Here is a 72089-nt window from a genome sequence, read left to right as displayed (position 1 = left end):
ATTACTTTTTTCCATACATTTGGTTTTGGCAATTTCAATTTTTGTCTTTTACTGATATCGTACTTACTAAGTTAATTACTAATTTCGTGTAGTATAGGAAGTACTTGAGTTCCTTCGTTCCTTTGTTCTTTCATTTTTAGACCACTTTTCCCTATTATTTATTTAGCATACCCATTATTCTCTATTCTTTATATTTTAGCACCCCATTAATCTCTATTCTTTATATTTTTCCCTATTTTTCTCTTTTCTTTATTTTGTTAGCCCTTCATTCTGCACTTTTTGGCCATTATTCTCTATTCTGTAAACCCCATTCAGGCCCTCATATACTCCTTCAGTATAATGTATGTATGGCAAGCCGTTATCGTTTGAAGGCGCCAAACCCTCCCCTTAACTTGGGACAGTGGTGAAACGGTACAACATAAAAACAAACTATACTTTAGTTAAAAAGGGTTTTACTCATCAGATCGATACAAAGCAGAAAAACAACTAACAAAAACACCGACCGGACGTGGCAGGTAATTTATACATCCCTCAAAATAAAAAAACACAAAGTACAGATCTGAGAGTACTCTCACATTAATTACTCGTTAAAGTCGTTTCCTACAGTACTGGGAATGACGTATTTTTGTAAATTTAAAATTTATGATTTTATATTAGAAGTTATAATTGCATTTTTATTGTCTCGGTATTGTAGTTTTAAATTTTATTTTTTTCATGCAAAAAATATTGATGTCGTAAGCACATACTTAGTAGTTGGGGAGTTGTCATACAATTTGGTTTATCCTTTTATTATTTAGGAAATTTCCTCATCTCCATGCTATCAAAAGTTACAGAAGTAATATCATGATCTTACACCAATAGTTATTTTTTTCTTTGTTCTTTCAAATAAATGGCACTAAACAGTTATTACTATCTGCATGTTTACAACAATTTGAATAAAAAGTTATTATCACTCTAGATTTATATTCAGCATAATGAAAAAATATGTGTTTGCTTTAATATTAATTTTATAAATTGTATGTTTTGGTGACGCGTGTATTGCAATCGTTAAAAATAAAAACATTTGTATTGTTTCCAAGGGAGGCTACTCACTATGAAATTTTAAAGCAATGACAATGTGAGACGGGACTGAATAATTCCAAAGAGCCTGTAGCGCTCACCTTATATCTATGCACACTAATGAAAAGGGATTCATCAAGGCAATGGCTCTTTTGCAGATGTGAGTGCACTTACATGTAGAACCTAAGTGCAGCACACATGGCATATTAAAGAGCAATGTAAAAAGCTAAACAAAATAAAATAATACTCTTCTAGGATTCATATGAAAGCGATAGGGCCAATGTGTTCCCAATAATTAATCCCATCCCACTATTAAGTTGCACACACTGCCATTACAGAGATTTTCTAATCTCCGGACTTTAAAAGTAAATACCTTGCACAAGAATCCGTGATATATACTGTGATAACTTTAAAGACTGACGTTACGCTTTATGGATTTTCAAAAGTAAGATAGTAAGTTATTAGTAACTACATTTTTACAAATAGATGCAAAAAAACTGTGACAATCATTCTTCATTTATATAGAATTACAATAAATATTTGTTTTCTTTAATATTACATTTGTGAATGTTAATTTTCCTTTTGTCTGCTTTGCAATCGTTAAAAAAAATAACTTTTGTCATATTTCAAAGGGAGGCGACTCAACTTGAAATTTTGAAGAAATTTCAAAATGTGAGACGGGACTGAATAGTTCCAAGGAACCTTTATCGTAGTACAAGAGTTATGATTTCTTTTTATTGTTTCGATGTTGTCATGTTCCTGTATTCTAAAACAAGAAACAATTCTTATGGTGTTATACGACTGGTCCAAACAACGAAATACTATATTAACATGACATTATAAGTAAATGTTTAAGAGATTTTCTAATCTCCAATTCTTAAAAATATCTACTAGTCTGTAACACAGAGTCCAATACTGGCATCGGTGAAGGTGTGTGTTTCTATTTGTGCATTGCAAGTTAATGATGTTATAACGTTGTTATCGACAGCATTTTTAACAACAATCCAGATAAATGTGATTTTCATACTTAATTGTTACTCAGTATGTTAATAGATATTTTTTTTTTGCTATTAAATTTCTTTAATAAATTGTATTATTTCATGGTGCATGTACGACAATCGTATAAAAAAAATCCAGTTGTAATATTTCGAAGGGAGGCTACTTGCTAAACATGTCATATTAAAAAATCGACAAATGAAAGGCGAGACTGAGTAGCTTCTATCCCTGGGATGTGTTTTAGTTGATTTTAGTCTCTGATGCATGATTTTTTTATTATTAATTCTTTTTGGCTTTTAACTAGCGAGTACTCTCAAATCGTACTTTCGTGTTAATTTGCCCTGTTGATAAAATTTGTAATGCATTTTTGTTATTTAATGCTTACCTATTCAGTGTTATATCTAGGCTCACTATTTTTAATATATACCACCTTTGATAAGTGTTTAGTATGACGATAAATTTTCACTTTTGTTCTCGTACTAGAAACAACAAAATTATTTATTTTGTAAAAATTACTTCCGTACTCCATGTATCAAATACCTTACAACAAAATTATTATTGTTTTTTTTATTTACCTGTGTAAGTTATTATATTTGTCAGCATTTTGTCCAAGGTTATGGTTGTCTTTCTGATATTGTTTTACATATAACCCCCTTGTTTTATTAATTTTGTATTTACATTGTATCTTAGATCAAATGTATTCGTTCAGTGTATCTTCACTTGTTTTTGTTAATATGTCCTTTGATTGAGTTAAGCCATTTCAATTGATATTTTATAGTGTGTCTTTCTATGTTGTGATGTTACACTATTGTTTCAGGTAGGGTAAAGGTTGGCGCCTATTAAAACGTTTAAACCAGCTGCATTTGTTTGCACCTCTCCTAAGACAGAACCTGATGTTCAGTGGTTGTCGTTTGTTGATGTGGTTCATACGTGTTTCTCGTTTTTTATATAGAATAGACCGTTGGTTTTCCTGTTTGAATGGTTTTACACTAGTCATTTTTGTGGCCCTTTATAGCTTGTTGTTCGGTGTGAGCCAAGGCTCCGTGTTGAAGGCCGTACTTTGACCTATAATGGTTTACTTTTACAAATTGTGACTTGGATGGAGAGTTGTCTAATTGGCACTTATACCACATCTTCTTATATCTATTAAAATTCTGATAAACTAATTATGGAATATTTCCCCGTAACTAGCCCCACCATGTTGATACAGTTCATTCAATCGGGTCTACGACTCATTTTACAAAAAATCGTACGAGAAAAAAGTCAGATTTCAGTATAACTTATGATAAATTTTTTATCATAAAATTTTCTGAGAAAAGAGCCTCTGAACTGTGAGGAAAATTTCTGTACTTGTTATGCCAATTCTTTTTTCTTTTTATTGTCCATTGTTCTCTCTTTTTGTGTATAACGAATCACAGTGAATAACTGATCTCGTTCAGCACAGTGAATAACTTATCTCGTCCAGTAGAATAAATAACTGATTTCGAGCAGTACAGTGTATTACTGATATGGTCCGGTGAAATAAATTACTGATCTCATGCAGCACTATGTATTACTGATCTTGTCCAGTACAGTGAATAACTGATCTCGTGCAGTCCAGTTAATTAATGATCTTGTGCATTGTGGTGTATTTTAACTGATCTCGTTCAATACAGTGTATCTCTTATCTTGGCTGAAAAGTCTAAAGTGATCTCGTCCAATACAAAGAATAACTGATCACGTGCAGTATAGTAAATTACTGATCTCGTGCAGCATTGAATAACGGATATCGTGCGACATTGAATAACGGATCTCGTGCAGAACAGTGAATAACTGATCTTGTGTAGTATAGTAAATGCATGATCTCGTGCAGCATTGAATAACGGATCTCGTGCAGTACAGTGAATAACTGATCTTGGCAATAAGTTAATTATTGTTCCCACTGTCCTACTGATCTGACTTTGGTCTAGAGCAGGACCATACGCTGAATTATTGAACTCGTGCATTATGTTCAGTGTCTTACTGACCTCGAGCTACGGATATCGTTCAGTACAGCGTATCACTGATTTCGTGCAGTACAGATTATCACTGATCTCAAGCAGGGCAGTGAATTAGAGAGTCGTGTGTAGTATTTGGTATTACCAATGTTGTGTAATGCAGATCTTTACAAATTTTATGAAATACATTCGCAATGAATTATTGATATCGTGAAGTATTTGGAATGACCAGTTTCGAGCAGTGTGGTGCATTACAAATTTTTTTTGACATACGTGCGCAATGAATTACTGATCTTTTGCACTGAAGTGAATTAACGACGTCTTGCATTGCAGTGAATAGTAATTCTCAAGCAGTACATAAATTATGACTTCTTTAAATTATTTCAGTGTTGTCATTTTCCTTCTCTTTAAAACAAGACACAGTTCTTATGGTTTGATATGTAAATGATCTACAGTTGAAACGATTAGTCCAATCATCGAAATATTAACTTACATTGGTTTTATATTTTATCCTAGTATTTGATACTTGCATTAATTCAGGAGATTTTCTAGTCTCCAAACCCTTCAAAAGTACATACTATTGTATAGTACGGAACCATGCAGTAAAAATTCTGAAGGCGTGTATTTCTCTTTGTTTATTTCGAATTAATGATTCTAAAACGTTATTACCAACCGCTTTTTTACAACAATCTAGGACATTGTGATTTTCATACTTGATTTTTATTCAATATGCGAATAAATATTTTGTTTGTTATTAAATAACTTCGATAAATTGTACTTTTTCATGTTGCATTTATGGCAATCGTATAAAAGAATAAATTTGTAACTTCCCAAGGGAGACTACTTGCTAAACATTTATATTGAAAAATCGACCAATGAAAGACGAGACTGGGTAGTTTTAAGTCGACTGTATCACTCATCTCGTATCGCTGAATAATATGACAAATAAACAATAGAACTGAAGTTCCCCGTAACTAGCCTCACTATGCTGATATTTGTCTGACAGAAGGGTCTGGATTGTGGGATGTCTTCATTTTATGTATTCTGTTCTTTATCTTTTAAGGCCATTTTTTTCTAACTTTTTTTTCGGTCTGTTTTCCTCTATTGTTAATATTCCAGATAAAATTTTAAATGTCTGTCTTTTTATTGAATTTGTTACAAAGTCATTGCAAATGGTTGAAACAAGTGAATGAATTCTGCAATAGAAATAGAGAATTTGACTGATGAAAGTATAGTGTGGACTGACAAATGTTCAGACTATGATAGCCCAAATATTCAATAGAACAATGTCTCGGTTATTATTTAAAAATATGTAAACCCACCCTAACCCTCATAGACCTGTTACAGCTTAAAAATGTTTAGATTTGCTGACTCTTTATCTTTAAAAGTAATTTATGTACACGATGTTTATTTTTTTTGGTGATGCCTCAATTGACTGATGTTTCTTTAGATGATTGCAAATTGATGTTACTTAAAAGATAGTACTAAAATACAGTTTTACAACAATTAAGGTGGTACCTAACACCTTGACTAATATTAATATGGCTCGTTTAATTTTTCATAAAATTTTGAAAAAATGTTTACTTTGACCCTTTGACAAAAATATAAAAAATTCAAAAAATTCGAACCAACCACTTTATCAGAAAAATTTCATTGGTTATACAGCAGTTTGACAAACACTAATTTTGATCATTGAGAAGCTTAATATTTCCTTAACAATACAACGTGATTAAAACGTTTAGCTGATTTTTACAGAGTTATCTCCCTGTAGTGTTAGGTACCACCTTAAGAAAAGTGTGATTCGTATATTTGCTTTCTATTCTGTATATACCATTTAACCATTTTTGTCTATTATATAACTTTTAATATAAGTGTATTCTTGGTGTTGCTTGTACTGCAGTTGTTAACATTAGACTGGTTCCCTGTCCTTTATCTGTTTGGCTCTGACAGATATGTTGCAAGGGAGAATACCAGCCTATTGTTAACATTTAAAACATTGGTAATATTTCCAAAGGAGACTACTCCAATGCACAGGACGGAACTGATATAGCTTACATAAATAACTAGAAGTTCCGAGGAGCTTTATGGATCGCATGAAATCTTTGCGTACTAATGACTAGTAGTAATTCACTAAACAATAGAGGTAACACTCATTTTGAGTCATATGAAAACAATCTCAGGGATGTTGTTTCTCGAATCAATTTATGGCAGCAGGACCATCTGCAGAAATTATTCATAATAGTAGAAGGTGTGGATGGGGGTTTACAGAATAGAGAATAATGGGCAAAAAGTATAAAGAATAGAGAAAAATGGACCCAAAAAATAACAAATAGGGAATAATGAGGTGCTAAAATATAAAGAATAGAGAATAATGGGGAAAACGTATAAAAATAAAGAAAACTGGCTTGAAAAATTATAGAATACAGAAATGAAGGACCAAACCCCAATCCAGACCCTCATAGTAGGTGCAGAAAAAAGACAATATTGGGATGATGACATAAAAGTTTAAAATGCAGTATTCTTATGTTGCTAAAATAACCTGACATTTCTATCCTTTTTTCGCCTATGTGTATGCTAGTGTAGACTGTGTTTTTTACTACTTAATTGAGAAATCTTTAGAAATCTAAAATATCTCAAAATCAAAAGACCGGTGTTCATTACGCATTAACCATTCGTCTTTAAGGTGACAGGGGGAGGGTACATGCGATTTTATTTCTTGGAACAAACAATTATCTTCGACCTTAAACTAAAACAATTTGCACAATATCATAAAGGAAGAATTTTTTTAAAACGCAATGTAGTTTCAACGGAAACAGATTTCTCACCTCCCTACCAAAACAAATATATTTTTCAAGATTTGGAATTAACAAACTATTTTAGAAAAACTAATCTCCAATGATCATGATATGCTAACCTGATATATACTAGTATGCGAAATATCATAGACTATTTATTCGTCAAGCCATGACGCGTTAGTTGATTGATTAATTAATTGATTGTTTGATTGATTGTAGTTTAACGCCACTTTCAGAACTATTGTGTTTTTCGTAACGGTCAGTTTTTATTGGAGGAGGAAGCCGGAGTGCCCAGAGAGAACCACCTACAATCGGTAGGAAAACTGACATTCCTAGTCAATTAAGATTGTAGTCGAGCGAACCTGCCACGTGCGGGATTCGACCTCACAACCTCAGTATTGACAGGCTAGTGATACAGTAGTTCGGTTACTTAGACTACTCGGCCACCGTGGCCCCTCAAGTTACATGTAGTTGAAGAAAGTCACTTAATTTACGTAAACACCTTAAAGTAAGAACAGAAAATGCAACTTTACATCATCAAATGCAATTTAGATTCTTTTGATTCCTTATTTGAAAAAAATGTTTCCCCAATAACTAGCCCCATGCTCCTCAACTCGGGAATTTTTTTTTAAAAACGTGTTTAAAATACACACATGTAAAAATTACAAAGATATTGTTCTTCGGGTGAAAACATCGTATTATAACTACAAGTAATTATGTGAGTCCCAATTCATGCAATACAGTCAACATTAAAATTCAGTCATTTTTTTACTAATCTCGCAGCAGAGTTAATATGTTATGGTTTTAACTAGGACATTCAATAACTGATCTCGCGATAATGTATTGTTGATCTCGTGCAGTAGTGTAGTACCGATCTCGATCAGGACAGTAAATAACTGATCTCGTGCAGTAGTGTATTGTTGACCTCGTGCAGCTGTGTAGTACCGATCTCGATCAGTACCATCAATATGACTGATCTCGTGCAGTAGGGTGTTGTTGATCTCGTGCAGTAGGGTGTTGTTGATCTCGTGCAGTAGTGTAGTACCGATCTCGATCAGTACCATCAATATGACTGTGCAGTAGGGTGTAATTGATCTCGTGCAGCAGTGTAGTACCGATCTCGATCAGTACCATCAATATGACTGATCTTCGTGCAGTAGTGTGTTGTTGATCTCGTGCAGCAGTGTAGTACCGATCTCGATCAGTACCATCATTATGACTGATCTCGTGCAGTAGGGTGTTGTTGATGTCGTGCAGCAGTGTAGTAACGATCTCGATCAGTACCATCAATATGACTGATCTCGTGCAGTAGTGTGTTGTTGATCTCGTGCAGCAGTGTATCACCGATCTCGATCAGTACCATCAATATGACTGATCTCGTGCAGTAGTGTGTTGTTGATCTCGTGCAGCAGTGTAGTACCGATCTCGATCAGTACCATCAATATGACTGATCTCGTGCAGTAGTGTATTTTTGATCTCGTGAAGCAGTGAAGTACCGATCTCGATCAGGACAATTAATGACTGATCTCGTGCAGTAGTGTATTGTTGAGCTCGTGCAGCAGTGTAGTACCGATCTCGATCAGGAAAGTCAGTGACTGATCTCGGGCAGTAGTGTGTTGTTGATCTCTTGCAGCAGTGTAGTACTGATCTCGATCAGTACAGCAAATCACTGATTTATACTACAACAATAAACAAAACAAGAAACAGATATGGCAGACAACAACTAACGACAACCACTTTGTTAGAGGTTCCTGACGTGGGACATATACATAAAGAATGTGGCGATGTCAAATATGTAAGTGGGCGCTTTACCCTCCTATAACCAGTGACAATCGTGGAGTAACACAACATAAAACAATCTACAAATTGGTTGGTAAAACGCTCGACTCTCTGATTCGTAGTTGTTATAGCAGTATTTTTTTGAGATATTTTAAGCTTATGTACCAGTATTCTTAAAATTCAAAACTGTACATATTAAAGTTAAGTGATAGCACACACATATTACTCTACTTAACATGGCTTGAACAATGATAAGAAGATAAGTTGTGTCATTTTAATCTTGCGTCTTGAAAATTTATAAAAGGTTGATTACTCTATGGACATTAAAAGTTTTTATCGGTTAGAGTTATCCTTCTTAGTTCATTATTCAATGTTATATAAGACAACTTGCCAATAAAACAATCGTGTTTACTATTCTCTCTCGTAAATTTTGCTTTATTCTTTTAAAATGTTAAGTCATTATAAGTTAACTGTTATAATGTCAATGTTGATTCAGAATTATAAAGAAGATTTACTGATCAATTCTTATATATAAAGGCAAACAATCGTAAAAGGTTTGTATTGATTGTCACGATCAGAAATATGCAGACAATTCAGCTGGTATTAACTTTTTACTATAAATAAAACTGTATTCTATATTTTGACAATGGTTGAACCATTTTATCCTATTACATAATGTTTGTATTTCCTATTCATAAACCTTTTTGTGTGTTTACCTACTTAGAAGAAGTATTAATGCCCGTGTTATCCGAAATTTGAACGATTTTTATCGATAATCTGAAGTTTCATTTTCCTGTTGATTTTCTCAGCTAGTATCACAATTTCTTTATATGCATTATGTCAATTTATTATCAGTGATATCAACGTAATAACTAATACGAAGAGGTTTCTAAGCATGTCAAGTTTCTGACACCTGTCACCGTAACCTTAATTAAGGACATACAACCGTCGAGTGGTCAGATTATAATTATATTCCGTTATTAGGGGAGATATGAAAATTACAATAATAATGACGAGAAAATGCCCAAATAATGGCGATTTAATTAAAAAGTTGTACTGCCTCCGGTAAAAGTATTCAGACACAGTTGGCATCTATCAAAAGATTGAAAGATATGTTAATGCAAAGTTATTCCAACTCCATTGGATGGAGCAAACGTAGACAGTTTCATATTTTAAGATGATCGGAGAAGAGGACGGCCAAAACATTTTTTTTTATCTGAATAGTTAAATCAATCAACAAAGCATAAACGCACTAAGTCTAGAAATCATTAGATTTTTCCTCTTTCCGCTTATTGAGAATGTTTTTTTATATAATATTAATTATGATGGAAAGGTATTTTCATCTAATTCTACTAGTCATCGTGGATCTTTAGAGTACTGAGTAGAGATCAATGGCAAACTGATGAAGTTGCCTGGGCTTATGTCGGTAGACGATAGTCGCGCACTGAGTAAAGATCAAGGCAAACTGATGAAGTAGTCTGGGTTAATTTACTTCTCGTCTGTAGTCTACAGTTTCGCAGTGAGAAAAGATCAATGGCAAACTGACGAAGTAGATCGGTACTTTTTACTCTTGAAATTTAATTTGCTTGATTTTTTGTTTACATGTTTAATGAATGCACGCCAATGTAATGATTTTTACGCGCAAATGTAACGGTAATGTGCGCAAGTGTATTGCGCTGTGATCGTCAATTCCACATAATCACCTGTCAACGTCACCTTAATTAAACAATTATAAAAACGATCAGAAAATATCCAAATATAATGGTTATTTAATTCAAAAGTTGTACTGCCTCCGGTATCCTTCAAGTTATTTATGTACAGTTTATTACTGACCTCGAAACGCGGATCTCGTACAGTGCAGTGTAAAACTGATCTCGTGCAGAACATGTATTGTGATTACTGATTTCGTTCAATATACATGTTTTCCTGACTTTGTGTTGTACGTGTATTACTAATCTCGTGTAGTACATGTATTCCCGATCTCTTGCAGTATAGTGTATTACTGATCTCGTACAAGAACATGCATTACTGATCCCGAGCAGTACACGTATTGCTGATCTCGTGCAGTACATGTATTACTATTCGAGTGCAGTACATGTATTACTGCTCTCCTACTATATCGTGCATTACTGATCTCGTACACTACATCGTAGCATTGATCTCGTGTCGTACAGTATATTACGGATCTCGTGCAGTAAATGTATTATTGATCTCGTACAGTACTTGCAGATTACTGATCTCGGGAAGTACAGTGTATAAATAATCTCGTGCAGTGCGGTGTATTACTGATATCCTGCAGTACATTATAGTACTGTTGTCGTGCAGTACAGCTTTTTATTGATCTCATTCAGTACAGTGTATTACTGATTCCTTGCAGTAAATGTATTACTGAGCTCGTGCAGTACATATAAAAAAGAAGATGTGGTATGATTGCCAATGAGACAACTCTCCACATGAGACCAAATGACACAGACATTAACAACTATAGGTCACCGTACGGCCTTCAACAATGAGCAAAGTCCATACCGCACAGTCAGCTATAAAAGGACCCGAAACGACAATGTAAAACAATTCAAACGAGAAAACTAACGGCCTAATTTATGTACAAAAAATGAACGAAAAACAAATATGTAACACATAAACAAACGACAACAACTGAATTACAGGCTCCTGACTTGGGACAGGCACATACATACAGAATGTGGCGGTGTTAAACATGTTAGCGGGATCCCAACCCTCCCCCTAACGTGGGACAGTGGTGTAACAGTATAACATAAGAACGAACTATAAAAATCAGTTGAAAGAGGCTTAACTCATCAGATGGATAAAAATACAAATACTACAATTACAAGTGGACGTGGCCGGGTACTTGTACATCCAAACAACAAAAAGACACTAAGTACAGATCTGAGAGTACTCGCAGTTACTGACAGCTAGTTTATAGCCACTAACAACTAATAAAAAAAAATTAAATCATGCATCTAAGACTAAATTATCAATCCGTACACATTCAACATCCAATGGATTTAGTGTTAAGAAGTCATAAACAGTCAGAGAAAAACATGACCTTGTGCAATGCCAAGATACAGGTATCGACAGATTGTAGATCCATGAATGTGTATATGTATATAACAATAATATTTAGTTTGCTTTTAATGTTCTGATAACAAAATCAATATCAGTACCAATAAAAACAATATTTAATGATCTAATTACAGTGCTGAATTGGTTACCTTTTAGAATAAGTTTATTTAAAGGATCGATAAGTTTACCAGGATCGTTTCTAAATTTCCGGGCAAGGTAAGCAATATTGCCGTAAAAATGAGGATGTGCAATCCCGTTTGAAATAAGTTTTCTACAGGTACAACCGAACTTCAAAACCAAATCTTTATATCTGTGGAAGAATTTAGTAAAGGTTTTAAGTAATTTGTACAATTTGTACATGCATTTTACTGATTACTTGCAGTACAATGTATAACTGATCTCGTACAGTACAGTGTACTATTGATCTCGTACAGTACAGGTGTATTACTGAACTCGTACAGTACATGCATATTACTGATCTCGTACAGTGCGAGCATATAACTGATCTCGTAGAATACATACATATTACTGATCTCGTACAGTACATGTGTAATTACTGATCTCGTACAGTACATGTATTACTGATCTCGTACAGTAAATACATATTACTCATCTGATGCAGTACAGAGTATTACTGGTCTACGTGAACTGTAATAGTAACAGCTTATACAAAGTCGTTAAAATAACTTGTCCAAGAAACGAGATATTAAGTGATTATTATTGTATTTCACACACACACGTCATTCAAATTACAATTATTTAGATTTTAGATCTGTCTTGAAAAGTGCTATTGTTTAATACAGAGCCTTTCAATGTTGTCTTTGAAGGCGTTGGTCTTTTATTTTTGTATTGCTAAGTTTAATATGCCGTTTCCCTCTTTTTTAGATTAAATACCCATGTTTTCCTATTTTGTAAGCTACATCCAAACCGTTTACACCTCAGGTTCTTCTTTTCATAATTAAGGAGATTTGCTAATCTCCCGTCTTTAAAAGTAAGTTTCCTATTTTGTAAGCTACATCCAAACCGTTTACACCTCAGGTTCTTCTTTTCATAATTAAGGAGATTTGCTAATCTCCAGTCTTTAAAAGTAAGTTTTACACGCGAAGCTTTAATTTTATGATGTCTCATACAGCTATTGTTTCTATAAATTTAGTGATTGCAAATTTAATGGCACTGAAAAGTTACTAAAAGCTATAGTTTTACAATACTAAAGAAAAATGTTATGAGCATATTTGTACTCTTTTCTGAATACTAGTAAACTTTTTATGTCTAACAATACAACTTTCATGAACTGTATTTTTAATGTTACCTGTATTGCAGTCTTTAATATTAAAAAAAATTGTAATCTTTCCAAGAGAGACTACTCGGATGCATAGCTTGAATAGATAACTAGCCTGTATCTAAGTTTAGTGATAGCACAAACATATTACTCTACTTGACATGGCTTGAACAATGATAAGAAGATAAGTTGTGTAATTTTAATCTTGCGTCTTGAGAAAATTTATAAAAGTTCGATTACTCTTTGGACATTAAAAGTTTTTATCGTTTAGAGTTATCCTTCTTAGCTCATTATTCAGCGTTATATAAGATAACTTTCCAATAAAACAATCGTGTTTACCCTCCCCTCTCGTAAATCTGATTGATTCTTTTGAAATCGTAAAAGGTTTGTATTGATTGTCACGATCAGAAATATGCAGACAATTCAGCTGGTATTAACTTTTTACTATAAATAAAACTGTATTCTATATTTTGACAATGGTTAAACCATTTTATAACCATTACATAATGTTTGTATTTCCCATTCATAAACTTTTTGTGTGTTTACCTACTTAGGAGAAGTATTAATGCCCGTGTTATCCTAAATTTAAACGATTTTTATCGATAATCTGAAGTTTCATTTTCCTGTTGATTTTCTCAGCTAGTATCACAATTTCTTTATATGCATTATGTCAATCTATTATCAACGTTATCAACGTTAAAACTAAAACGAAGAGGTTTCTAAGCATGTCAAGTTTCTGACACCTGTCACCGTCACCTTAATTAAGGACATACAGTCCAGTGTTCAAATTATAATTATATCCCGTTATTAGGTGAGATATGAGAATTACAATAATAATGATGAGAAAATGTCCAAATAATGGCGATTTAATTAAAAAGTTGTACTGCCTCCGGAAAAAGTAGTCAGACACAGTTGACATTTATTGAAAGGTTGAAAGATATCGTACAAAGTTAATGTAATACCATTTGAATGAGCAAACGCAAATGAGATTTAAATTAGATCGGAGAAGAGGACGACAAAAACATTTGTTTGCCCTGCGCAAATGTAACGGTAATGCGTGCAAATGTAACGCACTGTAACCGTCAATCCCAAATCCTCGCCTGTCACCGTCGCCTAAATTAAGGACATACAGCCGAGTGGTCAATTAATGATTATATCCCGTTATTAGTTGCGAAAATGAAAATATCAATAATATTAATAATGATGAGCAAATAATTGCTATTTAATTCAAAATTTGTACTGCCTCCGGTAATTATGTACAGTATCCTACTGACCTCGAAACGCGGATCTCGTACAGTACAGTGTAATACTGATCTTGTGCAGTACATGTATTACTAATATGGTGCATTTAATGTTTTTCTAATATATATAATTATCGTGCAGTAAATGTTTCACCTATCTAATACATTATACTCGTAGTGTATTATTTATCTCATTGCAGTACATGTATTACTGATCACAAGTATTACCGATCTATTACATTATACATGTACTAGTAACTAGTATTGCTGATCTCGTGCAATATATATATAACTGATCTCATCCAGTACCTCTATTAATAATCTCATGCATTGCATTGTATTACTGATATCGTGCATTGCATTGTATTACTGATATCGTGCATTGCATTGTATTGCTGATATAGTGCATTGCATTGAATTACTGATCTCGTGCAATGCCCCTATTACTGATCTCCTGCATTGCATTGTATTACTGATCTCGTGTAGTACAGAGTATTATTAATATCATGTAGTTCCTGTACTGATCTCATGAAGTAACTCTATTACTAATATCGTATAATACAAGTTATATTCTAATTCGTCACCTCAGACGCATATAAAGTATTTATAAAATAAAAACAAACACTTGTTACATAGGAATAGCTCGCCAGCATGTGCAGCTTACTGTTAAATTTTAGTAGTACACGACAGCCTACAAAATAGAAAAACAAAATCAGAAATCATATATACATATAAATCTTAAGGTTCATGTGGACCCATTGGCTAAAATGGCTGCATTTTCACCTCAAAATTTACTCTATGTACAGACAAACCTGCGCATCTGGAAAAATTTTAAGGCATAGCATGCCCTAGATAAATAAACTTCTAATGCATTGTATGTTTTAGAAAATTTAAAACTTGACTGGATTTTGCAGTGCACTTTTTTTCGTCCCTGCAGAAGATGATAAAATAAACAAACAGTCGAGTTTCACTTGATATGGTCCACTCAGGTACACAGTTTAAATCACCAATTAGTGTCAGGTATCTATTGTCCATCTATTGTCCATGTCAATCAATACAGTTCACTTCAATTATTACCTGTGGGGAAGTTCTCAAACCTCTTTCCCAACTTAGTTTATTTTGGCACCTTCTGGAGGAATGAAAAAAAGTGCACTGCAAAATCCCGTTAAGTTTTTAATTTTCTAAAACATAAAATATATTTGAATTTTATTTATCTAGGGCATGCTATGCCTTAAAACTTTTTTAGATGCACAGGTTTGTCTGTACTCAGAGTAAATTTTGAGGTAAAAATGCAGCCATTTTAGACGAAGGGTCCACATGAACCTTAATAATCAAACAAACAATGTCCTCTGATAGTATAAATATCTATCTATCTATGCGTGAAAACATTTCAAATATACAAGCATCTTAATCCGGGTGGGGGGGGGGGGGGGGAGGGAGGGGTCTTAACCTAAACTAAGCTGCCTTACTGAACGGTATACGAGCTTCGAATGACCATATATCTTAAATTACTTAAACAAGACAACTATTCGCGCTTTAAAAATCCCGTGCTATTTACATAACAAATATCATACTCAATATATTTACGCAACGCGACAAATATTGACCAATCCGAAATATCATATATTTAAAACACAAACCTGTTTATCCAATATAAACACCAATAGATGACCACTATGCGGACACACAATCACGTGTGATTGTTTACATAATAGAAAACACGTGTATGCTCAACTTTAATAAATACATTTATATTCTAATTTGTCACCTCAAACGCATATAAAGTATTTATAAAATAAAAACAAACACTTGTTACATAGGAATAGCTCGCCAGCATGTGCAGCTATTTTCGACAAAACAAAGAAAGGCGCAAATGTGTTTTTAAATTCCTAAATTTTTAGTTACTGTCAGACGTTCACTGATGTTCTCTTTGACATATCCGTCCTTAGCCCGGTCTGATTTCCAGCGACCATGTTTTTTGAAGATTCGATCTTCCACATGCGCGTTTGCAGCAGCAGTGGCGCCTCCGGACCTCAAACTATGCAAAACCAAAATACTTTTTGTCTAATCCAATAGATGTTAAAGTAGTTAACAGAATTTCTCTTGCAGTAGTATAAGAAAGCTTCCCATTACTTAATTTGTAACCATTTACAGATTTACAAAAAGATAAAGGACGAAAAATCAAATCATTACTGTCTGACTTGATATTTGCTAAATCTAAATATTTCATCAACATTTTAACGGGACATGTAATTTTGTCCGTTTTTGAAATGAGTACATCTCTACCCTCACGGTAAATATCAGTTTTACTACTCTCTATCAGTAAAACGATGTACGAATCATGAAAAACAATATTATTTCTTGTCAGATTTGCTAATTCTGAATACCTCAAAAATCCAGCAAAACTTATAAGGCACATACATGCTATTCTAACATCTTTAAGATTAGATTTATCGTTACCATAAAGCATAACAATTTGATACAAAATTTCTGGTGTTATAGGTTCTTTCTTAACAACAATGTGTCCAACAGATCTCAAAGATCCTTCCTTCACAGAAATAACCAAATCCGATTTACACGGATTTTCAACTCCTGCTAATCTATGAGCCCAACTTATAGCATAAAAAGCTTCATTTATGCTGCTAGTAGATTTACCAATATTAGTCAAATAAACTAAATACGATGCGACAGAAATAATTGAAGCAGGTAACGTGTTTGAAATATCAATAGATAAACACCACTTACAAAAAGCGTTGAAAACATATCTATACTGTCGTTGAGTGTTGGGTGCTCTAGATGACAAACAAAAGGAAGGTATCTGGTCTACAAGGAGCTGCATGGATGGAGATTGTGACTGACGAAAAGAACTAATATCAATCCATCTTTCGGTTTTGAAAACACTGAAAAATGTGTTACCCAATAAAGGAAAATTAAACAAGTATTCATATAAATTATTATAATAAAATGCATATGACATTAAACAATCAACCGTGCCTACTACAATATCATACTACAACATATGATACTAGGGCCATGTCGCTAAAAATCCTTCATCTTTTACATTCTCAACTGAGTAATATGTACAACGTAAAATCTCATTCACCATGGCTCTGCAATACCGAAATTGGTATCAGGACCATGTGAAAAATCACAGACTAGCGTCTAGTCTAACTGCGAGAACAGTTGATAAAAAATTTTCAGTTCCAAAGATACACTTCGGACTACTTCCTTTTGAATAGATTCTATTCGTTTCTTTAAATTCTAGCACATCTTTAACATAAGCTTTGTAAGTCAAGTTTTTATTAAAAATATATGACCAGAATGGCGCAGACACCCATCGTGGGACAATCAAAGACCCTTTAGCATTACAGTAAATCAGATGTTTAATTGTGCGTATAACTGAATAAATAGGGGGGACAAGCCAATTACTTTCTCCATGCCAATTTTGTGTAAATTCATCTACAGCTTCTGCGGTCGGATTCCAGAAAAGTGAGTTAAACCTTTTTGTCTTGTTATTCATCACGCTAGCAAACCTGTCAACAGTAAAAGGTCCCCATAAACTTTCTAAAAATTCAAAAAATTCATTTGAAATTTGCCAATCCTCATGATCACTCATTTTGCTAATGTAATCTGCCTTTGAATTCAATGTGCGGGGAATCCATTGTAATTCAATGAATATATTGTGCTCTTTACAAATACAAAATATAGAATAGGCAAGATTTTGTAAATCTTCCTTCATGCTTCCAGCTTGTACTATACGTACACAGTTTTGGTTATCAGTAAACCATTTTAAACGTTTGCCCATAATAGAGTACTAAACGACAATAGGGCCTGTTCGATTGCTCTCATCTCTCTCCAGGTGGAGCTTTTACATCTTTCTAATTCGTTCCACATTTTGTGAAAAATCTTATTTTCTAATTCTACAGTATAAGCCCCACAGGCTACATTACTAGCATCTGAAAAAATTACTATCGAAGAAGGGCTGTACATAGCCAATTTCTTTTTATTCAAAGTAAGCACATTAGATTTCCAGAACTTAAGCTCATTCAAAATCTCAGCTGGATAAACTATTTGTAATAATTTATCCCAGCTCAATCTTTGCACGATGCACAAGTAACAATATCTTGTCATCAATCTAGTCAAATTTCCGAACACTGGTGATAAAGAAATAATCTTACCAGTCACTTGAGCTAATTGCCTAGCAGAGAAAAACAAAAATCTGTCTAAAATTATAGACTGTAACAAATCATTTAATCTTCTTTCGGGAATAGAAATGCAGAATTCTGCAGATCCCAAGTGATTCCTAACCATTCTAACCTTTGGGTAGGTTCAAAAACAGATTTTTCTATATGACTAAAAAACCAGCCATTCCGAAACCATCATCTAAATACAAAACAATATCAATCGAATTTTGTCTCCAATATTTGACCATAGATCTCAAACATTTGGTAAACAAGTAAGGGCTAGAAGCTAGACCAAAAACTAAAACTGAAAAACAGTAATACTTGTTATTCCAGGAAAAACCAAGAAACGTTTGTTGCTGAGGACAAATGTCGTAATGATGATAACCAGACTTTAAATCGAACTTAAACAGATAAGAACCTCTTTTGAAAAATTGAATAGCTGTTTTCCAGTCTTCAAATTTAAATCTCTCTTTTTTGACGGATTTATTTAAAATTGAAAGATCCAATATTAACCTCTTTTTTCCGGACTTATTGGTGGCTACTGATAAAGGATTAACAATATAAGGCGTAAAGGGAATTTCATATGCACATCCAGAATCAACTAATTCTAAAACGGCTTTATCCACAAATTCTGAGTTAGAAACAGCAGATTTATTGTTTTTCATGTGCATACTAGGGGTAGGCACTAAAAATGGGATTACATAACCGTTTTTAATTGTATCTAAAACAAAATCACTAGCTCCAATCTTAACCCAAAAATCGTAATGTTTTGCAAGCCTGCCTTTAACACCTTTAAAGTTATGACTAGCAGAAAAATCTAATTTTTCAAGAAATTGAACTTGTGACATAAATTCGTCAAGTTCGTCGTTATTGCATTCATAGCTAGAAGATAACAAACTTATATCTAGATACTTATCATTAACAGTAACTGTATCATTGCTGTTTGGATGGCTGGTAACTGGGTGCAGAAGCTGTGGCTGACTTGAAGTTGAGTGGGCAGTTTCTTCTCCAGTGACCATACTGCTTGCAGTAGTGACAGATGTCCATGGGGCACGGCTCACGCCGTGCAGTGCTGGTACGAAAGGGCTGTTGATAGCGACTGAAATCGTAAGCTGGAGGAGGAGCAGTGGCAGTAGCGATACTTCCAACTGCTGGAGTAGGTCTAGCTGTATACGGCTGAGGGCGGGTCTTTTTCTCCTTAATAGTTTTGAGGGCTCTAGTCTCGGCCTGTCGAATCTTTTTCTCGTCCTCATCATTTTCGGCGATATCGTTACTTTCATATTCTCTAACCGTAACCCATCCCCCAGTGGAGTTATCAGCGATCCTGATGAGTTTGTTCCTTTCTTTAAGTTTACCCACCAAATCACCAGTAATAGAAGAAAGGGGGGAAGCAACAGATACAAGATCCTTGTGGATTTTGTTAAGACCATCCATAATGTTCTCATTAAAACGAAACTGAATCCGATTCCCTTCTGATTTGAACTTAATATTAGCCTCATCTCTGTATTTCTTGGATAAATTGTCTTGTTCTGACAGAATGTCGGACTTTAAATCAACAAGTTTCTTATCCAAATAGTCTTTAACAAGCCCAAAAGTGTCTACTAAGTCACGGTTTTGTTGATTAGCTTGTGAATTGGAAGCGTTAAGACATTCGGGCTGACCATGTAAGGGGTCCCTTAACAAATCTTCTTCATTCAGATCGAGTACTGGTTCGGACATATCTTAACCTAAACTAAGCTGCCTTACTGAACGGTATACGAGCTTCGAATGACCATATATCTTAAATTACTTAAACAAGACAACTATTCGCGCTTTAAAAATCCCGTGCTATTTACATAACAAATATCATACTCAATATATTTACGCAACGCGACAAATATTGACCAATCCGAAATATCATATATTTAAAACACAAACCTGTTTATCCAATATAAACACCAATAGATGACCACTATGCGGACACACAATCACGTGTGATTGTTTACATAATAGAAAACACGTGTATGCTCAACTTTAATAAATACATTATTACTGACCTCGTGCAGTACGTCATGTATTACTGATTTCGTGCAATATATGTATTACCGATCTACTAAAGTATATCAGTAGTGTATAACTGATCTCGTGCATGACATGTATCACTGGTCTCGGACAGTGTTGTGTACTATTGAGCTCGTGCAGTGCAGTGTAATACTGATAATGTGCAGTAAATGCATTACTGATCTCGTGCAATTCAGTGAATTACTGATCGTGTGCTATACATGTATTACTGATCACGTGCAGTACAATGTATAACTGATCTTATACAGTGCAATGTATGACTGATCTTGTGCAGTACAGGGTATAACTGTATTTTTTTCTCTCTCTTTAAAACAAGAAAAAACTAAGGCGTTTTCTACGAAAATGGAACAGCTCATACGAAAGTTGTTAAAATAGCTTTTCAAAAAAAAATATCATTAAAAGTTTGTTTTTATATTTCACACACACACACACACACACATACCTCAAATAACTTGCAATTATTTAGGAGATTTTTCTCATGTCCGATCTATTAAAGTATGTACTATGTTTAATATAGAGCTCGAGCCGAACTGTGTCGTTCTGAAGGCGTATGTTTGTGATTGAATTAAAGATACTGAAACTTTATCACTAACTCAAGTTACCACAATTTAGGAAAAAAGTATATATCATAAGGTTTGAATATACTGATAAATGATGTGTTTGCTATTATATCATTTTTATTAATTCTACATCGTTTAATAACAGTTGTTAAATTTCCAAAGGAGACTACTTGCTGAACATGTCATATGTATGAACCCAAAAGGCGTGACGGAGAAGCTCCAAAGCTCACCTTGTACATATAAACAGAAAATAAAAAAATAACTAATGATTCACTCATAAGAAGCGCTTTTTGCGATGGCAGTGTACTCGCAGAAAGTACAGAATGTAATTGCAATGCAAATGCCGCATGAAATTGTAAATAACTGCTTAAACTACTTTAGGATTCTTATCTAAACAATAAAACGTAATAACTTTTCGAAGCCTCGTCTTCATCATTCACGAGGTTCGGGGAAAGGTCTTCATTTCTGTTTTGTTAACTTCAATATGCCGTTCTGTCCTTTTGTTTATCCTGCAATCAACAACTTATTGTACAAATAACAGGTAAACTAATAAATGTTTTTATTTGTACTTGTACAAAAAAAGTCTCCTTTTACCCCTCTTCCATGTTGAGCAAGCGGTAATGTGGATATTTCTTTTTGCGTACCAGTTCATTTTGGGGTCCTCTTCGCGGTCCGCGTTTAAACTATGTCGATTTCTTTGAAAAATTAGAGACAATGATTTAGATTTTAACAACTAAAGTTTCAAGTGTTGGGTGTAAATTTCAGGATAAAAACAATATATGTACATTGTCGGAAAATATAAAATTTATTTGTACTCGCTGCGAAACAGGAGAAAAGGTCCTGTTTCTAAAGCTCATACGTTCCGACAATGTACATATATTGTATGTGCAACATCCAACTTTCATCCACCTGCTGATGTTTATAACTGTTAAGGAGATTTGCTGATCTCCACTCTTAAAAAGTAATTTTAAACTAAAGTTATTATTCGGAGAAGAACAAGGGTTTGTTGTTTTTACTTAAAGTTTGAAAATTAATGGTCCTGAAAAGTTAATAATAGTTACAGTTTTACTAAAAAATAAAGTCATGATCATATTTGGTCTCTATTTTCTACTAGTGAACTTTTATTGTCTAACAATATAACCTTCCTAAATTATATTTTAATGTTGCCTGTCGATTGATCTTAAATATTAATAATATTTGTAATATTTCAAAGGGAGACTACCTAGGTGCTTTTGTGAATATAGTAACTACAGTCAGCGACTCTTTTCACAAAAAATCTTACGATAAGTTTTACTCTTAAGAGCAAAAATAAGATTTTTATGATTTTCATAAAAAAATTTAAGAGAACTTTACGTGTGCCATCGCCCTCTCTTAAGTGAAGATTTTACTGTGAAGAGATTTTTTTAAGAATCGTAATTAAGTATCACGTATCTCTATAGAAACAAAATGGCTGGATTGATTCTGTTAAATTCATCAACAGAAGAGCTATTCGTAGAGTACGCATTGAATGATGATCAACTGATAGCCCGTTATCGTTGTCCAAGACGCGGCAAAATATAAATTTGAAATGATAAAATATGATTGACCCCCCCCCCCCCCCTTTTCAAAATGTGTTAAAAAACTTAACCCCCCCTATTTCAACTACATAAAAACTTTTGACCCCCCCCCCCCCTCTCTTTTCTGATTATAATCGAAAGGTTTCAAGTGATTCAATTATCATATGTTGCTAATATTCCTAGTAAGGTATTTTAATACACATACACAGAGAATGCATTGATGACAACATCCGACAGTAGGATAACCTGTTGTAACTTCACAGTCTTTAACAAGCCAATTGCCCATTGTTTGAAAAAATAGTGTCAAGAATTTTTGCCATAAATACAATGCAATGTACTATAATATCAACAATTAGTTTATATTAAATTATTATTATAAAACAATAAAATCATAATAATCTCAAATCAGCATTTTGATTGCTATTTCAAATCACAAATTTTGTATTTTTTATTGAAAATACCCTTTAATATAATAAAATTGCTCTTTATTAAACAAAAAATCATAAGACAGTATATCATATGTGTGAAGTGCAAATCTTATAAAGTTAAACAAAATATTCATTTATAGTGAAGATCCAAACACCAAAGATTTTTTTTCTTAAACAATTAAATGAATACAGTATCTTAGACTAAAAGTATTTTCATAATGTCAAAATTTACAATATATTTTATATAAAATCAGATTTTAAAAAATGGCATATTTAGCTCGGTATTCATCCAATGATATGCACCATCTCGTCAAACTCAAAACTAATTGGAGTTAAAGTTTGTTACTAGTATTTAATTATGATTTTGTCATTTACAGTTTTAAAGAGTAAAAAATTTGAACTTTGTTTGATATCTGAGCCTTATTTTTTATTGTATTCATACAGAATGTCAGGATGTCTTTTTTCAAGTTAGAGATGTTGAAATGAAGATTTTCCTGGCCGTTCAATAATTTCTTGTATTATGAATGATCTATTTCCACATTGTCGCTCTCTACTCTGACAGAAGACGGAGGGTCTTCAACAATGAACAAATCATTCATATATTTATTTATATTGGAAATCTATATGAAGTCTATTTAAGATATGGAATAAAAATAAGAAGAAAATGCTTTGAAAATGTTTTTATAGAATATTTTTTGTACACATAAAACAACAGTTAGCTAATACCTGGAACGTAGTACCGGGAACCAGGATACCCTTCTTCTATCTTTCTTTGTTTTCTTTGTTTTCAAAATATGTGCTCTCTATCACGTCCGCTATTTTATGAAGTACAAATTAAGTGTAATTAATCCCGACTCGGTACCAATAAATATATAAGTGCAGCAAAAATGTGAATGTCGGTTTATTTATAAGTCAGTGTCCGCAAATTGTTGATTGTATTTTGTTTGTCACAAGTTGTGTTTTATATGCTTTACCATAAAAAAGATTGATATCATTTATATATGTCATCGAAAACACACTGGCAGTAATAATTACACACTATACCACACAGAAAATCTAAATACATCTAACCTCCATAGAAAACCAAACAAATAAATGACGAAATAAGAAATGGAACAACACAAATCAATAGAAATGCAAATAAAAAAAGGTATAAGGCAAATAGAAACCCAACTTAATTTAAAACACAATTCCTGAAATATTTTTTATGTCTCGAGAAAATTTGGACGAACAGTTGGAAACCCGTACACGCATTTCTTTTGGATTTGGAATATAATAAAGCGTACTTATAAAATACTAACGGTTTGCATTATCTTACATTTATGCAAATAGAAAACCACATTTAGTCCTCTCATATGAAGGACAATTACGGTGAAAAAAACTAATCATAAAACTCCATAGAACCAAAAGTATATGTAGGACATAAAAACAAACAGAAAAAAAAAATACGTCGACACTTCCATGAAAAGATCATTAGCTGCGATTTAGTCTAAAAGTATAACATATTTCTTTCAAACATTGGTAATTCGCTATTAGCTGTCACTGTGGGTCAGACCTGAAATACGACAATCCTATAATCCGATAATCATATAGTCCAACGGTCCTATAAACCGATACTCATGTAGTCCGACATTCCTTTAATCCCACAATGCTATAGTCCGACAGTCCTATAATCGATAATAATATAGTCTGACAGTCCTTTCATAGAAAAATCATAATAGTCCGACAGTCCTATAATCCGATAATCATATAATTCGACAGTCCTATAATCCTATAATAATATTAAGGACTGTCGGACTATATGATTATCGGATTATAGGACTGTCAGACTATATGATTGTGGAATAATAGGATTGTCGGACTATACCATTGTGGGACTAAAGGACTGTCGGCCTATCACTATCGGACTATAGGACTGTCGGAATATATTATTATCGGATTATAGGACTGTCGGACTATATGATTATCGGATTATAGGACTGTCGGACTATATGATTTTTCTATTAAAGGACTGTCAGACTATATTATCATCGATTATATGACTGTCTGACTATATCATTATCGGTTTATAGGACTGTCAGACTATATGATTGTCGGAATACAGGACTGTCGGACTATATGATTGCGAGATTAAAGGGCGTTAGGACTTAATGATTATCGGATTATAGGACTGTCGGACTATATGATTGTTGGATTAAAGGATTGTCGGACTATACCATTCTGGGATTAAAGGGCTGTCGGACTATATGATTATCGGATTAAAGGACTGTCGGACTATATTATTATCGGATTATAGGACTGTCGAATTATATGATTATCGGATTATAGGACTGTCGGACTATTATGATTTTTCTATGAAAGGACTGTCAGACTATATTATTATCGATTATAGGACTGTGGGGTTTTGACGTAAACGGACTATATTATTGCAAGATTAAAGGACGTTCAGACTATATGATAATCGGATTATAGGACTGTCAGACTATATGATTGTGGGATTAAAGGATTGTCGGACTATATGATTGTGAAATAATAGGATTGTCGGACTATACCATTGTGGGACTAAAGGACTGTCGGCCTATCATTATCGGATTATAGGACTGTCGGAATATATTATTATCGGATTATAGGACTGTCGGAATATATTATTATCGGATTATAGGACTGTCGGACTATATTATTATCATCGGTATTATAGGACTGTCGGACTATATGATTATCGGATTATAGGACTGTCGGACTATATGATTTTTCTATTAAAGGACTGTCAGACTATATTATTATCGATTATATGACTGGCTGACTATATCATTATCGGTTTATAGGACTGTCAGACTATATGATTGTCGGATTATAGGACTGTCGGACTATATGATTGCGAGATTAAAGGGCGTTCGGACTTTATGATTATCGGATTATAGGACTGTCGGACTATATGATTGTTGGATTAAAGGATTGTCGGACTATACCATTCTGGGATTAAAGGGCTGTCGGACTATATGATTATTATTCCACAATCATATAGTCTGACAGTCCTATAATCCGATAATCATATAGTCTGACAGTCCTATAATCCGATAATCATATAGTCTGACAATCCTATAATCCCACAATCATATAGTCCGACAATCCTTTAATCCCACAATCATATAGTCTGACAGTCCTATAATCCGATAATCATATATTCCGACAGTCCTATAATCCGATAGTGATAGGCCGACAGTCCTTTAGTCCCACAATGGTATAGTCCGACAATCCTATTATTTCACAATCATATAGTCCGACAATCCTTTAATCCCACAATCATATAGTCTGACAGTCCTATAATCCGATAATCATATAGTCCGAACGTCCTTTAATCTCGCAATAAAATTATTTCATGCGTCCATTATCGAAATTATATGAAGTTAAAATAATGAAAAGAACTTGCTTTTTTTACTATTTTTATACAGTTTTGATTCTTTTGTCGATTGATTGGTTTACCAAACATCTCCTTTTAAATATATTCTAACGTAACTGGTTTGGACATTTTTCTCTAAAACAAAAGACCATTAGATTCCAAATCAACACATGGAAATCAACATGAAAAAAATAGGGAATGTGTCTATGGGACACAGATGATGCCCCCGCTTGCATATAACGTTAAAAAGGGACTGTAAAAGAACTGTAAAAGTGACGCTACCCAAATTTGTACTAATCTTGATCTGAGTTTTGTGGTTATAAGCATTGTGTATACGTTTCATAACATTTAATTGAGGCAAACTTAAGTTAGAAAATGAAAACGAAAAATTAATATTTTCACACACATCCAGTTATACATATTGTATAGTGTATAAATGATCTCGTGCAGTACGGTGTACTACTGATCTCTTGTAGTGCAGTATCTTACTGCATGAACATTTGCAGTACAATGCATTACTGATCTATTACAGTACAATGTATTACTAATCTCGTATAGTATTATCTATAACTGATCTTGTGCAGTACGTTGTATAATACTATTACTAATCTATGGTAGTACAGTGTAAACTTGATCCCGTGCAGTACAGTGTATAATGTATCCCGTGCAGAACAGTGTATAATGTATCCCAGTGCAGAACAGTGTATAATGCATCCCGTGCAGAACAGTGAATAATAGATCCCGTGCAGTACATTGTATAATTGATCTATTGAACTACAGTGTATTACTTATCTATTGCAGTACAGTTTTTATTGATCTATTGAAATACCGTCAAGGTCACCTTAATTGAGGATATAAAGCCCAATAGACAAATTATATTTATCTCTCATTATTAGTGAGTTATTGAAATTACAATAATAATGATGAGCGATTTATTCAAAAAGTTGTATCGCCTCCGGGATCCTTTAAGTATTTATGTACAGTGTCTTACTGACCACCTCAAAATACAGTGGGTCAATGATCTCGTCCAGCAGAGTGCACAACTGATTACGTGCAGAACAGGGTATCACTGTTCTCGTGCAGTATAGCATATCACTGATCACGTGCAGTACAGCCAGCTTGTAACTGTTCGCGTGCAATACATCCTATCACTGATCTCGTGTACAACATCGTATAATTAATCTCGTTCAGCACAGCGTATCACTGCTCTCGTACATATTACCGTAATACTATAACTAATCTCTTGCAGTACATCGTATTACCGATCTCATCCAGTAAGGACGGTATAACTAATCTCGTGCAGTACAGCGTAATTACTGATCTCATCCAGTACGACGTATAGCTAATCGCGTGCAGTACAGCGTATTACTGATCTAATCCAGTACGACGTATAACTAATCTCTGTAGTACAGCGTATTACTGATCTCATCCAGTACGACGTATAACTAATCTTGTGTAGTACAGCGTATTACTGATCTCAACCAGTCCGACGTATAACTAATCTCTGTAGTACAGCGTATTATCATATACTTGTATAAAATATTACTAAAATTTTACAGTTAAATAACATTTAAAAATATTAAAAGGCTATGAAAGGATTACTAGGTTTATTGATCAGATTCCTAAGAATTTCCTCAGCGGGCTGATAAAGGAACCTTTATTGACTGCTTCCGGAATGTTATCACATGCCTTTCCGGTAATTTCCGTGACGTTTATCGCACAAGGATAATAGTTACGCTGAACGGTGCCCACTGGTCACCCTATAAATAGTGCTCTTGTGTGTAGTAATATTGTAGTTCTAACACATGTCTAAAAATAGAAAGCTTAAAATAGACAATTCATCTTTCTATTTAGCAATACACCATAGAGCCTGTCACCGTCTGTATTATCTGTAAGTAAAATTAACATACCGAGCAATTGAATACAATGAATAACACAAACTTAAGCATATTAAGTTTAATTAAGTCATTCAAAGCAAAATAATTGTTTCATCCATTTTGCATGATTTGTCATTTGTGATGACACGTTTTTTTTAAATGTTCGAATCACAGACTAGAAGGATATATTCACCCTAAGACTCTAAGTAGAAGTAGATATACAAAAAATTCACAAAATAAATAATTCACTAAGGCCGTGTTCACACCAAACGTCGTGTACAGTAAACATGTTTACATTTGGTTTAATGTAATGTACGCTAGTTTCACATTAAATTTGTTCACATCTATACACCTTGTTTAGTTACATGTACATAAGATTTGTTCACACTCGTAAACTATATGTCATTTAAATGTTCATTACGTAGAACCGAATTCAAATTTTCGAACAACTTTTCTACAGTTAATAAACGACCACTTGACTTTAAAAAAAGGGGGGGGGGATTTTTCCACAATTAGATTTAAAAAAAAATTGAGACATTCAGACAATTATAGAATAAACAAATATTCTGAATCAAACGTTTTCCCATACATTATAGTGTTAAACATGTTAAATATTATATAAATTGGTACCATCGAAAAAAAACTAATTATAAACTTTCGCGCGAGAACTCAGAACCCCTCTCCCTTTTTTTTGAAGTAAAGTGGTTGCTCCTTTAAGAAAGTCATTTTGGATGATTTGCAGTAGTTTAAAGATGTCTCGATTACGCATTAAAAACGTAGGATTGCCATTAGCGTGCTTACAGACGAAGAAAAAGAATTGCTATGTTAAGGATCACTGCATTTCTATCTCTTCTGTTTGTTTCAAGTGCTATTTTTTTTTATCCAAGGAGTATTTGTCAAAGGGAGGGGAGAATGGTTTTTTTATTATTTCTAATAGTATTTTAACGAGTCTCAGATACTACACAAACAAACAATTAACCTCCCCCTTTTTCAGTAATGCATTTATAAGTGAATCGCTGTTTGAGTATAAAAACCAGTGGCAAATATTTCTGTCAGTGTGTACGTCTGATCGATTCAGGAAGACCTTTTCAAATGAACTATGTGTTCGGCAAAGATGATAGATGAGTCTTGATTAAATCTTCATGTAAACATTAAGTTTTATCAATGGGAACGCAATTATGTTTAGTTAATGTGTGAGTTACACTAACACAACACCGAGTTTAAGTCAATGTGAACACGGCCTAATCTTATACATGTAGTTGATGATATTGATAATGTTAAGATAACTTAAGCAATGGATGAACTGTATTTTAATATTTTTTAAGGATAATGTTAGCTGTCATAAAAGAAAGAAGTAAAGGTAAGTTTTTAAATCAATTCTATATTTATCTTCAAGAAGAAAGGAAATGCTATTGATCTAGTGCCACCTTACAAACGGAAGACAAAAGTTACACAATACAAAGTTAGGGATTTACCTACTTTAGAGGTTTGATCAAGAGTACCAGAAGGTTCCATATTATGACATTTACTTTTAATAATATTTTTCAATGATTTATCTCTTGAGCTTGAGAAGGTTTCTTCTGATGTTATGCTGATCTTACAGTTTTATTTGTCAACTCAACCAGTAACATATTTATATGTATTTATGAATGTAGACATTTGTAATGTTGTTAGCTATATATAGTTGGTGTAATTATATTAAAATGCCATTGAACAGTATTAAGAGTAAGGTCACATTCTAATCGACTTAATCCTTTTAATTCAGGATTTAATATTTATATAATAGTTGGACCGCTCACAGGACAGTGGTATTGACTAAGGTAGCGATAATGACGCGAAGGCGAGGTCATTATCGCTGTCATAGTCAATATTACTGTCCTACGGGCAGTCCATGTATCATGATAATGACCAGTTTTTTTTGAAGAACTGTTATGTTTATTTCATTGAGGAACTATGTTTTGAAAATTTTCATTAATTCAAAATGCCTAAAGCGAACTCGAGTAGTTGACGTACGATTTGTATGGCAGAGAGTGAAGACCAGTTGTAGGAATACTCCCATTCATTTTAGTGCAATTTTTCAGTATATAAATACTTAATCCAGTTCTCTTTAATTTTATTATTAACAAAAACAAATAATAAACAATTCAACAAATTAAATATAATATTAAAGAAAGGAACATGTTTTAAAAATGGATAAATCTCTCTAAACAGAGAAACCACGCCCCATTGGTCATTAACAGTGAAACCACGCCCCAACGGTCATTTACAGAGAAACCACGCCTCAACGGTCATTATCAGACGGAAACCACGCCCACCTGTCATTCTCATGTAAAAGTTCGTTAACGACCAGTTTTATGGTCCGTTTTGTTCTGTTAATGAAGGATGGAATTTATTACTGAAAAATAATGAATGTCATATTACCCCTTTTTATCCAATAAGAGAATCTTATTCTGAACCGATATGAAATAAATAAAATTACAATTAAATTTCAAAGTAGACGTAAACCATAACATAAAACTGCTAGGAATCCAAAAAAATAAAGAGGGAGGGCCAATTTGCCGGAGATTTGTTTCATTCGATAAGATAGGTAAATAATGTTTTAAATAGCCCGATAGATGCTAATTATAGTACAAGAAAATACGTCACATTATTTATTTTCATACCTTGAACAGGTATTCCTACAAAAACAAGGCCAAGACTATTGTTTTTTTAATATTGGTTTTATTTTATTATTAACATCCTTTATGCGAGGTGCCATACCATGTAAATTGTCAAGGAGCCAAATAATATCGAACTAATTCAAATCGTAATTTTCTCATTCTGAATATGTATATCTGTATTTGTCCTGGTCTTTTAAGGTTTTATCGTCTATAAGATAAGACAAGAAAATACATGTACATGTATATAAAATTAAAACCGGAGAACATCTTACATCAGTTGGTCATAGATCACCCTGTGTTACTACTTCATGTTTTATTGCCTTTTCTGTAATTTTAACAAATCGGCCCTTCGTTGTGATACAGATGCAACAGCTTCTTGATGTTTTACCTACAATCGCGATTTGTAGTGTAATTGATTTGTTCTGTTATGTTGTTTTATTTTTCTGATGAGTAAGGTACTCGTGTATAGAAGGTGGTAAAAATTTCAGTACTAGTATCTTTACAGTTTGTGATTTGGCGACAAAATTGTTGTTGACTGCATTTGTTACATATAATACCATGTTCAAAAAAGGTTTCGGCGAATTGTTTTTTGTTGTTATGAAACTTGTATACAATGGCCTTATTTTAAGTTATGTGTATATTACACCCGCAACATGTAGGCTTAATTTCTATAGAATTAATTCTCGTGTTATTGGTTATGTACAGGCACCTACATCAATTTGACGGCAGTTGTCCCTTGGATATACGTAATAATGTAAACACATGAATAGAAAGTAATTCAAGAGTATGGACAGTCATAGGATTGCACACAATAAGCGATACATTATTTTTCTTTGATACACGTAAAATTATATACTAGTAAACTAACTGAATAGTCAAAAGAACCAGAATGACTCTATGAGTCAAGCAAACATCCGAAAAAATATGATAGAAACTTTAAAATTTAATATAACAACACAAAAAAATGCAAAGGTTCTGAGCGAGGTTCGAACCCTTTCTTCAAATTCATCATTTATTAGTAGTTCTGTGCTCTAATGGTGGAGCTACGGCGATTCTGATCATTATGACTCTTATTTAGAAGGTATATCGGTACAATTTATCGATGTTACAATTTTTTCTTTAAAAAGTTGTTTTTTTATGTAATAAGGACACACTAAACCAATTTCATTTTTGAAGTAAAAAGTAGTATGAATAACAACAGTCATAAAAAGCATAACTTTTTTTTGGTTTGAAATGTCCTTCTTGGGGGATTCCCTGTTTTTTCCACATAAAAACACCCTAAAATCCGGATATTGGATTTTCATCATTTTTTAGGGTTAAATTAACTATTGATCACACATATCGTACTATATGTTAATCGAGATATTGATCAAAAAGCATTTTTATTTTTTGTTTTTATAGTAAATTTTATTCTGTCGGCACTTTTTGAAATTGGCCCTTCTGTGAAAAAAAATCCTCGGCATATTGGCCCTACCTCTTTCTTTCGTTGGAAAATTAAAATTACCAAACTCTGTGCAGTAATTGTGTGCATACTAAAATCATATCTTCCAGATTAAACAATGGTTACCTTTGGTCACCCTTCATATATATTGAAACTGGTTACTTCCTAACGCCATACACGTGACAGATATTGTCTTTCGTTTGCTGTCGGCAGTTTACATAGATATAGATTTTGATTAAAGATTACATCTGGTCGCCATAGAGATTTATTGACTGGTGCCCTCTGGTCACCTTTCACATATATTAACTTTGGTTACCTCTGGTCACCTAACACAGATATTAACTTCGGTTATCTCTGGTCACCCTACTCATATATTGACTTAGGTTGCCTCTGGTCACCCTTCACATAAAATGACTTTATAACCTCTTTTCCTACTAAGTTATTGACCTGAGTTACCCCCGCACAATTATCAAACTTGTTAACTTGTAGGCAGTTCACACATATACAGATTTGGGTTACATTTGTCCCCTACAGATTTATGGACTGGTGCCCTCTGGTCACTCCTTCCCATTTATTGACTTTCTCTACATTTGGTCACCTTACATAGTAATTGACTTTTGTAACCTGTGGTCATCTTACACATATATTGACTTAGTTAACTTTAGTCAGGTGACAAAGTTATGAACTTTGGCCAGCTCTGCGACATTTAAACAGATATATATTCTTTGATTAAATCTGGTCACCCTACGCATATTGTCTTACTTAACATTCGCTTACCTTACAAATATATTGACTGGTTACATCTTGTCGCCCTTCACTGATAGTGACTTTGGTTGACCTCTGGTCACCCTACATAGTTTCTGACTTACTCTGCTAACCCTACACATATGTTGATATTAATTACCTCATGTCATTCTGTAACTTGTAAACCTTTATTACCTCTTTGCAATTTAAACGGTTATAGACTTAAATAATATGGCACCTATTGTTTATATAATATTGACTGCGGCTACTTCTGGTCACCCTACCCAAATATTGTGATCTTCTGTGCTAAACAAGATTGCACTTCTGTTTTCGTAGAATTCCAAAATTTAAAAGAAACTTAATTGATGTCATTTGTTTCAGGTATTATTATTTGTATTACTTTGATTGTTAAAAATGATTATTTATTTAAAGCATTTTTGGAAACTATATGGGATTCATGGAAAGGAAATGCTGACGAAAAGTTTGGTACGGTGTATGGGAATGTTCTTTACGTATCGGATTAAATGAGCTTAAAAATTGAGGAGGAGTTGAATGATCAGGTAACAGTACTAATGGTTTAATTTATGTAATAAAGGTTAAACGTTTTCAAAGATCTTGAACTCTCCTCTGAAACTACTGAACCAATTCCAACCAAACGTAAGCTTAATCATCCTTAGGGTATCTAAAATAAAATTAAATCTGACATTGGTGAAAAGGTTCATTAGGTAAAGCATTTTCAGACAAATAAAACTACCCATTGTTTGGTTGATGCCACTAAATTGCTAATTTTTGTGACCCCTTAAAGAGTTACTGGCCTGTAAGTAATTGTGTTTTCTTTTATGCCAAGAAATATAGTCACTATGGCTTAATAGCATATTGGTTTAAAATGCATTGTTTTGCCATTGAAGAAAATATGACAGATACCAAAAAAAATTAAATACCAATTTGACAATGTAAGCACTACTTTATTTCCATTGAAAAGCAGAAATAATCATTGATGAAAGATTTAACAACAAAAAAAATGCAGGTAAGTCATTCAGGTTTTTGGAGGTCTTTTGATTTTATTTAGTTCTATAAAATGTACAAGGATTTTTTTAAATAATCTGTCTTAAACTGATAACATAATCATGGTACTTTATGTTATGTGTTATCTTGATCAAACTTGTATGTCTTCAACTTTGTGATATTTAGTTTTGTTGATGGTTTCCTTTGTATCATACTGATTGAAAAGATCTGACCTTATCATTTTCTTTTTTTTTCAGATAATTAATCTTTATTGTAGTGTACTGCAAAAACGGACGGATCAGTGTGTACAGGTAAACGAATTAAAAGTATTTATTTAATAACCGTTTTATCATATTTCAGTGCATTTATTTTAGAGTTGACTGATTTTTTCATCGGCTACTTTAAAGCATGCTTATTTTTTTGTAACTTCCAGGATCAATTCATTTAATTTCGCTGTTTCTACATGATCCATTCCTCCATTAAGGGTATCTGAATTATCATTCTAAACTTGTTTTATGCATTTTTTATTCATTTCCAATTTCACCAAAGTAAACTGTGTATTGTAAAAGTTACTTTCGCACCCACCACCCTTTTTGCAGAGAATGAAATATTTGTTCCACTAAATCATCTTTTATTTTTTCCCTTTTATATAATTTAAGGTCTTTCTACCTTTCGGTTGAAAGACTTTTAGCTTTACTTAAGGATTATAATTATTATCATTATTTTGATATTATTATTTATATTTTGTTCGCCTTTTTTAAGTTGAGCTATTATTTTTAACAGATGTAGCTTTGACTTTGTTTTATATGATATCGTACAGCTTATGAGCTTTCGCCATTGCCCTAACGAAGACTTTTTACTCTCATTAATAGAGTTACCTCCCCAATCTCGATTTTGCGTGTAGATACATCTACTGCGATATTTTATTAGTTTACTCAATTACTCGTTACACCCTTATGATGTCATATATTATTTAACCGAAGCTATCTGGATATTCCTTATAAGAGTTATATCCCATTTGGAATTGTCGTTAAGGAAATATATGCACAACTCATTAACTATGAGAAAAATGAATTTACTTTTATTCCTCGTATTTTTGATGGGTAATTTCATACTGACTTTGAAGAAGTATTGAACCAGGCAAGAAAAACCTTATATAATTTCACGTTCCGATGTAATAGAAACAGTTAAATAAATCCAATGTTCTTGTCACACAATTTGTTTTATACATATTTCCATTTTCCAGAAAGTGTCCCGTGCAGATTGTCTGATTCTGACCTCAATTTTTGAAGGGAGGAAAAGCGTAACTTGGTTTAAAAAGGTATAATACTATATAATCATCTGTTATAAACTCTTTTTATATAAGTGCTTTTGATTTACACATAGATTACTTTTTTTACAGCTAAAAGCTGGATATTACCAATTCGCCTTTCACGTTTTAACAAAATAATAAGACATTCTAACATATTGATGATATATGTAAATTATCAAATGATAAATAATAAAACAATATGCTAAATATTGTATTGTGTATGGTATTATATTGCTGTTTATAAAATGTATTTAATGTTTCATCGGTCTTTTTTTTATCAGTTTGCAAGTTAATAATAACATTTTACAATACTTTTTTAGGACGATATACAACAGTATGACACTGTCATTGGGTGCATTAATGACGGGAAGTGTCATTGGGTTGCTGTGGTAGGTTTATTTGCTCAATTAATGTTATTAATTACACTATTCAGGCATTTTTCCATGAGGTTATAAGTTGATAGAAAAATGAGTTGCAAGAACAGCATTTCAGACATTTCGTTGAGTTTTTAGTCATGTTAGTTGTTCTTCTATAACTTAATTCAACTTACTTGACTTAATATATATATTTTCTCATACATTTTTCCAACTGATTTTGCACTCATTTATATGAAAGCATTTATACTGCATGGAAATGATAGTTAGAAAAGAAATATCAGATATAAAATATTGGCTTCTTCGTATAGAATATTATCAAATATTTGCTTCTGAACATTGAGCAACAACCAGTAATTAAGCAAAATATTTATTTTTTTATAAATGTTAATGTAAACAGATTTAAGTATGTGAAATTAAAAAGAGAGAATAATTTTTGTTTCAGGTTATGGATGTCCAACACCATATTGTGACAATTATGGACCCGCTCAAAATATCAAAGAAATTGAGAACATATGAAAAGAATTTCAAGTATGATTGAAACTGTAGTTACATGACAGTCGTTTATTGCTTTAATGCATGTGATTTGTTTCAAAGTAAATTTTTATTTCTGTGTTTGATATATATACTTAAAAAAAAGTTTATAATTCTGAAATTTTCAGAAGTGAGTCACAAGTTATAAGGACAAATCTAGAGAAATATAATTTGTTAATCTAAAATGAAAATTACTTCTGATTGATACTGGAATTGAACTATAATTGTATTATTGATTGCACAGCTTTGTAAATTGAATATAGCAGTAAGAACTGAAGACCAGTTATTTTTTTCCAAACGTTGTTGATATCAACTTTAAAACAGCTGCAATTATTTTTTTTCCTACATTAAAAAAGTTGGTCAAATGAACGGTTTTCTATGGAATGTGCAATATCTCCTTAAGTATCATACATCTAGCTAGACATGTAAGTTCTATGATACAGTCCGGGGTAAGGCAATGGCTGGCATTATGGCTATAGCCAGCTTGACTTTTTAATATATATCAATTTTAAGTAACACATTTTTCTTTTCATATTATATTATGTAGCTACTTCACTAAAAGCAGAGATCTTGGTACATGGACAATCTGTACAGCAGTTGGGTATCCTCTGCAAAATGATTTTAGCTCATGTGGTGTTTATTGTTTGAAGGTACATAAAACATTTGGCTTTGCATGTATGAATTGAGAGTTAATAAATGAAAGTTCAATTGAAGCTTGAATCTTAAATCAATGATATATATATACTAATAAAGATCACAATTTTGCACGTAAAAGACACCCTTGTTGATTTTGAAAAAAAGGCAGAATCGTACAAACAAGATGAACAAAATATTGTTGTAAGTTGTAAACAACTTGTTTCCCAAACCTGTTTATTTAAATATGTGTAAACAATAACTTGGAATATATATCATGTAAACTATTTCAGTAAAATCCGCAAAGCACAAAGGTTGTGTGAAATTTAACCAAATCTATGATTTGCATAAATTACTTTAAATGTAATGGAAAGAAAAACAAATAAATATGTGGTACTTTTAATTTACCTTTTGTAAAAAAAACATTTTTATATCATTATTAGGCCTACATGAATCATTTCAGTAATTTAAACAATCAGTTTTGAACAGGCCATAGAAAATTTACAAAACAATGTGTACATTTAAGAATTATTTTTTTAGTTCCTCGACCGATACCTAAGTAAGACAGATACATCTTTGGAATTAAACGTCCAAGCTGAAAGATTCACAATTGGCAGTGAAATTGTTCAAGCTGTGCGTAAGTAATCAATAGAATAAAAGCATTTACTAATAGTACCGTATGTTATGTAAATACTTAATATCTTCTTGCTAGACAATAAGTGAATCTAATAAAAAGGGAATATGAATTTTAACATGTTCAATAATGTGTTTGAAATCCTTTTCTTTGATGTTTATCTCAATTCATTGATGATTTGTTTTTAATTTTATCTATTGTTTCTGACCAAATTTCTTTACGCTATAAATGATGTATTTATGTTTCTTTAATGTATTATTCATTATTGATATGTTATACTTAAAAATGTAGTTTGGAAATAATAGCTTAATAATTCCGGTTGTTTTCTGTAATAATTTCTCTCTTTTTTCTACAGCTCAAACTGTACTTATTTTTATGATATTCCATGTCTTATATATGTATGATAATGTGTTGTTGTCAAATATTACGATCTTATTAATGGAAATATAAACATGGAAAGTAGATGTTTAAAAATCAACTAGTTTTTGTAGGTCTAATTAAGTTAGCCGATATATTTATGCGATTGTCTTCTTCATATAAACTGCCGCTGTCATCAATGAGCATCACCATCATAATTACCATCTACGGGAAGGAACGTAAAAAATAACATCAACCAAGTGTAAACATTTTCAATTTTATGACTTATTATCAGCTGCTGCAATTTGTGATTTGGAGCAGAAGAATGTTGTTCCTAATTCATGTTAACATCTATTTCTATTTTACTATAGAAACAAAAGGTGCTGTTATTACATGCTTCTTGTGTGCTAAAGAACCAACTAACATGGTAAATATACATTTATAGATCGTTGATGTTCAACTTAACAGGGTGCTTTATTATTTTTATTGCTTATTTAAATACGTTTTATGGTTAAAATTGATAATTTTTTAACAGAACCTTGTGATATTGTAGGTTAGAATATAAATGGTTTTTTTTATATCAATTTGATGAACTTTCACTAATATTAACATTTTTCGCAATAACTACATTAATTCATAGAATTTGAACATGTCTATTAAATATTGCAGAGAGCATGTTCATGCTGTAAAAGGAATTTCCACAAAAAGTGTATGACTCCAGGACTATGCAGTCTGTGCTCAATTTTTCCACCTGGTGAGTGCAATAGAAAATTCTACCATTTCTATTTTTTTTTTAAAGTAATACAATGAAATACAATTTAATTTGCAAGGACAAAATGCGATATAACAAAATTGTAGAATGATCATTGTTCTTCCATTTGTTCAATAATTCTATAAGTTGCGTTTAATTTCATAACAGAAGTCGACTTATTAATTTTTGTAGATATATTCATGTTGATATTTCTTACATTTTTTATAGATTGCACTAAATGAACTTATTCTAAGATATCTTTGAAATCCAAAGATTTGTTGTTCTCACATTCAGACTCACATGGTAAAGGCAGACGTTTAATGTTCCCCCTCATGACTTAGTTGATTAATACAGAATGACGCTGGCATAGGTACCGTTTGCTTAGTGCACACTACTTTTTAAGTCTTCTTTAAATATTGTCTTTTCAAATGATTTTGTTATATAACTTGTCAGTTTCTTGTTTGCATTGTATAAGCTGTTGGATTTTATTTATTTTTTTGTTTCTTATATACAGATGTATGGTAATGTATAAAATACTGTGAACTTTTAGTTTGGTGTGCTTTATCCTAAATCTGTACGCTTCAAATATAATCAATGTGTAGTCAATATGCCACTACTTTTACATATTATAGTTCTCACTTAATGTTCTGCTTGACACAATAATTACAATTTCCTTATTTATTATCTCTGCTGTGAAGTCGTGTATCTTTATCACAACTTCATTTCTATCCTGTATCAATTTTACATTACATTATAATCAATGATAGATAAACATAAATGCGTGCAGAAAAAATAATAAAGCATGCTTCTGAATTAATTCCTATGAATATATATAATTCACACAGTTTTCGCTAGAAGTAAGTTCACGTTAAGCTATTAATTTTTTTATGTTTCACCCACACTTATTTAAAAGCACTAAATGGTTCGTGTTGTTCAAGGTAATCTATACTTGACAGAGAGGTTACCCTTTTTTTATATTGCAATTTAATAATTTGAGTATATATTTTTACTCTGAATTGTACTGACTTTAAAAATATTAACCTTTAGTTTCTCTTCATGGATTTTGTTAATTCTTTTTTTTAGAAAAAGTTAGACATTCAAAGAGAGGAAAAAAGAACAACAACAGGTTTGATATCTATAATTGGTTCATCAAGACTACAGATGATTGTTGCATAACATTTTAAATGTTTATTCATTGAAAACACTTTACCATCGAATTTTCTTCCTGATCATCTAAAAAAAATTAACGAACTTGCAAAAATTGTCAAGAACATTCACAATTAAAAATCGGGTCAATTTATGCTTGTTCTCACTTGATACTTCTGAATAAATCAATTGATTTCCTTATACAATTATTATATTTTTATCTTCTTTTTTCAGAAGTCCATACAAATTTTAGATGAGAATGGTATGTATGCATTTAATTTGTTGATTAAATCAATTAATATGATGGATAATACCTTATGCAGATTTCAGATTTTGTTATCTCTGATCAACTAATGCAAATATTGAATTTGGTTACCTCTGGTTATCTTATGCAAAAAAGTATTGTATTACCTCTGGTCAACCTATGCAATTATTGGATTTGATTACCTCTGTTAGTTTATGCAAATAGCGGCTTTTGTTACATCTGGTCAACTTATGCTAAAATAGTATTCGGTTAACTCTGGTTACCTTCTGCAAATATTTGAATTGTTACCACTGGTCACCTTCCGCATATAGGATTTGGTTACATCTGGTCATCTTACGCATATATAGGATTTGGTTACCTCTGTGTACCTTATGCAGATAATTGATTTGGTAACCTCTTGTCACCTAATGAAGATAACGGATTTGGTTACTTCAGGTCAACTTATGTAAATATTGGAATACGTTCATCTAGTCACCTATGCTGATATTGGATTTGGTTACCTCTGGTCACCATATGTATTTATTGGATTTGCTAGCTCTTGTCACATAATGTAAATATTAGGTTTTGTTACCTCTGCTCACCTTACCGCGATATTGCATCTGAATACTTGTGGTCACCTTGAGAGTGGTTTGTATGCATTTAATTTATTGTATTAAACCTTTAATATGATAGATATGTACACAAAGTTCATATAATGCTGCAACTAATATTCTTTTTGAACTTAAAACTTGCAATCGTTTCTGGTAATGGCCACTTAGGCTTAGTTGAACAAATCATTTTTTGTTTCTTGATTACCTTACACAATTATTTAATTTTGATTACATGTGGTCATTTTTACCACAAATTAGATCTGTTAACCTCTGTTTGCCTTACTACAACGGGGTTACTTCTGGTCACCTTATTCATATATTGGATTTGGTGACCTCTGGTCACCTTATGTTAATAACGGGTTTGGTTACCTCTGGTCACCTTATTCATATATTAGATTTGGTTATCTCTGGTCACCTTATGGAAATACTGGATTTGGTTACCTCTGGTCACCTAATGCAGATTTCAGATTTGGTGACCTCTGGTCACCTTATGTTAATATTGGATTCGGTTACCTCTGGTCACCATATGCATATTTTAGATTTGGTTATCTCTGGTAATTAACATTTACATACAACTAGTTGATGTTTTTCATTTCATTTGTAGAAAGTTTTAGACAATCAAAGAAAGACAAAAAAGAAGAAGAACAGGTTTGGTATACATTATGGATTCAACAAGAATATAGAATATTATTACATTAAGTTTAATATACCGATAAACTTTACACATTGATCATTATCTTTCATGATCATCTACAAACAAATTTAAGAAAAATCATTGATCTTTCAAACATTGCCAAAAACACTGACAGTTGATAATTAAATAAAAATAATACTGATCCTCATTAGATATTTTTGGATAAATAAAATTGAATTTACTAATACAATTATCATATGCTTATCTTCTTTTTTCAGGAGTCCTCAGAAAATGTAGATCAGAGTGGTATGTATGCATTTAATTTATTGTATCAAACTGTTAATATGATGGAAACATACACTATGTTTATATAATGCTGCAACTATTATTCTTTTTGAACTTACAACTTGCAATCGTTTCTGGTAAAATGGCCACTTAGGCTCGATTGAACTAATAATTTTTTTTGTTTCTTGATTACCTTACACAAATATTTAAGTTGATATCATGTGGTCATCTTAGCCAGAAATGGGATTTGTTAACTTCTGTTGGCCTTAATATGCTAGAATGGGGTAACTTCTAGTCACCTTATTCATATATTGGATTTGGTTACCTCTGGTCACCTTATGTTAATATTGGATTTGGTGACCTCTGGTCACCTTATGTAGTTTTCAGATTTGGTTATCTCTGGTAAATAACATTTGCATACAACTAGTTGATGTTTTTCATATCATTTGTAGAAAATTTGAGACAATCAAAGAAAGACAAAAAAGAAGAAGAACAGGTTTGATATACATTATGGATTCAACAAGAATATAGAATATTATTACATTAAGTTTAATATATTGATAAAACTTTACACAATGATCATTATCTTTCATGCTCATCTACAAACAAATTTAAGAAAAATCATTGATCTTTAAAACATTGCCAAGAACACTGACAGTTGATAATTAAATAAAATAAAACTGATCCTCATAAGACACTTTTGGATAAATAAAATTGAATTTACTAATACAATTATCATATGTTTATCTTCTTTTTTCAGAAGTCCTCAAAAAATGTAGATCAGAGTGGTATGTATGCATTTAATTTATTGTATCAAACCTTTAATATGATGAAAACATACACTATATTTATATAATGCTGCAACTATTATTCTTTTTGAACTTGAAACTTGCAATCGTTTCTGGTAAAATGGCCACTTAGGCTCGATTGAACTAATAATTTTTTTTGTTTCTTGATTACCTTACACAAATATTTAAGTTGATATCATGTGGTCATTTTAGCCAGAAATGGGATTTGTTAACTTCTGTTGGCCTTAATATGCTAGAATGGGGTAACTTCTAGTCACCTTATTCATATATTGGATTTGGTCACCTCTGGTCATCTTATGGAAATATTGGATTTGGTGACCTCTGGTCGCCTTATGTTAATATTGGATTTGGTTACCTCTGGTCACCTTATACAGTTTTCAGATTTGGTTATCTCTGGTAAATAACATTTGCATACAACTAGTTGATGTTTTTCATATCATTTGTAGAAAATTTGAGACAATCAAAGAAAGACAAAAAAGAAGAAGAACAGGTTTGATATACATTATGAATTCAACAAGAATATAGAATATTATTACATTAAGTTTAATGTACCGATAAAACTTTACACAATGATCATTATCTTTCATGATCATCTACAAACAAATTAAAGAAAAATCATTAATCTTTCAAACATTGCCAAGAGCACGGACAGTTGATAATTAAATAAAATAAAACTGATCCTCATAAGATACTTTTGGATAAATAAAATTGAATTTACTAATACAATTATCATATACTTATCTTCTTTTTTCAGAAGTCCTCAGAAAATGTAGATGAGAGTGGTATGTATGCATTTAATTCATTGTATCAAACTTTTAATATGATGGAAACATACACTATATTTATATAATGCTGCAACTATTATTCTTTTTGAACTTGAAACTTGCAATCGTTTCTGGTAAAATGGCCACTTAGGCTCGATTGAACTAATCATTTTTTTTTGTTTCTTGATTACCTTACACAAATATTTAAGTTGATTACATGTGGTCATCTTAACCAGTTCGGATTTGTTAACCTCTGTTTGCCTTAATATGCTAGAATGGAGTAACTTCTAGTCACCTTATTCATATATTTGATTTGGTGACCTCAGTTCATCTTATGTAAATACTGGATTTGGTGACTTCTGGTCACCTAATGTTAATATTAGATTTGGTGACCTCTGGTCACCTTATGTAAATATTGGATTTGGTGACCTCTGGTCACCCTATGTAAATATTGGATTTTGTTACCTTTGGTCATCAAAACATAAGTCATGTTATGTTTTTTATCATTTGTAGGAAACGTAAGACAATCGAAGAGAAGAAAAAAAGAACAAGAAAAGGTTAATATGCATTACTGGTTCAGCAAGGCTATAGAATTGTATTGCATATTACATTTAAAATATTAATAGCACTCAACAGAATGATCATTGTCTATCCTGATCTGTTAAAGAACAAATCTTTGAAAATCATTGACCTTGCAAACATTGCCAAGAGCATTGACAGTTGAAAATTTTGTCAATTTTTACTTATCCTCATAAGATAATTATGGATAAATAAAATTGAATTTACTAATACAAATATCAGATGTTTATCTTCTTTTGTTTAGAAGTCCTCAGAAAATGTAGATGAAAGTGGTATGTATGCATTTAATTTATTGTATCAAACCTTTAATATGATGAAAACATACACTATGTTTATATAATGCTGCAACTATTATTCTTTTTGAACTTAAAACTTGTTATCGATAGCTGTAAAATGGCTTCTTCGGTTTGATTGAAATTAATTATTTTTGGTATATTTAATTGGCTGCATATGGTCAACTTTCCCAGATATGGTATTTGAGTACCCTAAGCAACCTTAAAATGATATAGAATTGTGTTAACACTGATCACCTGAAGCAGATACTGTATTTAGTTATCTTTGGTCACTTTCTGTTGTTATTGGAATTCTCTTGACAGTTGACACCTTTTGCAGATTTCGGATTTTGTTATTCACTGGTCATTAAATTTTACAAAAATTGGTCATATGTAGTCTTAGATGTATGATCGTTTGAATTATTTTACATTTCTTATTTCCGGGCCTTTAATAACTGACTATGCGGTATGGACGTTGCTCATTGTTGAAGGCCGTACAGTGACTTATACTTGTTAATTTCTGTGTCATTTGGTTTGTTGTGAACAGTTGTCTCATTGGCAATAATACCACAATTTCTTTTTTAAATGTTGAGTTTTTTTATCATTTGTAGAAAATGTGAGAAATTTGAAGAGGGTGAAAAAAGAAGAACAGGTTTGTATATATCATTGGTTCAAAATATAGAATACTATAACATTATATTTACTATCTAAGTAACACTGAACAGAAAAAATGTACATTATCTTCCATGATCATTTAGAAATAAATCTTAAAAATAATTGAATTTGCTTGCGTTGTCAAGAGCCGATAATGAAGTCAATTTATACGTATCTTCATTAGATCCTTTGGATAAATCAGTTGATTTCCTATACGATTATTTAATATTTGACTTCTTTTTTCAGAAGTCAACAGAAAATGAAGATGAAAGTGGTTTGTATTTATTTTATCATTTTTTTAGTATGATGGATAGGTTCATTACGTCTATATGATACTGAAACTAAATTTCTATTTAAACTTACAACTTGTTATCCATAGCTTTAAAATCGCTACTTAGGTTTGATTGAAAAATTTCTTTTTCTCTTTGGATTAACTTAGAAAAATATTTAATTAGCTATAAGTGATCAATTTTATCATATATGGTATCAGATTATCTCTAGTGATCTTAACATGATATGGAATCGGATTACCATTGGTCATCTAATGCAGATACTAGATTTAGTAACCTCTTGTCACCTTATGCAGATATTGGATTTGGGGACCTCTGGTCACCTTATGCAGATATTGGATTTTAGGACCTCTGGTCACTTTATGCAAATATTGGATTTGGGGACCTCTGGTCACCTTATGAAGATATTGGATTTGGATAAATCTGGTCACCTCATGCAGATATTGGATTTTGGGACCTCTGTTCACCTTATGCAGATATTGGATTAGAGTTCCTGGTCACCTTATGCAGATATTGGATTTGAGGACCTCTGGTCTTCTTATGCAGATTTCCGATTTGGGGACCTCTGGTGACTCTATGAAGAAATTTGATTTGTTATATATCTGTTCACCTTATGCAGATATATGATTTGGGGACCTTTGGTCACCTTATGCAGATATTGGATTTGGGAACCTCTGGTCACCTTATGCAGATATTGGATTTGAGGACCTCTGGTCACCTTATGCAGATTTCAGATTTAATTAACTCTGGTCATCAAAACATAAGTCATGTTATTTTTTGTTATTATTTGTAGGAAATGTAAGACAATCGAAGAGAAGGAAAAAAGAACAAGAACAGGTTTGATATGCATTACTGGTTCAGCAAGACTATAGAATTGTATTGCATATTACATTTAAAATATTAATGATCTCAACAGAATGAACATTGTCTATCCTGATCTTTTAAAAAACAAATCTTAGAAAATGCTTGAACTTGCAAACGTTGACAAGAGCATTTAAAGTTGATTATTAAGTCAATGTATACTTACCCTCATTATATTATTTTGGATAAATCAATTGATTTCCTAATGTAATCATTATATATTTTATCTTCTTTTTCAGTCACTAGAAAATGTAGATAAAAGAGGTATGTATGCATTAAATTTGTTAAATATAATTCTTATTTATGATGGATAAGCGCCTTGTGTCTATATAATACTGCAACTATTATTCTATTGAAACTTTAAACTTGTTACGAATTTTGTGAAATGGCATTTAAGGTTTAATTAAAAAAAACATTTTTCTTTTGGGATAACCTTATAAAAATTTAAATTGGCTACATGTTGTCAACTTTACAAGATATGGTATATGGTAACCTCTGGTCATCTGAACAACATATAGAATTTGGTTACCTCTGGTCACCTTACGACGATATTGAATGTGTTTACTTACCTCTGGTCACCTTACGACGATATTGGATTTGTTTACCTCCGTTCATTTCATGCATATATTGGAAATCTCTGGCCACCCTATGTATTATTCGAATTTGGTTATTTCTTGTCATCAATATTTACCTACAACTGGTCATGTTGTGTTTTTTTATCATTTTAGAACATGCTAGAAAATCAAAGAGAGGGAAAAAAGAAGAAAAACAGGTTTGATATACATCATGGGTTCAACAAGAATATAGAAAAGTATTAAATATTACTTTTAATATTTTATTACAATTAACAGAATGAACTTTGTCTACCATGATCATCTATAAAACAAACGTTAGAGAATGATTTAATTTGCAAACGTTGCCAAGAGCATGTTCAGTTGATAATTGATACTTATCCTCTGTAGATATTTTTGATAAATCAATTGATTTCCTTATACGATTATTGTATTCTAACATAAAACTGGTTATCATTTTTTGTTAAAACGGCTACTTAGGTTTGATTGAAAAGTAAATTCAATATTCTTTTAGAATTTCCTTACAAAATTCTTAATTTTGGATACATGTGGTCATCTTCCCAAGATATGGTATCTGGTAATTACTGGTCACTTTTAAAAGATATAATAGGGTTTTGTTACTGTTGGTCACCTGATTTAAATATAAGTTTTGGTTACCTAAGTTTATGCAGATATTGTAATTATCTGGTCATCTTCTGCATATTTCGGATTTGGCTTCCTCTGGTCACCTTATGCAGATAATTGATTTGGTTACATCTGGTCATCTTATTCATACATGGGATTTGGTTACCTCTGGTCACCTTCTGTAGATTTCAGATTTTGTCACCTCTGATCACCTTATGTTGATATGAAATATGGTAACCTCTGGACACACTTACGCAAATAAAATTTGTTTTATTTAGTCTTTTATAACAGAAAATGAAACAATTAATGTTAATATAAATTGCAAAAAAATATCAACATTTACATTTGAATGGTTCATGGTTTTATTTCTTTTCATTAGTAGATAATGTTAGACAACCGAAGATCCAGAAAAAAGATGAAGATCAGGTTAGATATACATTCTTGGTTCAGGGAGAATATGTTATATTGTTATATTAATTTCAATATATTAATAACCATTAAAAAATGTGCATTGTCTTTCAGAGTCGTCTAAAAAATAAATCTTAGAAAACAATTAAAATTTCTTACTTTGTCAAGAGGATTTTTACAATTGATTATGTAGACAATTTATACTTATCATTATTAGATAATTTTTGATAAATCAATTGATTTCCTAATACAATCATTATAATTTTTATCTTCTATTTTTAGAAGTCAACAGAAAATGTAGATGAGAGTGGTATGTATGCATTTAATCATGATGGATAAGTTCATTAAGTTTTATGATACTGAAACTATCATTCTTTTTGAACTTAAAACTTGTTATTGATATTTGTAAAAATGCTACTTAGGTTTGATTGAAAAGTAATTTCATTTTCCTGTTGAGATTACTTTACAAAAATATTGAATTGGTTACATGTGGTCAACTTAACAAGATATTGCCAATTTCATCAAAATTGAATGGGCAAGATGTGGCGCCATAGTTAAATTTATGAACATTGAAAAAGGTGACAAAAAAGTAGGGAAATTGACCAAAATGAATTATTTTCCTATTTTAGAATGATATATTTTTAAATATGAAGCATATAATAGTTTTTGTTATACTTTATATAAAGAAAACAATTGAAGTTTTTAATATACTTCTTCACAGGGCAGGCTTTGGAGTTGACTGGCTCAACCCCCAACCTAATTTTATTTAGGAGATATTGGGGTAGAAAAATGTCACTTTGTTTCTAAAAATGGTATCATAATGATCAAGACATTGATATTATGTAGTTATTTTGTACACAAAATCAATGCAACCACCAGGAATTAATTACCAAAGATAACTAGGATTACATTTTATGATTAAAGTAATTGTGTTTTGATTGGTTTCTTATCAATTATCCTGAATAATACTCTTATCTCAACAGGTACAAGTGAGACGACGGATTGGAATGAGATTACTTCTTTTGAGGAGTTTAGGATTGCAAGTATGTACATTATATTTTTTTGATCATTTGTATACCATGATCACCAACAATCTATATTTCACCTCAACAATCATTATATTTAGCACTTCATGGATTTGGATATGAATCATTACTTGTTTTATTATTGTCTTTCCAATTACTTTTTATGAATAACAAAGCTAAATGTCCTGTGTGATGACTGTACCTTCACATTTTCAGGAATGGCTTTTATCTGTTTAGTAACAACCTATACATATACTAGTTTGATATTTACTTGGTAATTTTATACATTTAGAAGCTCCCTGTATCATTTATTTTTACATTGTGCCTTAAATAATTCAAGTCATTGATTTCTTTTAATAGGCTAACAAAAACACAATTTTAAGTTTCTCATTAATCTTATCATAAGGGTTCATGATTATTTTCCAATTTATTTTAAAAAGACATTAGACCTGTGAGAAGTAGACTACAGTCAATGAAAACAAACAAAACGGAGAAAAGAATGATTTATATGGTGAAGGGAGATGAAATCACGGCCAGAGTCCAGGGACCAGACAGAATGTCAGTTCACCAGATAGGTGATTACTTGACAATAGGGAAATCAAATACTACTCAACAAAATCGAAAGGAACTTTCAAGACTAGTCAATTTGATTCCGAAACCAACAAACATAGTGCCACCGATCACATCAGCCTGGTCCATGTTAACAAACGGTAAGACTTTAGTGAATACACTTGATTCTCAAAGAAAACAGTTTATGCTGGTTAAAACACATAAATTGATGATCTCGTGTTTTTTTAAGCATTGATTGATTAGAAGGTAAGGAATGGTGAATGGGTCGAAAGGAACAATCAAACTGAAATTTGGAGAACAAACTGACAAAGCTGAGCAAAAAAATTAAAAAAAATGATGGAAAGTCAAAAATGCAATCATTATAATTCAATATAGAAAAAATAAAACTGAGCAACATAAACCCCATAAAAAACTAGGGTGGTCTCAGGTTATCTATATTGGTTAGCAGATCCAGTTTATTATGTGGTGCCCATAATATTGTTCATGCTTGAGTTTATGATCCCTTGGTATATAACTGTATCTTTTGAAATCATATGTCTACTGTGAATCATATACATGTCGCTTTGCCAATCTGTAAGACATTTTTTTAAGTTGTAAGAACTTTCATAACGGTGCTTAATATGTCTTATTACATATATTTATCAGCTTAACTGCAAGAAAAGATCACAACTGTATTTCACTTCATTTTCAGGTGATGTTGACTATCAAGTTCAATCTTTAAACACTTTGACCGAGGCTCTTGTTGAAAGGAGCAACCAAAAAGGCTGTATGCAAAAAAATGAAAGGGACATCTGCCCAAAAAAAGAGTGACATTGAAAAAACTAAGTAAGTGTTTGAGGAGAATTCAATTGTTCAGATTTTATGAACATTGGATTTATAATGGCTACAAAGGCAATCGTCTTCTTGACATCTTTATTACATACTAAGAGTATGGAATAAAATACACAATAGAAAATGCAAACATCTAGATTAACATGAAATATATAAAACATACATTTTCCAAATACCATGATCATTATGTATTTATCTTCTCAACAATCAATTATAAACTGAGTTCTCATCTATTCAATTGATTGCTTATCTGTTTCAATAATTATTCTTGACTAAATTTGTGACAAAATTCAGATCATAAATTCATAATCAAGTCTATAATGCAATCTATCTTTTTACACTCGAGGTCTATATATAGAAAATGAACAATTGTGTTAAAAGCGAATGGAAATGTGTAGTTATCATTTTAATATACAGTCAAACACAAACATACTACCAGCTGTTTAAAAACAGATTTCGTTTTAATATAACTTTATGGACACAGGGATTATGTCAAAGAAACAACAACCCGACCAAAACGTAAAAAACAACTCAAGGTTTCACATTTCTCTGTGTACTAAATAATAAACTTTTCAAAGCAAAATGACATGGAATCAATCATTTTAAAATTAATAGCATCGTTAGAATACTAACTATAAAATCATATACAATCTACTTCTTACTGGTCATAAACTTGAAACAATCCACACTACATGTTTATCAGAAAGCTAGGTAGAACAATTGACTTATAATTATTGATGTACAAATTACTATTTAATTTGGCCTTACAATTCGACTTGGTCCTTTGTTTTATTATTGATATGTATAACATTGCTATTCTCATTTATTTTCCAACGGTTTAACATGCTCTATTTTGTTGTAGCTAGGAAACATTTGAAATTATTGAATACAATCTTTGTTAGTAATGACATAAATTAAGCATTATAGTATTAACATATTAAAACATTTAAAAAAAAATATTTAAGTCAATAAAATAAAATGCATTCTTGTAAATTAAGTCTTTTATTTGCTTAGATTAAGTGATTCTTATTAAAACTAGAATAATTAAGATGGTGTCATTATATAAAATTGTGTAGGTAAAGAAATGTCCTATTATAATAAAATTGCTGTCTTAACTTATATTTGCAGAGAAATTGTTGGCCATGTTATAGCCGAACTAAATAAAACTAATGTAAACAAGGCAATGCATGGGAAAGTTTTTGAGGCCTTTTGGAAGACAATACAGACAATGCTGCCAGGTAATGATTTATTAGACACATGACACGTATTATCTTAACTTAAAACATATTTGATCATTTGCTTAAAAAATATAACCTACTTGAGACAACAAACAGACCTAGTCCAATGTAATAATTAGCCAAGTTATCTGCTTGACAAAATCATCATTAGGAATAGGTATTTGTTATATTAAATTATATCCATTTGTTCACATCAGTATCTTTGCAAAACATTTCAAGAGCAAACTGTATATGTCCTACTTTTAAAGCATTTAAGCACCTATGTAACATATACAATTTTTGAACGAATATCTAGAAAAGGCAGTTTTTCAAAATCAGTATAATATTTCATTATTTTTTTCATTGAAATGGTTTACGAATGGATCCTTTCTTTCTGTGCGTAGATTTGAAACTTCCATCATCATTAACTTTACGCCCCCGTTTTTTCAGAACACACTTTCGGCTTACTGAATAGTCATGATCAGTGTTTGGACTTTTGGATTTTCTGCTTGGAAACAGCGGTTGCTGCTTTCGCTTTCTTGTTGTTTTGGAAAAGTTGGTTGTCTTACAAATATGTAATGCCGTTGTGAGTGCTTGACAAATAGCTTTCTTTTTTTTCACGTCAATTGTCTGGAAATTTTTATTGTTTACATATAAATTGATTTCCTCAATTTTTCTTTTAATAGCCTGGTCGGTTGTTTCTTTGTCTTCAATTAATTGTTGTTTTGTTTCATCAATTGAGGTAGACTCTATGTCAGGTGATGGAACTACCAGTTTTGCTACCATCACACAAACACAATGTTTACCATGGCTATTGGCAAAACATGTACATTTGAAAGAGGTCAAATTAACAACTGATACATTTCCCAATCTTGACAAAACCTCTACCTGGTTGTTATCTCTGTCATAAAAATATTGTTCTGCATTAAATACATCCATTGCTTCTGATCTGCGCTCTACAGTAAGGTCGATGTTCCTTTTAGAAGCAATCAATTCAGCTAAATGAACATGCTTACACATTCCTGAAAAATAGTAGAGAATGGAACATAAATAACTTGTACCTTTATGGTTCACTTTCAATTGTACAAACTTTAAACAAAACCACTAATGAACGTTGAGTAAAGATTTACTTAAATTGGATCGCATTGTTTTAGAAAATTTGATGAGGAAAATGATTATTTGCACTTGTATAACCTGATGACGGTTGATAATGCCTTGTTGGAAGACAAAAACAATCAAAACCGAGGAGACTCATAAAACCATAAGACATTTACAACAACAGTAAAAAACAATAATAAACAACACGAATTCCACTGAATACCTGAAGTGAAATTAGGTGCTTTAGAAGGATAAGCATTTCCGGGAACCATATACGGTACCCGAAATTAATAATCTTGATTTCAACAATTCATACTTGATGGTGTACTTTTAAACATTGTTGGACTGACTTAAGATGCTAAAAAAATACCTCTTGTTGTTGCTGCTGGACAATTGCACACTTCATTGACAATGTCCACATTATAAATCGTCCCAAATGCTGTCTGTGATGGAACAGTGCATTCTGTGGATGAAGTCCATTGCACAGTTTGGTCGAGTCCTGCCTTGAGCATATTCTCTGCTGTCAATTTACTTTTGTCTCCCCTTTGTCCTCCCATATTTTTCAGGCGACCAATCTTTACGAGTTCATCCAGATAGCTAAAATTACGATGTTTTTTTTAATTTATTTTTGGTAATGAAAACATAATTCAAAGATCTAATAATAAATTATTTCTTAAAAAATTGAATTCACAGTATTTAATATTCAATGTATTTGCATCTTAAATTAAAATGATCTTTCTAATTTCAGACGATTCAAGTGAACGATAAGAAGAACAGGATTGTGACAAATTTAAACTTACTTACTCATAAAACATAGTTACATTTCCATGGAGAAGGAGTAGTAAGTCCTCTACTCTGCTATTGGCATACCCACCAAGGAAATGGTATTTCATGCCCAGGAAAAACCTGAAAATGACAAAATGTTAAGGACTTTGAATTTATGATTTATATTTGAATGTACAAATAGAAAGTACATAAAATATTAATGTGTTAACATTTGAATGTTATAAGTAGCATTATATTTTTTTGTTTTAATATCCTCATACACATCAGGTTTTGCTAGACTACATTTTTTCATTTTGTCTGCTTTTATGTAATTATCGACTTGCATTGACAATTATGATATTTGTATTAAATTTGCATAACCCTATCATGAAAGAACGGCAAAAATCCTCTCCATATAGTTAAAAATTGTAAAGTTTATATCATGCTATGTCTTTGGTTACCCATGAAGAAGTAGGATTTAGACAAAGTGTAATACTTTTTATAAATCAGGTCATAAAAACAGAGACAGTTCAGAAAATTTATCCCCAAAATAAAATATACTTAGTTACTATTATCAAACAGATGATAATTAGATGATGCTTAAAATTTCGATCTTGTAAAATATAAGGTGTATAGTAATAAAATGTATTAATAACCTTTCAACTAAGTTATTTGTATCTTGATCTTCATGAAAAAAATGTCTTCCATAGTTGGCCCATCGACATCCCCACTTGTCAGTACACCAGTTGTCTAACAAGTAGTCTGCTATTTGTTTGGAAGGCATCTTCTCTTGCAACATTTTAACTTTTTGAGAAAAGTCTTCTTTCTGATGAAAAATTATATTGACACATTTCTTTTGAGTATAAAATCAGATTTTATAGATTAAACACGCGTGTACTCATAAGCATTGTATATTTATAGGTAAGATCTTTAAATCGCATTAAGCAACTATTTGTACTTTCTAAATTATTTTACTGCTTTAATTCAATAGAGATTCATTTCTATATGTTTCAGTGGTTTTTTTTTCATCTTTTATCAACCAAAATTCATTGATTGTATTTTTTATTATTATTATTATTGCGTTTTAATTGACTCTATTTGAAAAATCTTGTTGATATGATTTTGATATTAAAACAATTACAATGTTGGAAAAGGAGAAAAAGATCCCACTGAGGTTTCATTTCTACAGGGATTTTTCTTATAATATAAACATAGCAATAACCAATCGTGTTTCATTGTGAGGCAACACACTCGTGATTAATTTTTTAACAATGTTTCACATCCTCTGCATATAAAACTGTTATTATCAGAAGCAGGTCAAGTTATACTATGTAAATTAACATTCACCTAGTACATATTAAATATTCGAATACATTATTTGAATTTGTCAGGACCAACTCAAAATTATTGACCAATTTAAAAATTATTATATTTCACTGTGGTATCATAGGTTCATTATATTTTATTTGTCTTAACTATCACGTTTGATTACCTTGGTACATATTTTCATAGTTCTAATATAGTCAATACCTTTTTTTCTGGTATGTGCGTGCATGGGTCCTGATACACCAGATTCTTTTTTATTCAAAAATCTGTACACAGCCTGTAAATCAAATCATTTATATTTAGTTCATGTCTTAAAGATTCTTGATAATAATAATTAAACATTGTCTTGAATATATCATGACTAATTATTTTTCAACAAGATAATATTTGATCTATGAAAGTATTAATGCGAAAGAGTCTATTTATTAATTCAAAACTGACCTCAAGCTTATAAACACAAAAAAAAGATATAAAATGTTAAATCCAATGCAATTAATACTTATTGATCCAAAAGAGTGAAACTTCACAGAATAACTCTCATTTAATAACTGATTTTTTTCCCATAAAGAATAAGGTAAAATGTATGATACATATATTGAATAATATAATACCTGTAAAACATGAAACCAGCAAAGTAAAACAGAGCTGTTTGGGAATACTTCATTAATTGCGCTGATTTCTTTGGTATCTCTGTCTACCATAAAAGATCTAGTAAACAAAATGTAACACTGCAGTATCAACAATCTATATCTTTATCTCATATTGGTTTTATTCTATAATACTATTTGTTAATTTGTAAATAATTATGTAAATTCTTTTTTTTTTTATATCAATTAGATTTTTAATTTGTGATTAAAAAGTTTGGAAACAAGCCTAAAAAAGCTTTAATTATTATGTTATGTATAAACCTGACTATGCTTTAATCTTAAATGCTTTGGTTTTAAAGCCTTGCTATAGATCACACTCAAAAGATTTTAAGGAAATTGATGTTTTTGTAAGTGTCATTAGTCCATTAGAAAAATATTATTATGCAAAAATTATTTATCTAATATTCTTTGCCAAAATTCAACTGAAATTATTGTGGACCTTAATTGTATTAATTTTGATATGCATGAAAAAATGTTTCTTTAGATGAATCTTTCATAGCATTGTCTATTTGTCATTTCAAATAACTATCACTGCACGAATATGTGAATAATGTCATAGTTTAACCTGTAATTGTTACAGCCAAATTAATTAAAACATATAATTGAATGGTATTTATTTATCTTTTATATCCATATCAGATTTGATGTTGACTCCGAATAATGTTACTAATTGTAAACAAATAATAAGACGAAAATGAAAAGTGTTAATAAGCAATGATATTGAATTCGAAATATTGTCAACTTTGATACCCACAAACCTTGGACGGAAATCAAATCCATGATTTTCAGCCGTAGTCTTCAGAGATCTCAGAAATATTTTGACAACTTCACCAGTATCATCTGACGAGATACAGTACGAAAGAGGAGTGCCTCGGCCTTGCTGTTCATCTCTTGCAACAAGAGCATAGAATGAATAACCATAGGCAGTTAATCCTTAAAACAAACAAAAAACATGTTGTAAGTTTATTGTCACACAGTTCAATTCTTTTAAACGTATCAATATTTTAAATTGAAATTTCCATGATTATATACAAGTATATACCTTTATATGTAGCATCTAAAAACACCACATTTTCTGCTAGTTTCACCATTCTTTTTCTTTGTGCTTCATTCTGGTAAATAATTACTAATGGCTGTACTCCCCTACAATGTAAATGTTACATATTTAATGACCAAAAGTATGAGTATGAATTATATATTTTATGTTGAAATCATGTCCATTTAATGGAAAAGAAGACGACAAACTAGCTACATTGTACTCATATTAAATAACCTCTATTAAAACTGAAAAAGACAAAAATGTAAAATATATTGACAAAATATATGACTTGTGAACAAGTGTAGCACTAAAAACACTCAAAAGGATAAAAACCAAAAATACAAATCATCTATTATGAGAAGTCAGATATACGTTCAGTCTACAGAAAACTCATCTGTACAGCTCTCATTGAAACATTTTACAGACAAAATCATATACGAAATTGGACAGACGAGTACTTTAAAAACTATTTGAACATAAGGCAATCCAGTCATGTCTGAAGAACAAAACAGGGTATCAATCAGTAATTTCAGAATTACTCTTTATCAGCATTATGCTTATATCAGTTATTAAAATTTACAAAAGTACATTATTATATAAGAATAATTACTCTTTCAATTCTTGGTAGAAAATTATCTCTTCCTTCAGTATTTGTGTGCATAGCTCGTGTACAGCTACAGCATCATTCTGGTGAATTCTAAAACAAATGAGGAAATATCATAGATCAATACCAGTACTGACATATACAAAATCAATGTCAACAGTACATCTGTATAATTTGACCAGAAAACACCAAAGTTAATTTACTGTGTAAAGTGCATGTTTACAATCAGATTGGTAAAAAGATTAAAATGGTGAATAAAGTAATGATTTTAACAGACGAACCATTGGGTTTGCAAACAGTGCATCAGTTTAAAGAACCACAAACCAAACGCTGTATCTATAAATGTGATGGAGGTAACCAACGTCATTTCCAGTGTAAGGTACTAAATACCAAATGCTCTTTAAATTTCACTTTACTAAAGTATGTAGATGTAACAAGACGGAACCAAGGATATACTTTGTGTAAAGCTATCATTTTTTTTTAAATTGTCCAAATGTGACCAAAGTTGCGGTGAACAGTGGTAACCAAAGTCAATATATGTGTACGGTTTCAAAAGGGATATAGATTATATACATATCTAAAATAGACATAGGAAACACAAGTATGATTAAGGTAGCCCTAGTCAATACCTGTGTATCATTATATATATGTTTCAGGTGACCAAAGTTAACAAAATGGTGAAAAGTGATTATCAAATTCTACAAACATTTAAGGGTACAAGTGGCGACCCAGGTCCATATATGTGTTCATTAACCAGAGGTTACCAAAGTCTGTATATGTTAAGTGTTATCAGAGGTAGCAAAGTCTTTGTCAATATTAAGATTTGGTTCAAGTTATCAGAGGTAACTGAAGTCCGGATAATGTGTTATTTTTCGATGACTGGATACGTAGAGACAAATATAAAAAAGAAGATGTGGTTCGATGACTGGATACGTAGAGACAAATATAAAAAAGAAGATATGGTATGATTACCAATGAGACAACTATCCACAAAAGACCAAAAATGACACAAACATTAACAAATATAGGTCACCATACGGCCTTCAACAATGAGCCTGTTTCTTTGGATTTTTTAGAAGAACAAAGTAGTAAGTACATATTTTAAGTAAATCTTTTGAATATGTTTTGATACCTTTTATCCATTTTGTAACGTTGACATATATTCTTAATGTCAACTGGTGTCAGATAGTATCTTCTATCGTGCACATCAAAATGCCCTTGATCTCTAGCCCATTTCCATGCTTTGCACAATATTTCCATGGGTTTTTTCCCCTTTTGATAATGAAATAAAATTAAATTCGTGTCAATTACAATTAATTTCAAATTTAGTTAAAATCTTTTTGAGCTTAAGGATTTTTTCAAATCAACACAAAATATGTCGTTGTATCAATATATGTCATTGTAAAAATATATGTCTTCTAGAATATTTTATCATCAATGCTATTCAGCTTTAAACTGGTTTTTTCATTAAAATATTTCATACAAGCGTCCGATATTTATGTAAATGCATTAAATGACTCTCTGGCAAGCCAATTTTATCCTAATCATTTTATTTTTGATTTATTTCAACCTATTCATTCATTATAATCTTTGCAAATTATGAAAAAATGCGCCGGAAGACAAACACAGACATCGAAAAGAACAGAATGGTTGAGAAAATATTAAACTCCAATAATGTCAGCATACACAATTTTTATTATCATTGTGTTTATAAGAGTGCCAGCAACTTATAATTGAAAAATAAGTCAATTCGTTATGAGCAATAAATTATATATAATACCGACGACATGAATACCTGATCAAGTAAAGCATCTATATAAAGCAGTAAGCTGTGATCTGGGCGTGATTGGTGTTTTTCCTCTTTTATCTGTAAACTGTGTCCATTGTGTTTTAGTTGTTGCCGAATTATTACTGCTTTTTTACTCAAATGGGTCAAAAATCTGTGTAAGAAGATATTAACATGCCCTTTAATGATTTTTTTTTTACATGTACAACGTCACTGGTTAGTACTGTTTTGTCAAACGTATCATTATTATATTTATTACAACAGCTTGTAAGCAATATTTAAGATCTATCGGACTTGAAGAAAAGGATTATTTTTACTAAAAATATGTGTAAGGCTACTTCGAATAACTGCTATGGTTGTTGTGTTCTCCTTGTAAATTGATAACTTATCATCAAAATGATATATACCAAATTCTATATAATTTGATACAGGGATTCGCTATATAATAATTTCAACCATGACAGGGTGTATTGACCCGCTCATCACATGAAATGTCAGGTAAACTAGCCAGAAACTCATGAATGGTGTATGCCCGGTGAATACCTGTTTAAATGTGTTTGGTTTAGTAATATGATAAATGCATTTAATTCCCACTCTCAAGACACGGACAAAAGGTTGCTTAACTACAACAAGGATGTTAGGATCAATAAATAATGATGTTCAAACGCTTAAAAGTTATAAATTAATTTATAGTTTTGCATCATAAAAGAAAAGTAAAAGAGATAAATGAATATTACATTAACATAACATACTGGAATGACACATATGCCTGACAATTATTTGCCCTGGTATTCAAAGGACCTGTTTTTTTTTTTCCTCTTGGTTTATTACATCTAAAATAAACATGATAAAATTTAAACAAATATGCATCTTAACTTTATAGATAACCAAAGAGAAAAATGTTGTGCAATATTTCAGAAAATTCATAGTTCAATACGTTTAAAAGCTTTCGGAACTATCTGTTATTAAAGGCCATACTATAATTACTGTATAAACTATAACACAAAACGTATATTATTGAAAAAAAGCAAGAGAATAACATACAACTAGAAGTCAAGATTATACAACTCATCTCTTTCAAAACTATACCAATATTATTTTCAGTCACAAATGTATCTTTTAACTCAGCATTGTCTTGCAAATTTGATATGCAAGATATGTAAATAGATTCTTTAAGAATGTTTACGATTGTTACTAAAGTTGTTCTCTTTTTCTATTTATTGTTTATTTGGAGAAAAACAAGAGTGGATTTATTTCAAGATAAAATTCCTTTATAGATTATCGACTTAGATGATTAAAGTTACCTTTCACACCTGTATTGCAATGTGGTTTTATTTGCTTTCCTGTGAATAAAATACCCTGTGATTGTTATATCCATTAAATGCTTGGTTATGACGTCTTCGTTGTCCACTTCATTTCTGTTGAATGATAAGCAAAAATTGAAGCCAAAGTCACAAATGCTAGCTGATAAAACACAACAATATGTTTCAGTGTAATAGTGTGACCAAAAATTCATCCATATATTCAGAAACATTGGAAAGAGTTACACCATAGTATAATAGACTTAAATTGTCCCCCAAAAAATAGAGTTCTTAAAAATGATCCCTTTGTTAATACAGTGATTTTTATATTTTGTAAGACTATTTGAAGTTCAGTAAAATTATTCTGAATAACAAACAGAGTTATTTTTCAATAATCTGAAGGTATATGTTTTGCTGTGATAGATATTTATTTTCTTTTAATTCTATTGAAACCATTAGGTCATAGGAAGAAGGTAGCATATAGAAATTAGTTGATTTCAAAACTATATATTTTCGATTAAAATAACATTTCCCATACCTTAAACGTCTAACAATGCAATCAGTACCATTTTTCCGTTTTTTGATGAAGGTGGATCTCACAAACTCTACGAATGGCATATCTAGGGTAAGAAAAGCATATGTATTGCTATGTAGTAACACTAGTTTACTTGTTATAAATTTAAAAACAAATGATGACATCGATGAAAAATACCAACATACGACCTCTGCACAATAAAATTAACGGTACCAATTTTCTTGCACCAGATGCGCATTTCGACAATACATGTCTCTTCAGTGATGCTCGTTGCCAAATTATTTGAAATCCAAAGCTTATATAAAAGATGAAGAGCTATAATCCAAAAGGTCCAAAAAGTATAGCCAAATCCGTGAAAGAAATCAGAGCTTTGCATGAGGGAGATACATTCCTTAATTTATAATAATTTCTAATATTTTGTAACAGCAAATTTTAATAACACAAAAAAATAGTTGCATATAATATATTTGAACGTTTCAACAGGCGCAAACCTGCACATTACACGTAAAACAGCAGTAAAACATTAAAAGAAAAGACGCACTATAAAAGCAAATAATGGAAAATGGCTTAACTCTGACAAAACAATTAACGAGTTACAAAAAATACAATTATAAACATAAGTATACTTCGCGACACAGTATTAATACAATAATAAAACGCATTTGCAGTATAACATAGACGTTACAGTTAATAATAAAAAAGGAGGACACATGATACAACTATTGCGACAAAATGACGTTAGATAAACCACTTTAAATTTCGCATGTAAAGTCAAATTTAAGTATAATAATTTTGTCGTTGGAAGTACGGAGAAATGGAAATAAAATGTGTTTTAAATGCATTGTTGACTTTCGAAAAGCCTTCGATAAAGTCATGCTCATTGGTAGTATCTATAAACTGCAACTTTATAATACAACTAATTATTTTTTATAGAATATTGACGTCTATGTATACTAATGGTAGGTTATGTATAAAAGTGGATGATAAAATGACTTTTACTTTTTATAATAAAATTGAGAATAAAAATGGGGAATGTGTCAAAGAGACAACAACCCGACCGTAGAAAAATACAACAGCAGAAGGTCACCAACAGGTCTTCAATGTAGCGAGAAATTCCCGCTAATTATAAGTTATTCAAATCATTTTAAAATCACTGATGATAAGTATGGCTAGTGAACATTTCCGAAGGAACAATATTGTACCTTCAACATCATGTGTCATGTTATAGTTGCTGAGTTCTTCGTTGCACACATCAACAGGAATAAAAAGGTTATCATCATTTGTTGCATGCTTATCATTCGTGTGGTGATCAAGTTTGCCACTGTCACCTAAAATTTGTTGTATAAACGTTACAATTAACAAAAAAACGTAATAATTTATAATTAATACTAGTTTATCTGTTAAAATAAAGCTTTTTTGCATCTGAATGTATTTGCCAATTAGAAAAACTTTGCCTCTAATGCTGATTGATATCAATGCAGTAATTATGCAATCAAATTATGTAAAGTAAACTTATATAAATATCACATTTACAATACTTCCTTTAATATTTTTCTTTTTCAAAAACAGTCTACAGTGAAAAAACGTAAAACGATTTAAGGTAGATCATTACTGAATTTTTTTCTCAGACATAATTTTCTTATACATAGCCACAATTTAGTAGAAAATCAAAAGAAAAAGGGTGAAAATAAATCTCGTTTTCTTGCGAAAAATGGAAATTTCATTATCATTCCTTTAAAGAAAATTCACCAAATAAGTTATCTTCCGTTAATTAGCTCAGTTGACAAATTGAATCAAACAAAGACTGATAGCCGGTTTTTACAATAACACTTATTTTTTCAATGATATAATGCACTTATTTACATTTATCAAACAAGAGTTTTAAAAATGAAAAGCATTTATGTCTCAAAATTTGCAGTTTTAAATAAAGAACTTTGTCGCTTGTGTGCTGCTATTTTACAATTCAAGATAGCGATATACAGATATATAGTGATGATCTACCTAATTCAAAGATATAAGGCTTAAAAATGTGTTCCGTCTACGTAAGACTCATTAGGGTCGCTCCTATCGAAAATGTGAAAATGCCTAATGAAGAACAAAGTTAAAGTAAACTTATTTCATTTCGTTTTGCTAAAAACAATTTGATAAAATATTAAATATATAAATATGGACATTTTACTGATTCTATGGTATTTATCCCTTTTTCAGCACAATATTGATCAACATTTTACCAAACGTGGGTCATTTGATCGAAGTCCTTCCTTAGTCGAAATATAATAATGACGACAAATATTTTGCTTTCCTCTGAATTTTATATAATGACGTCATTGGAATAGGTGATCATGCCCGATGAAGTCAGACAAGAAGAGCATGACTTTTTGTAAATAATCTAAACAAATTATCAAATTTTATTGGAATCATTAGATTAACAGATTCCACAACTATATCTCGTGTTATAAGATATTTCCCAACTATCAACCGTAGACATTATTTTTTTAACATAGATTTACATATGCGTTACTTTAAACTATAACTGTAAAGGTATCTCTTTATGAGAGATAATCATAAATTATATAATTTCTATTATCAGTTACCTTTTGGCTGGAGTGACTGGTAGTGGTTTTCGAAAATGTGCCCAAGAAGAATAGGATTACCGGAAAAACCATCACAACCAGTTACCCAAAGGACACTATCCTCATTATTGGTACTGGGAGCTCTGGTGACAATAACTATGTCTCTCTGTAGCATTCTGGACATTCCAATGACCACAACATGGTCTGCGTACTCTCCATTCTGTAACATCCTGTCACAGTAGTCCGGAAAATTGTCTTCAACGAAGTTTTCTAATAACACAATGCCTTGACTGCCCTATTGATTGAAAGAAAGCTACTTACATAAGTCTTTATTAACTACTGTACATTGAAATTGATTAATACAAAACAAATACTTTTATTACTACATTTTATCAAAAATCATCATGATCATAACATACATTTTTTATTTATTTTATTGTTTTTTGTCAATACCTATTATTTAGCATTGTACTATATTAACTGTAAATGATTTATTTAAACATCTGCAGAAAAAAGCATTCTGGTTGATATGAAAGTCTTAACTGATGCTTATTCTTTTATCAGTTTGTAAATCTTTAAATATTAAATTGCATTAATCACAGGTATTACGGGCAGTTACGTCAATTCCAAATTAATATTCTGTCGGAAGTATTTTTGATGGTATTTGTGTGTTAATAGCTTCTTAACTGATTTAAATCATATATTTAAGTTGTGCTGATGCGCCACTAACGTTGCCAACGGTTTTGATTTGTCCCCTGAAAACATGTCCAACTAATTCTTTATGTTTCTGTCCATGGAGGAGTTTGATAATTAGTGAATGTATTTAACAAGTAAATTAGTTTACCTCAAAACTAGGATGTGTTGATATGTAGTTTACAACATTTGTTCTTAATTGTTCGGGAGCAATAACGTCTGCGCCAATTCTATCTAGCTGGCATGTGATTGCTTCAAAAAAACAATTCCCATTCCCTGGTGTTTGACCTCTGTATTCTAAGCCATGGGATGAACAGTTCCTCTTAAGTCTCTCAACTATTAATGTTTGTTCCTCGTTTGAAGCTATGGATTGCTTTATAGCAATTTGTAGTTCATCAGGTGTTTGGAATGATTTCCCTTAATATTAGAATATAAGGTTAACATTTCTTCACTTCAAATTTACAGCTAAATGACATTGTTTATACATACTTATGTGTATTCAATTGTAATAAAAACGTATCATTGAAAATATTACTTGTTTATTCAGGGATCATTTGACAGATTTGTTAAGAGTGATATGATTCTGGGTAAACTCTGAATTTTACAATAAAATATGAATTATGATTCTTTCATTTCTTTGTGAGGTTGTTGACATTCACCTCTTTAGGATTATAAATTAACTTTTTCAGACCTTCTGCTCTGAAATATTTGTATCACAAAAGTCTGACATTTTTGGCTATTCATAAATTTATTCAAAAACAATATTTGACTTTGTTATTCATGATTATTGAAAGCAATGATAATATGCTGGTGGTTGACTGGTTTTGTGTAAATTATTTTGTTTTGAATTAAACAAATAAAATGAAGATACAGAACCAAAAACATTCTAAAATTTGAATGATGGCAGCAACTAGATGCATGTAATTGGTATTGACATTTTGTTTTAGAAAATGTGTGTGTAGGTGTGTATGTGTGTTGGTGTGTGTATGTGTGTTGGTGTGTTGGTGTGTATGTGGGTGTGCTGGTATGTGTGTGTGGGGAGGTAAAAATTTGATATGAATCCTTTCTTTTTACTAATAAAGGGCATCATAAGAAAATTGAAATAAAACACTGATCAGTATTAAGTGAACTGCCAAAGTGTGTTATGTACACTAGTTTTGAGATAATAAACAAATGATAAAGTAAGGAATAAACCGCAAACCAATTCCGTGGAATGATGTTTGTCTTGTTCCCGATTTTGTGTTTATTGTCGTGGCTTTGTCAATTTGTTTATGACAAGTGGATTTGATTAAGTGCCTTTTGAATTTTCTGTTTTTCAGTTTCCAATTTGCGTGCCAACAGATATATTCAACTACAAAAGTCTACAGTATTAACATAAAAATAACACTACTGTGTTATAAATGTATATCTATAATATAATACAGATAAAGAAATAAATCACCTGATGCTAAGCATATCTTTTCTTTCATCTCATTTGCTTTTTCTGTTAAGGTTTGTGCGTGGCGAAGAATATACTGTTTTGAATGTGTATCACATGCTAAAATGGTAGGGAAATATAATATTTGTGCGTGTAATTTCCTAGAATAAATCATATTTTTTCAATTTGCATATGTACACAAAAAAACAAAAACAGTAACAATTTTCGATTTGTTGGAATAAGATACTAATTTTGAAACACTTTTAAAAAAAATATATACGCAGTCGCTGAGCCATTACAAATTGGCCAAGGATAATTGATCGTAGCTGAATGAAGTTTTAAAAAATGAAGAGCATATTATCCATGCCATCGGTCGTTGTAAAATATTTAGCATAAAAGGTCAATCCGTGGTAAAATCAGTATAAATTCAAGCCTAAATGAATTATTTCTCAATTGTATGATCTAAACAGCGTAATCTATACAATACTGTATGAAAAATATCACGACATTTGTGGCGGTTTGGGCATAAATGAGAAAACACAATTCATACCCAATTCTCTGGCTTTTTTCTCCAAAGAGGTTGCCTCAATATATATGGCTTCAATCTGTTTTTTAACTTCTTCCTTTTTTTCATGTCGCAATTCATGGAGGTCTTCCAAATTAAAGTTTTCCAAACCTGTAAGATATGGAAATGGCGGAATAAATAACGATGTTTCAAATATACACCGCGATAATGTATCATAATTTGACATTCCTTAACTATAATTTTGGAATTTGTGCAGTTTTTCTAGTTTTTGAAGTATTTGATTTGTACTATCAACCCTACGTTTCGAATTCTGATTTTAGGAATTGAATATTGGTCTTAATATGACCTCTACTATGATTAATGAAATAATTATGTTTGAAACTGTAACCATTACCTTCAAAATCGCCTGTTACACCTGTCATATTTCCTCTATTTAATTCACGAACAAAAAACCCTGTAATGAGAATGTGAAATATATCATATTTATTTTTAAAATGTCAACAAAATCTTTTTTTTATTAATTGTATATAACCGGAGAAACCATGAGACCCCTTAAAAGTCATATAATTATATATAGGATGAACAGATTTAACCAAAATGAATTGCAGTTCAGGGTAATAAGAGGTTGCCTAAGACATTATTTGCGTCAGATTACCAAAAGTAAATAAATTATAGGATGGGTATCCAGAGATATCCATAATCATTATCTGTTTATGATGAGCAATATTCATATTCAATATAAATGTTGCGGGAAGTGTTAACCAAATTTAACATCTGGATAGTGTGAAACGAGATAATCGATGCCAATAAAGATTCATTAATTATGAATTGTGACCAGAACCTAAAGTTAATACCTGTGTATGGTGACCAAAGGTAACCACATTCCAAATCTGTAAAGGGTGACCAGAGGTAATTTAAGTAAATATATGTATACGATGACCGGAGGTAATCTCATTCAATAATATGAAAGGGTTAACCACATTCAATATCTTTTAAATTTGCCCAACGATATTCATCTTATGAACTGTCACCATAGTTAACATAAGCCAATTTATTGTAGGGTGACCAAAAGTAACCATTTTCAATATCTGTGTAGGATGACCAGAGGTAACCATAGCCAATATCTGTGTGGGTGATCAGAGGTAACCATATGCAATATCTTTGTAAGGTGACCAGAGGTTACCTTAGTCAATATCTGTGTAAGGTGTCCAGAGGTAACCTTATTCAATATCTGTGTAGGGTGACCAGAGGTAACCATATTCACAATTTTGGTAGGGTGACCAGAGGTCACCCTATTTAATATCTTTGTAAGTTGACCAGAAGTAACCATATTCAATATTTTTGTACGGTGACCAGAGGTAATCACATTTAACATCTTTGTAGTGTGACCAGAGATTACCAAATTAAACATCTAAGTAGGGTTAATAAAGGTACCTAAATTCAATATTTATGCATGGTGTCTAAAGATAAATAAATGTATATCTGTGTATGGTGACCCGAGGTAACCACATTAAAAAAAAAACAATTGCTATATATATTTGTTGACAACGGCTACATAATTTAATATATGTGTACATCGACCAGAAGTGGCTATATTAATTATAAAAGTAGCGCAAAAAGTGTGCACCGAGATAACCATTGCTAACCAAATTCATTATTTATGAATTGTAACCATAGGTAACATAAGCCAAATTTTTGTAGATTGACCAAAGGTAACCATAGCCAATATCTGTGTGGGTGACCAGAGGTGACCATGTTCAAATTATGCGTAGATTGACCAGAGGTAACCATACTTAATATATGTGTAGGGTGACCAGAGGTAACCACATTCAAACTCTTTTTATATGACCAAAGATAACCATATGCAATATCTTTGTAAGGTGACCAGAGGTAACCATATTCAAAATTTTAGTAGGGTGACCAGAGGTAACCATATTCAAAATTTTGGTTGGTTGACCAGAGGTTACTATATTCAATATCTTTGTAGGGTGACCAGAGGTAACCATATTCAATATTTTGGAGGGTGACCAGAGGTAACCACATTCAACATCTTAGTAGTGTGACCAGAGATTACCAAAATAAACATCTTAGTAGGTTTAATAAAAGTACCTACATTCAATATTTATGCATGGTGTCTAAAGATAAATAATTTTATATATGTGTATGGTGACCCGAGGTAACTACATTAAGAAAAGGCAATTGCTATATATTTTTGTTGACAATGGCAACATAATTTCATATATGTGTACATCGACCAGAAGTTGCTATATTAATAATAAAAGTAGCGTAAAAAGTGTGAACCGGGATAACCGATGCTAACCAAATACATTATTTATCAATTGTAACCATAGGTAACATAAGCCAATTTATTGTAGGTTGACCAGAGGTTACCATTTTCAATATCTGTGTAGAGTAACAAGAGCTAACCATACTCAATATATTTGTAGGGTGACCAGAAGTAACCACAATCAATATCTTTTTAGATGACAAAAAAAACCATATCCAATATCTTTGTTAGGTGACCAGAGGTAACCATATTCAAAGTTTTGGTAAGGTGACCAGAGGTTACCATGTTCAAAATATGTGTAGGGTGACCAGAGGTAACCATAGTCAATATATGTGTAGGGAGACCAGAGGTTACCACATATAATATCTTTTTAGGTGACCAAAGATAACCATATGCAATATCTTTGTAAAATGACCAGAGTTAACCTTATTCAATATCTGTGTAGGGTGACCAGAGGTAACCATATTCAAAGTTTTGGTTGGGTGACCAAAGGTAACCTTATTCAATATATGTGTAGGGTGACCAGAGGTAACCATATTCAAAGTTTTGGTTGGGTGACCAGAGGTAACCTTATTCAATATCTGTGTAGGGTGACCAGAGGTTACCATATTCAATATCTTTGGAGGGTGACCAGAGGTCTGGCAACATAATTCAATGTATGTGTACAGCGACCAGAAGTTGCTATATTAATTATAAAAGTAGCGCAAAAGTGTGAACCGGGATAACAGATGCTAACCAAATACATTATTTATGAATTGTAACCATAGGTAATATAAGCCAATTTATTGTAGGTTGACCAGAGGTAACCATTTTCAATATCTGTAATTGTTTACCAGAGGTTACCTTTTTCAATATTTGTGTACGTTGATCAGAGGTTACCACGTTCAATTTATGACCGAAGTTTACAAAATTAAATATTTAAGTAGGCTAACTATAGGTAACCAAATTAAATATTTATGCACGGTGACTAGAGGTAATCAAGTTTTCTATCTGTGTAAGATAAGAGGTAACCACATTCAAAATATGTGAAGGGTGACCAGAGGTAACCCAATTCAGTATTTGTGTAGGGTAACTTGAGGTATTTAAAGTTCATATATGTATAGGGTGACCAGAGGTCACCAAATTCAATATTTTAGTAATTTATGTATGATTAATCATATTAAAACTCTTGCACAGTCATCAGTACATTTTCATTATTACCGGACTTAAGAAAGAACTCACACGATGGGAGCGTTCAAGACATGATTAAGAAGATTCCTGTTGTTCCTTACTTTTTTAATGTTGTTGTAAATTTCTTTTGGTATATCTGTTTACTCCTTGGTTTTGATTGTATTTGTCTTAGTAGGGTGACCAGAGATTACCAAAATCAAGACATATTTAGGGTAACAAGAGGTAGTTAAAGCCAGTATATAGGTTTTGAAACCGAACATAACTCAATTAAAAGTATTTGAAAGATGTCCAGATATAACCGTGATCATTATCTGTGTAGGATGGCAAGTTTATAACTAATTCAAACATCTGTGTTGGGTGACCAGAGGTTTCCATATTCAGTATATGTGAAGGGTGACCAGAGGTAACCATATGCAATATCTTTGTAAGATGACTAGAGGTAATTTTATTCAATATATGTGTAGGGTGACCAGAAAGAACCATATTCAAAATTTTGGTAGGGTGACCAGAGGTCACCATATTCAATATCTTTGTAGGGTGCCCAGAGGTAACCATATTCAACATCATTGTAGAGTGATTAGGGTTAACCATATACAACATCTTGGTAGGGTGTCCATATATTACCAAATTAAACATCTAAGTAGGGTTATTAAAGTTAAATAAATTCAATAGTTATGCACAGTGTCTAAAGATAAAAAATAGAATATATGTGTAGGGTGACCAGAGGTCACCACAATTAATTATGTAAAAGGTGACAAGGTGCAACAAAATTCAATATCTGTGAAGGCTTGCCGGGTTGACAAGAGGTAACCAAATTCAATATCTTATAATGTTTATTGCAATTCAATACATGTGTTGGGTGACCAGAGGTCACCACAATTAATTATGTAAAAGGTGACAAGATGTATAGAAATTCAATATCTGTTTAAGGGCCATTCAATATCTATATCTGTGTCAATTAATTAGAAGAACCACTGTAAATTTATCTGCAAAGGAAGTAAGGTTAATAAAGTTACTATGCATTTTGTATCAAATGACCAGTGTAACTGTATGCACTATTATTTTCTGTATAGGGTGACCAGAGGTAACCAATGGCAGTTTAAAGGTACCCGAGTTCGAGGCATACCATCTTTTTAGTTATATTTCATGAGAGTGCAATATAGGCCATTAGGTTATTTTTTTTTTCTGAAAAATAAGCCATATCACTCGTTAATAGAGTTACAGATGAATCTTCTATGCATTTTCAATTGTTTGTTTTGAGTGAATCATTATGATTATTGATTATTTGTGTATTATTTTTTACTTTTTGTACCTCTCTCAACAGTATCCTTTGAAATATGGTGATTCCAGAACTTTGCATTAAGCTCATATCCGTATTGTATAACAGCAATTATAAACTGAGTATGCTGCACTGAGTATCCCCTTAGTAACGTACTTTCACTTTAAACCGGAAATCATGTACTATTTTTTGTCGCGTATAGACTCAATTTTAACCGTTTCTGTTCAGGTGACCAGTGGGCACCGTTCAGCGTAACTATTATCCTTGTGCACGTTTATCACATACAACGTCGTGCATTTCTGGAAATTTGTTCGAAAACGACAACACAGTGCGGAAAACCGCAAGTGATTTAAGACTTTTCACAAAATGGCTGAGGAGCAAATTTCAAACTAAGAACATGATAATTGTTGTGACAAGATAAATAAAATGCTTGTAATATCAATAAAAACAATTTAAGTTAAGAAATTTGTATTTGGTTGTCTGTAAATTATTATCTAAAAATTCATGGAAAGACAAAATTTTAATTAATAGTTCTTGTCTGTATTTCTTCTGTTGGAGTATATGATAAAAAGATAGGCTCTTGGGCTGATATCATGACCTAGGGCCGATAAAGGGTCTGATATGAAAAATGCCATGTAATAATCTATACTTACTGATCTCATCCAGTACGACGTATAACTAATCTCGTGTGGTACAGCGTATTACTGATCTAATCCAGTACGACGTATAACTAATCTCGTGTGGTACAGCGTATTACTGATCTAATCCAGAACGACGTATAACTAATCTCGTGTGGTACAGCGTATTACTGATCTAATCCAGAACGACGTATAACTAATCTCGTGTGGTACAGCGTATTACTGATCTAATCCAGTACGACGTATAACCAGAGACATATAATATATATGTCATACATCAAAGCAACATGGAAGACACTATTTAAAAAGTATTTTATAACCTTATTTCCACGAGACAATCATTTGTAGTGTTTTTTTGTCGTTAACTTTAATCATTTGTAGTGTTTTTTGTCATCATTTGTAGTGTTTTTTGTCGTTAACTTTAATCATTTGTAGTGGTTTTTGTCGTTAACTTTAATCATTTGTAGTGTTTTTTGTCGTTAACTTTAATCATTTGTAGTGGTTTTTGTCGTTAACTTTAATCATTTGTAGTGTTTTTTTTCGTTAACTTTAATCATTTGTAGTGGTTTTTGTCGTTAACTTTAATCATTTGTAGTGGTTTTTGTCGTTAACTTTAATCATTTGTAGTGTTTTTTGTCGTTAACTTTAATCATTTGTAGTGTTTTTTGTCGTTAACTTTAATCATTTGTAGTGTTTTTTGTCGTTAACTTTAATCATTTGTAGTGGTTTTTGTCGTTAACTTTAATCATTTGTAGTGGTTTTTGTCTTTTTATTCCGGGGTAAAGAGATGGCAGTTTAAAAGTAAGATTGTTTATGTGTATAGATACAAATCCTTGGTGTAAATAAAATCTTTTATTATCAAATATATATATATATATATATATATATCTTTTGCAGTCACCATTGAAATCTACTCAATACGATTTTAATTTAAAAATGAATAAGGTTCATGTTTTGAATGAGAAGCGTAGTCTGAAGCGACAACAGATGCATGAAGCTCATTCATAATATTACGACCAGCAGAAGGTTTCCTTTACTAGGAAAATTTTACTCCTTTTGTAAATTTACTGCATTCGTTCATCTTTGGCATCCTAAAAAGAAGTAAAAAAACAATGACTTCAGATTGATTAAATTAGCATAGCTGTCTTTGTGTATAAATAACAAAATAATAGTCACCTTTGTTGATATTTTTAGAAATAGCTGTTGGATCAAATTTTACGAAACTGGTCTTATTTTCACGACATAACATCTGAGAGTAATATAGCTCCATACAATTGATTATTTATTAG

General features: G+C 31.6%; 2 protein-coding genes and 2 long non-coding RNA genes across 4 annotated transcripts; 1 reads left to right on the top strand and 3 right to left on the bottom strand.

Annotated features, from left to right (window-relative positions):
- Nucleotides 1-28121: 28121 nt before the first annotated feature.
- Nucleotides 28122-49103, top strand: LOC127718660 (uncharacterized). The gene is made up of 28 exons (XM_052224711.1): nucleotides 28122-28289; nucleotides 29601-29635; nucleotides 33553-33680; nucleotides 34383-34436; nucleotides 35372-35446; nucleotides 35758-35826; nucleotides 36257-36342; nucleotides 36893-36995; nucleotides 37519-37615; nucleotides 38341-38396; nucleotides 38639-38767; nucleotides 39814-39846; nucleotides 40101-40128; nucleotides 41326-41369; nucleotides 41634-41661; nucleotides 42093-42136; nucleotides 43204-43231; nucleotides 43727-43770; nucleotides 44037-44064; nucleotides 44676-44716; nucleotides 44965-44992; nucleotides 45802-45845; nucleotides 46109-46133; nucleotides 46598-46641; nucleotides 47445-47491; nucleotides 47756-47783; nucleotides 48457-48516; nucleotides 48939-49103. Exons 3-25 carry the CDS (start codon nucleotides 33645-33647, stop codon nucleotides 47445-47447), a joined length of 1167 nt encoding a protein of 388 aa, XP_052080671.1. The 5' UTR covers nucleotides 28122-28289; nucleotides 29601-29635; nucleotides 33553-33644; the 3' UTR covers nucleotides 47448-47491; nucleotides 47756-47783; nucleotides 48457-48516; nucleotides 48939-49103.
- A 2028-nt stretch (nucleotides 49104-51131) lies between these two features.
- On the bottom strand, nucleotides 51132-59730 carry LOC127717544 (uncharacterized). The gene is made up of 13 exons (XM_052223229.1): nucleotides 59686-59730; nucleotides 59134-59214; nucleotides 58391-58535; nucleotides 57728-57867; nucleotides 56602-56688; nucleotides 55995-56095; nucleotides 55711-55885; nucleotides 54917-55013; nucleotides 54472-54582; nucleotides 53636-53805; nucleotides 53019-53120; nucleotides 52585-52811; nucleotides 51132-52138 (listed from the first exon to the last, which is right to left on the bottom strand). Exons 4-13 carry the CDS (start codon nucleotides 57853-57855, stop codon nucleotides 51477-51479), a joined length of 1860 nt encoding a protein of 619 aa, XP_052079189.1. The 5' UTR covers nucleotides 57856-57867; nucleotides 58391-58535; nucleotides 59134-59214; nucleotides 59686-59730; the 3' UTR covers nucleotides 51132-51476.
- An 8-nt stretch (nucleotides 59731-59738) lies between these two features.
- Nucleotides 59739-62925, bottom strand: LOC127717545 (uncharacterized). The gene is made up of 4 exons (XR_007989229.1): nucleotides 62812-62925; nucleotides 61420-61545; nucleotides 60221-60302; nucleotides 59739-59799 (listed from the first exon to the last, which is right to left on the bottom strand). It is a non-coding gene; the product is annotated as an uncharacterized LOC127717545 (long non-coding RNA).
- Nucleotides 62926-65533: 2608 nt separating this feature from the next.
- Nucleotides 65534-70427, bottom strand: LOC127719036 (uncharacterized). The gene is made up of 3 exons (XR_007990125.1): nucleotides 70196-70427; nucleotides 65821-65880; nucleotides 65534-65576 (listed from the first exon to the last, which is right to left on the bottom strand). It is a non-coding gene; the product is annotated as an uncharacterized LOC127719036 (long non-coding RNA).
- Between the last annotated feature and the right edge of the window lie 1662 nt (nucleotides 70428-72089).

Source organism: Mytilus californianus, unplaced genomic scaffold, assembly GCF_021869535.1.
Source record: "Mytilus californianus isolate M0D057914Y unplaced genomic scaffold, xbMytCali1.0.p SCAF_10, whole genome shotgun sequence".
Lineage (NCBI taxonomy): Eukaryota > Metazoa > Mollusca > Bivalvia > Mytilida > Mytilidae > Mytilus > Mytilus californianus.
This window is presented reverse-complemented; position numbering and strand designations above follow the sequence as displayed.

Coding starts and splice junctions, on each gene's coding strand:
- LOC127717544 (XM_052223229.1), bottom strand. CDS start 57,855: ATGGAAATATTGTGCAAAGCATGGAAATGGGCTAGAGATCAAGGGCAT. Junction 54,583..54,916: donor GCTGGTTTCATGTTTTACAG/GTATTATATTAT, acceptor TTTGATTTACAG/GCTGTGTACAGATTTTTGAA. Junction 53,121..53,635: donor ACAAATAACTTAGTTGAAAG/GTTATTAATACA, acceptor TGTCATTTTCAG/GTTTTTCCTGGGCATGAAAT.
- LOC127718660 (XM_052224711.1), top strand. CDS start 33,645: ATGAGCTTAAAAATTGAGGAGGAGTTGAATGATCAG. Junction 43,232..43,726: donor AGAAAATGTAGATGAGAGTG/GTATGTATGCAT, acceptor TATCATTTGTAG/GAAACGTAAGACAATCGAAG. Junction 46,134..46,597: donor AGAAAATGTAGATAAAAGAG/GTATGTATGCAT, acceptor TTATCATTTTAG/AACATGCTAGAAAATCAAAG.